At 43.3% G+C, this 64,906-nt stretch overlaps 2 protein-coding genes across 4 annotated transcripts; both read right to left on the reverse strand.

Annotated features, from left to right (window-relative positions):
* Positions 1-15,317: 15,317 nt before the first annotated feature.
* LOC308295306 (uncharacterized protein) lies at positions 15,318-37,504 on the reverse strand. Of its 2 annotated transcripts, XM_080738339.1 has the most exons (8): positions 37,319-37,504; positions 35,061-35,123; positions 27,140-27,328; positions 26,699-26,968; positions 26,355-26,492; positions 17,270-17,341; positions 16,827-16,949; positions 15,318-16,209 (listed from the first exon to the last, which is right to left on the reverse strand). In XM_080738339.1, exons 1-8 carry the CDS (start codon positions 37,440-37,442, stop codon positions 15,911-15,913), a joined length of 1,278 nt encoding a protein of 425 aa, XP_080594465.1. In that variant the 5' UTR covers positions 37,443-37,504; the 3' UTR covers positions 15,318-15,910. The 2 variants fall into 2 exon arrangements, with proteins under 2 accessions (XP_080594465.1, XP_080594466.1); XM_080738340.1 differs by lacking the exon at positions 35,061-35,123.
* Positions 37,505-44,323: 6,819 nt separating this feature from the next.
* LOC308296191 (plasminogen-like) lies at positions 44,324-59,550 on the reverse strand. Of its 2 annotated transcripts, XM_080739360.1 has the most exons (16): positions 59,398-59,550; positions 58,078-58,213; positions 57,833-57,957; positions 56,514-56,649; positions 54,444-54,568; positions 53,137-53,272; positions 52,889-53,013; positions 51,748-51,883; positions 51,453-51,577; positions 50,580-50,715; positions 50,339-50,463; positions 49,187-49,409; positions 48,355-48,500; positions 46,237-46,374; positions 44,896-45,050; positions 44,324-44,614 (listed from the first exon to the last, which is right to left on the reverse strand). In XM_080739360.1, exons 1-16 carry the CDS (start codon positions 59,465-59,467, stop codon positions 44,453-44,455), a joined length of 2,199 nt encoding a protein of 732 aa, XP_080595486.1. In that variant the 5' UTR covers positions 59,468-59,550; the 3' UTR covers positions 44,324-44,452. The 2 variants fall into 2 exon arrangements, with proteins under 2 accessions (XP_080595486.1, XP_080595487.1); XM_080739361.1 differs by lacking the exons at positions 51,453-51,577; positions 51,748-51,883.
* Positions 59,551-64,906: the final 5,356 nt, after the last annotated feature.

Raw genomic sequence — 64,906 nt, forward strand, 5'->3', positions numbered from 1 at the left:
TTTATCTCGCACTCACCGTTTCTATTTCCGTCTGCCAGACTGTATGCTGGGAGCATTTGACCAAATCGCGGAGGCAACAGTCTGGCCACGCGAGACTATTTACATTGTAACAGAAGAGGAAGCTACTCGGCGATGGAAAGCTCGTTTTTCGATCCGATGTTTGCGTTTGGAAACTTTGATCCAGTCTCTACACGCCTGGATTATGATCCCCGCACATATTGTGCGTTTTGTGCGCGAACGTGTCCACGTGTTACCATAGCGCACAGCTGGCTTTTTTCAATGTTTTTTCATGTAAACACTGGCGGATAAGCAGGGATACAGCGTGGCAACGGATATGTCTATTTCAATGGGGGTTTTTTCATTCGAAAGCTGTCACCGAGTCTACACGTCTACTAGATGAGTCGCGCACAGATTGTGCACGATGCGTGCGCATGCCCACGTTAAAAGGTAAGGACAATTTGGCAGCTGCTTACTACAGCTATGTTTAAGACTCACCTTTTCTCCCTAGCTTTTAATGTTCCTTAAACTAGTATCATCTTATGCTTTGCTTTTATAATGTGTTTTTGCTGTTTTGGTAATTGTATTACATGTTTTTTCACTTGATGCACCCTGTACAGCACTTTGGGCAATGGTATTTGTTGTGAATGTGCTATATAAATAAAGGTTGATTTGATTTGATTTGATTTGATTTGATTTGATTTGATTTGATTTGATTTGATGGCAAATTGGATAAGCAAATTGTTTGCTGTAAACAAGGATAAGGTCTCAACACCATGGGACAAAATGAAGTTAATTCTTAGTTTGGGGGTTCTAGTTGTTAAGTAGCAATCAAAACAGATTAACTTACATCATGAGGTAGAGGAGAGACGGCCTGCAGGTGACTGTCTTAGCCTGAAGAGGTTGCGCGAGTGACATACCTGTATGTCACACTCCAGGTATTCAGTAGGTTTAACCCTAAAACGCGAAGACAAGGTAAACCACACAGGTGTAGAAAGTGTCTGCGTATTACCCCATTACACAACAATCATGTTCTCATTAAACAATGACGCTCCCTGACTCGACTTTACCTTCCATAGGCATAATCCAGAATAAGTCGCCTCTCAACTTCGTTCCTCATCATGTGGTCATTTCTGAGGTGTTCATTTAAGTAACCTGTCTATCATTTGGAATTTGAGAACCGTACATAAAAACGAAAAGATGCCTCTCCATATTGCTTACCATTTACATTTGCAATAAATGGTAGGCATGCATTTACGAAAGAAGGCACATACAGTTTGAATACGGGGACGAGACGATTTGCTGTCCACCACTGGCAAACAAACACACAGGGACTGTACAGTTGTAACAATCGGCCTTTACTTTGAAAGGATAATTATATGCTAATGGAAAAAACAACGGGATCGGAGGGTCTTGTGATACCAAATTCTCCTTTATATAGAACTTAGATTTAAACTGTAGCCATCAATGAGCACTTTCACATTTCAACAGGTCAAAAGGTAGGTAAATTAAATAATAACATGGCTTCTGTCCCTGTCTCTCTCCCTATGAAATAAAAGAAAAGCAAACAGATACAGAAAATAACAATCAACAGTTGTTTTATCAAAACCCATCCCAACCCAAACAATTCCCAAGTCTCTTTAAACTCCCCTTAAGTCAGCACATCAACTCAAAACAATAAACAGTTCAGGCGCACGGCTCCGCTCACGGGCGGATCAATAAATCAATACATAAAGTCTGCGACAGCGTCCTCTTCTCACGCACCGCGACAGTCCTTAGTTCCAACCGAAACGGCACGAAACGAAAGTTAATGTTCGGGGTACCCCTTTTAACACCTCTACATTATAAAAATTAGTTCTTTACCCTGTGAAGAAATCACACAAAATGACTCTTTGTTGTGGTCAGTTAATACAACATCAACACTGACCTGCCAAGCCAATGTTCTGCACCTTACGCCATATAGACTGGCACAGGTGGAAAAAAACATCCAGTAATTCTGGTTCCTGGCCGGGCTTCATCTAGTACATGAATGGGGGCATGGATGGACAGACGGACGCATGGACAGACAGATAGGTGTTAAAAAAAATAAGGAAAAAAATTGTATTCTAATTTGCATAAAATATTAAAAAGCCAGATGCAGTGGCAATGGCCTACAGTGAGCGGTGACACACACACACACACACACACACACACTTACCGTTGGTCTGTGACCCGCTCGACCTTCCTCTTAACATGACGGAGGACAGACCGATACATGGCTTCCGTCTTGCCGCTCATTAGAATCAGTACGAAAGGTCTCATGGAAAGGTTTGCTTTCATCTCCCCGAACCCTCCAAACGGGAGTCCCCCAGGGATCCGTACTTGGCCCTCTGCTTTTCTCCCTGTACACTAAATAGTCGGAGGCCTAAGGGAGATGACATAGTAATCTCGCGCTAATTAGTCTAAAAGCGTGAAAATTTGGCACAGATGTAGCCCAGGGTATGCTCTATTGATTTAGCTAGGGCGCCCGAGTCGGCGACCTTCGGGGTCGCCACATCGGCCAAATCAAGTTGGGCTCCCATCGACTTTCTATACAGGAAGAAAATACCCAGAAAAACACTTTTTTTCTGGGTATTTAAGTTGGATGTGAGGGGTTTAACTAGGGGTTTGTCATGATGCTGAATCCATTGCAAGCATTTGTTTTGCACAAAAAACATTCCTTGGGCGACAAATGGCCCCAGAAAACGATGGTTCAGTGATGAAAAGTGATGAGTCATCACTTTTCAGAGTTTTTTGGGTGTTTTCTGGAGCTGTGCCGACCCCGAAGGTCGCCGACTCGGGCGCCCTAGCTAAATCATTAGAGCATGCTGCCCTGGGCTACATCTGTGCAAAATTTGCCGCTTTTAGACTGATTAGCACGAGAAAAAAACCCCTAAGGCCTCCGACTAACATGAATGCTCACCCATACATGCATTGTTTTCTGAGGTCATTTCTAGCCCAAGGAATGTTTTTTTGTGCAAAACGCTTGCAATGGATTCAGCATGATGACAAACCCCTAGTTAGACCCCTCAGATCCTACTTAAATACCCAGAGAAAAAATGTTTTTCTGGGTATTTTCCTCCTGTATAGAGAGTCAAAGGGAGCCCAACTTGATTTGGCCGCTGTGGCGACCCCGAAGGTCGCCGACTCGGGCGCCCTAGCTAAATCATTAGAGCATGCCCTGGGCTACATCTGTGCAAAATGTCACGCTTTTAGACTGATTAGCGCGAGATATCCTTAAGGCCTCCGACTAAAATCCCTTGGTGCTGTCATCTCTGCTCACAACCTATCCTATCACTGCTATGCTATAACATCCGTAAAATCAGACCTTTCCTCACCCAGGAGGCAGCCCAGCTCCTCATCCAGACATCTGTCATATCAAAACTTGACTATTGTAACTCTCTCCTCACTGGTCTCCCGGCATGTGCACTTAAACCTCTCCAACTGATCCAAAATGCCGCGGCACGACTGGTCTTCAACCAGCCTAAGTTCTCACATGTCTCTCCCCTTCTCCGCAGCCTCCACTGGCTTCCGGTTGCGGCCCGCACGGAATACAAAACTCTGATGCTGACCTTCAAAGCAGCCAAAGGTATGGCTCCTCCATACCTCCAAAACCTGATCAACGCCTACACCCCCACCCGTGCACTTAGATCAACCAACACAGGGATGTTGACAGAACCCTCGCTAAAAACCCCAGGGCAAAAATCCACTCGTCCGAGACAGTTTGCCCTCCTGGCCCCCAAGTTGTGGAATAAACTCCCTGTCGCACTTAGAACGGACTCACTCGCTAGCTTTCGCCGAGGACTGAAGACTCACCTTTTCAGACTCCACCTAAACCCTTAGCACTACTGGAAAAATCAATGACCATACATGAAGCTAGTTAGCATTTTTTTTTAGGTTAGATATATATTCATTCACATTTGTTATATTGCTGTTGATGTACTGACACTCAATCTTGTTTATTATTGTGATGTTTATTTGCGTATTGTAAGTCGCTTTGGATTAAAAGCGTCTGCTAAATGCCTAAACTGTAAACTGTAAAGCCACGACCCTTCCCATAAACAGGCCATGAATTAAAGCGAACTGGTTGTAGGGCCTCAGGGACGTCCTGAAAGTGGCGTCCATATATATCTAAAAGAAAATGTAATGTTTATTTTATTCATACCGATATAAACTAGACCTGTATGTATCATATTATTGCAGAAAACACTTATTAAAATATTGGGCCCCCAGCACCTTTTCCTTGATCAAAAATATTTTAATTTATGATTTTAATTTCATTTCACTAACAGAACTTGTTATGGGAGATTGATTGAAGAGTTTATTAGCAGTTTGTAATAGAAAAAAGTAGTTTCACAGCACGAATCACTGGTACAAGGTCAACTAAAAGGAGATCCTAGTAGGCTTTACAGCTTATTTACACAGGAATCACTTGTCTACCTGAGCTGAGGGTGCCCCTGCCAGAAAAAATGTATTCCACAGTAATAGAAATCTCCATCCTCTTAGGAATTGTGTCAGTGTCAGTACAAAAGACAACAATGGACTCACATCACACTCGATCACACAAGCAGGCGATAGAGAAATGTCCAGAGAAGTTGCAGGGCTCAAGTCTTTCATTATGTTATGTGCAAACTTACCCCCTCAAAAAAACAAAAAAAAACTTTCCAGTATGTTTAAGAGATCTTATCCAGAAGTACAACAGTGAAATTAGCTTAATTTATAGATCACAAGCTTGAACCCATTTCACGTTTATTCTGGTGTTTAGTCTCTTTGCACAGCTTTCCATAATGCCACTTCCCTTGTCAGGTTTCATACTGACACCACCTCAAAACCAGATCAGTGATTCATTTCATGTTACATTGCTGACCCCAGAGTCCTGAACCTGAATTCGACACAATAATCAGTAATTTCCTTTTCGGTTATATTCAGCAAGTGAAAATGTAATGTTGATTAATGTAAAAATAATAATTCACTTCAGCTTTTCTGACCTCATTCCACTGTTAATCAGTTGCATTTCTTGTGGCAAACTAAAATATAAATACAAATTAAGTTTTAATGGATATTTCTGTTCACAACATGGTGTGTGACTTAAACGGCATCCTGTCCTTGCCAACAGCATTAATGAAGCGCAACATCTGGACTGCTATAAGAACAAAAATGCAAATATTCTCTCCAAGGGAAGAAAGAAAAAAGCGAATTAACCCAAGCACCAAACCACAAACTCGAGAAAATAATAAAAAATTAGGAGTGTGCCAGCAAGTGTCAGTTCTGCTATTACTGCAGTGTTTGAGATTGTCGCCTTATCGAGTTTGAAGTGGTCAATTGTCCTCCGGACGCTTCCGTACTTCTTGTAATGGCCCAGCACCACCTGGTAACGTTCCAGGACACCTTCTGCATCTACAACTACAAGAAAGAGGGGTAAAAAAAATATCACTGAACCACACATTAAACCGTTAAGCAATAACCGTTAAAGCAATGCATTTTTAACTTTTAGATCAATTTTACAAAATGAGTGCGCAAATATGTGCATACTTTGTAAGCCTATAAGGATGAAAGCTGACATATCCGTCTTGATCAAGCGACTAGATACTGTGTACTGATTTACATAAGTCGCCCTCCTGGTGGAAGGCAGATGTGGAAAATGTTTTCCTTGGCCTCCAGGAGTGCACAGACACACAAGTTTTCCAATGATCGTGGAGTTAGGTCAAACACAAATGTCCTGTTATAGCACCACCATGAGGCTGATTTGAACATTTTGAAGTGGCAGAACTCTTCTTGTGAGCTAAAGAAAATTGTCAGAATTAAAATTCGTCTTAAGTTACTGTCAAGTATTTTAGTCAAAAATGTTTGCATGTGCTAGCTTGTGGCTAGGTTACAGCCTTGTTTTGACAACACCCTTAATGAACATTAAACTCACTAACCTCTCTTTGAACTCCTCCCACGTCTCTTCCGTCTCCTTCTCTTTTTCCTGGCACTGGAAGAGGAGCTGGAGGATGAGGAAGATGAGGACGAGGACGATGATGATGATCCCTTTCTGGCCACTAACACATTAGAACACATAAGAATGAGGAAATATCAAGTCAAAAGCATACACCAAGTGTCCATGGAACCTTTACAATTCTATAAAGACCTGCAACATTCTATGTATTACAGCATTCTGTTTTTATTCTAAAACAAATCATAATGGGGGATTGTTTGAGCTTGGCCCAATGACATTTTGCTTCTTGTCTATCACAATTTTGCTAAAACTACACCAAAAATCCACCAATATAAGTCATGCTTTCCCCTCTAAAATCTCTCTTCGCTCACTTCACTCACTTCACGCATTCACTCATTCACATTAAAACCAATTCCTGTCATGCTGGCCCACACACGGTGTAGGGGACTGCCCTGTAGCGATTCTTATCCAAGAACTCGGGTGGGGTCAGTAATCCAAGGTTCCAGCCACGTGGGTATATTCTTCATCTGTCTGGGCGCAGCAACAGCCAAAGTCTATGACCCTGACTACTGGAACCTGTCTGCACTATTATGTTCTCCAGCTTGATGTCCCTGTGAACAACACCTTTACGATGGAACTCTGTCAGTCCGTCCACTAGCTGCTTTATTATGGCCATACTAGCCTCATGCTCCGGCAGGCTGCCTCCTCTTTCCATGATGTAGTAATAGAGGTCCGTGTAGGGGACGGGTCTCTCCAGGACCACATGCTGACCCAGGTCGATCTAGTCCAGCATGGCGACGGCTGCAGACTCACCAACCGAGGTTCCTGCAACGATTTTCTGTAGCAACACCTCCGTTGGAATCCTGTGCAAGTTCCCGTTCAAATCAGTCAGTTTAGTGTAGGCCACCTTCTCCTTTGGAATGTGTTTTATCGCCACCAGCAGCCCGGTCAGCTCGCCGGTAGCCTCCAAAGACTGTCCCAAATCCTCCTCTCCCCAAAGGCTCTCCTTGGACATATACGTAATCTAAAATAGCTTTCTTCTGACATGTAAGTAAGTAAAGTTGTTATTGGCCATCTCCATTAAGGCCAAGTGGCTGTGGGAGGATGACCCAGACGATGAGGAAACGGTAATGACTGACGATGAGGAAAAGGTAATGACTGACGATGACCCAGACGATGAGAAAGGGGAATGAATGATGATGAAGATGGTGATGAAGCTGAAGACGAGGGCAATGACCTGTAGCCGTGGGAGAATGAACGTGACAATGTTGTTCTCTTGCACGCCCTCCTCTCCCTCTCCTCTAGAACGTCAACAACAGTGTCTCCTGGTGACACTGACCGTTGCCTCCTCTCACTCTTCTCCAGGAGAACATCAACAAAAATAAAAGCCAGCCCCAGTATAGCTGTCAATTTGTATGTGTGTATGGTGTGATGAAGAGATTCTTGCCAGATTGGAGTCCCCCAGGATGACTATTCGCTCTCTGAGCTGGTATGCAAGAGAAAGGGGAAGGTGATACAGGATGCAGTGGGGGAACTGGAGGCTCCTGTGCTGGGTTCAAGTGCTGGCAGTGTAAGGTTATTTTCAGAGGGTTCAGAGGGGGTTCTTAAATCATGGATCTAGGGATGGGGTGATACGCAATATTATCGTTTATGGTGATAAAAAAAACTCTCACGATAATCGCATTGTTGAGATTTAATGTATTGTGATATCATCCTCCGTCATGCACTGGGATCAATTCACTTTTTATCCGGCACCACATAAACCCTCTATAATTGGTCAAAGGTATTCATAATATACATGCTTGATACAGTCTTTTTTTTTCACTCTCTATCAAATGTCTATCAAAAAATAGCCGATCTACAAGCTCACAACGCATTGGCTATTTTTTGGCAAATGTTCCGCCCCAGGATAATGGATTTAGAATATCTCTTTTGTCACAATAATCGTAATATGACATTTTCATATCGTCCCATCCCTACATGGATCATGCCTTTTGATAGCCTACCTTGCCTGCCGTACACCAGACCTCTGACGGGAGCCTCCTATAGGGGAAAGAGAAGTAGAGTTTACTTTGTGCCAACGTTCCAATGTTTTGGATGTGCATGGGTGGGTGGATGGATTTAACTGAGAATTAGTCGGTGTACAGGGAGGGGGAGGAAGTTGGGGAGAAAGGCAGAGTAATGGTGCCTTCTTCCCGGGTGGCCTCAAATCCAAATTCTATACAGTCAGGGAAAAGAGGAGAAGTACCTTTATTATTGGCCGCAACTATTGGTGTCCATGCAGCAGATGGAAGGGGAGGGAAAGAGATAAGGTCATCTATCTCAAACTTGACCGCCAGGAGCCTCTAAGACCTTTGCAATCGACTCCATCTGTTCCTCAGGGACAGAAGGAAGAGGGCGAGGGGCTGTTCTAGACGATGGTGGGCTCTGTTCTCGGGGGGGGGGGGGGGGGGGGGGGTGCACGCCCTATCTTGGATACCTCCTGGTGAAGCTGCTGTGCACACTCCAATAGCTCTTTGATTCTGTAGCGAACGGCCGTATATGCCATACAATGAATCCATAAAGGACTGAAAGTGATTAACCCCACCAACATCTTTCACTGCATCAGATACAGCCAATTCCAGCCAATGGTTAAGACAGTGCCAAATAATTATCTTTGGGTAGCGCTCTGATAATCTCTTGGCAACACCTGACTTTCTACCCAACATCACACTTGCGCAGTCACTTGTGAACGCAATCAAATGTTTTTTTAAGGTAGTTATCATCAAAACCATGACCATTCAAACAGGCTAACATACTGTGTAGGCTAACATACTGTGTTCTATGGTTTCTGCTTTTTGGTCTGATTGCTCTATCAGGTCTAAAACACATAACATGGGTCACTCTTCTTGTCAGTCTCACATTTTAAATGAATAATCAATGTTGTTTTCGCACTAAGTTGTGGACTCATCTATAATTATAGATATATTCCCCCTATCTCTTTGATAGTTCTGCATATCTTTTTATGCATTTCTCCTGCAACATGGTCAATAATTTGAGCAGCACTGTACCTAGAATGAAGACCGTCCACACCATTTAGCTGTTGCAGTTCAAGATTATCAAAATGGTCAGAGTATGGTTTGTCTTTCTTGGCAAGAAGGTAGGCTGACCTGAAAACAGCAACTGTAGCATGTAGATGAGACTCGTTCATTTTGTTGCACATCTTCTCAAGAGTCCCTTTCTTTGCCATGTCCATAATCTCTTGTGCACGTTTGTGGGTGCATGGTTCTTGTGTCTATGTATGTATTTTTTTTTCGTAGTAAGGTCAGTTTACTACCGCAATTTGACCCACTTGCTGTTACTTTAAACCGTTGCCATTCTTCCGACAGTCGTTCTCCTTGCATTTTCTTCAAATGTAATTTGCCTACTTCTGCGTAGATTTTACAGCCAATTTTGCCATTTCTAGAATCTATCCAGGGAAAAATATCTTTTTTCTCCCTTCACATTTCTTGGTGTTGGCTGCTGTTCATCTGTTGAGGTGTCCGTGTCAAAATCACTGGGAGAGGGCATGCTTGGAGAATCTGGCCGGGTACATGGGCTACGGGGCCGGCTACGTGATGGTGAAGCTGCCGCAGTGGACGCGGTGGTGGAACCACCATCTAGGGCATAAACAAAATAACTTTGATTACCTACCCAGGGCCAGTCCAGCACCCAGCAGCACACTCAAATTTCATGTGAAAAAAGTTTTGTGCGCATAACGCAAAAATCCCAGGAGGAGATAGATTGTTTTTCATATAATTCAAAATGGTGGGAGATCTAAAGGTCAAAAGTCAGACTGTCAAAGGAGATCTAAAGGTCAAAGGTCAAAAGTCAGACTGTCAAAGTTGTTCGGCATGAGGAGACGCATATGTGTGTCCAGGTTTCATGGCTGTACGTCAAACAGAGCATAACCTGTTCAAAGTTTGCACTTTCAAAGGCTTCCTACAGCGCCAACCTTTGGCCAATTGTTATAAAAAGTAATAGCACACGTTGCCACAGTAAGCTGAACACATTGATGCTTGAATATCGATTTTCGGTGTAAGTATGTTGGAGTAGAAAGGTGCAAAAGGTTTGAGGAGAACTTGCACTGACTGACTGCCTAGTATAGACTGACTGATAGATAAATAATGACAATAACATAATGTGTGCTCGCTTTCAGCGAGCCCACAATAATGAGGATAACATACGTGTGCTCACTTTCAGCGAGCCCACAAATATAATAATTATAAATATAGCTGCAAGCAGCGATAAAGTGGCCAAGGCAGAAAAAGCAGGAAGCAAAAAAGCAGCAAGGGAAAGCAAGGGAAAAGAAATCACAGAAAAACTAGCAGTGCTCTTCCGAGCACTATAATATGCAATTTAAATAGTCTGCATGAGGTGAGACTTGAATCGGTGACCATCGGCGTTGAAGACGCACAAAACACTGACTGGAACCTGTAAAATAACCTCTAAAATATCTTGTGCACATTACGTTTACAGGAGGAAAAATACCATGGTGAGAGTACCACCTTTTTTATGTAAACCTGACAGTGCTTGGCAAGTATGACCAATTTGTTCTATTCTTATTGCTTTGATAATACAATAAACGTAGGTAGATCAAGCTACGGGGGAATGCGTGTGTGTGTACAAAGTGCCAATTTTAGGGGTGCCGGAGAAATATTCAGAAGTGGTCACACTGTCTCTTTAGCGTGACCATGTGTGTAGCTATGCGTGTCTGTAGCCTGGCCTGCAATACTGCTGGGTGACTGTTGAGCAGCCTTGAAATGTACAGTAAATGTACGCATAGACACAACCTTGAAATGCATAGACACCACCGCTCCGTTCACACTGGTGTTGAAATCCATTTTTAGATATTTACGAAATGGAAACACAAAAGTCAAGTCTAATCAAAGTACCCAAGTTATGTTTGTAATCAATAAGTTCCAATGCAACCACAAACAAGTCAATTGATTTCAACCCACAACAGTTCAATGAATGAACACCAAATAAATAAATGAAGACATTTATTTATTTGGTGTTCATTCATTGCCACATGCATGTCAAGTTCCCACAGATTTTTGTTCCAAAGAACTCCAAGGTTTAACTCTCAATATCTTTATTTTCCAACTTGTTCATTTGTAGTCTTTATTGAAGAGTTGGTCATCAGGTTGTAAACCTTCAAAACAGAAGGTTAACAACCTTGCCATTTTCAACAACGTAAGCATGTCTTTAAATCACAGTCTTCAAAACTAGGTTTTCAAATAATTCAAGTAGTACATGTCTTTAAATAAAGTTTCTAAGTATTGTGAAGTCTGAACCCAAACCAGCACACGGAAACAGTTCTCAAGGTGAAAACACAATTAGCATTGTTTTATTCAAGGGGGCGTTCCCCTAAAACATGAACTAGTTATTCCCGAAAGGGAGTGTGTGCAAAGTTTGGCATGGATAAGGGGCAATGGTAGCGGAGATATGAGTAGGGCGAAAGTGTGATGTCACACAGACAGACTGACAGCCAGTGGAGGTTTCGATAGTAACTGCGACCCAACAGTCGCAATAATACTCACATCTCTTTAGTTAAATGCTTGCTTACAGTAAAGAAAGATGAGGCCACACTCCCAAACAATAGTGGATACAGGCAATCATCCACAACTGCACACTCCTGACAATATAAAACACATTCTCACTGTAAACCATAGACCAAAATAACACAGTAAAACGGTAAAAGAGACCATACAAAACACAAGCAAACAGTCTTACCGGTTAACAGAGCAGCACACATCCTCCTCTCTACATCATGCAACCAGCAGTGTTTTGCTTCAACTGTTCTTCAGGTGGATTCAATCAGCCGACACCCAACAAGCAGCCATCTTAGCTGCTGCATTCTGGGAAATGTAGTTTTTCTGAAAACCAAACAAAGCCATCATTTAGATTCAGTTCACATGCAAAAAACATGGCCTGGATAAAAAAAAAAAAAAAAAAACTAATCAGCCGATCTACAAGGTTAAAACAAAATAAAGTCAACAGATCTGCTGATTTGGAGGTTGTGATTTGCCATCCAATTTGCGTGATTTTAGGCCAAAATCTGTAGGAGCAGTGTTGAAAAATGTGTTTTGCAAAAATCGGTCTGATGGTGGCGCTAGAAGAGGGGCATGTGAGAAATCAGGGACAGAGGTTATGATTTGCCATCCAATTCGCGTGATTGTAGGCCAATATCTGTAGGAGCAGTGTTGAAAAATGTGTTTTGCAAAAATCTGTCTGATGGTGGCGCTAGAGAGGGGCATGTGTGAAATCAGGGACGGAGGTTGTGATTTGACAATCAATTTGCATGATTTTAGGCCAAAATCTGTAGGAGCAGTGTTCAAAAATGTTTTGCAAGAATCGGCCTCATGGTGGCGCTGGAGGGCCATTCGAGAAATCAGGCAGCCAAGGAGTGTGTGCATAGTTTGGCATGGATAAGGGGCAATGGTAGCGGAGATATGAGTAGGGCAAAAGTATGATGTCACACGGATAGAGTGACAGCCGGTGGAGGTTTCGATAGTAACTGCGACCTAACAGTCGCAATAATACTCACATCTCTTTAGTTAAATGCTTACATTAAAGAAAGAGATGAGGCCACACCCCAAACAATAGTGGACACAGGCAATCATCCACAACTGCACATTCCTGACAATATAAAACACATTCTCACTGTAAAACATAGAACCAAAATAACACAGTAAAACGGTTAACAGAGCAGCATACACATCCACCTCTCTACATCATGCAACCAGCAGTATTTTGCTTCAACTGTTCTTCAGGTGGATTCAATCAGCCGACACCCAACAAGCAGCCATCTTAGCTGCTGCATTCTGGCAAATGTAGTTTTTCTGAAAACCAAACAATGCCATCATTTAGTTTCAGTTCACAGCCAAAAAAAAAAAGATCTACAAGGTTAAAACAAAATAAAGTCGACAAATCTGCTGATCTACAAGCTTGCCATTGAACTCAAAATACATCAATAATCAACTTAGCAGCTTATCTACAAGCAATAATTACATTCCCAAAATGAATCTTTTTACATTCCAATCCCAAAACCAGAAACAAACATTTCTGAGCCACATGTTCAATTACCAATTATCTTAGTCACACAGCCTCAGTGTCAATATCAGAGTTGGTCAGGTGGATCTAAAAGCCAAATGTAGTGTGGGTTAAGTATAAATGAAGTAATGCTGTTAGAAATTGGAATAGCATTGAAATGAAATGTGTACAAACCTGCAGCAGCTCCAATGAGGTTACTGAACAAGCTGAAGACAGTCTGGCTTTATACAGGGTGTGGTGATTACCAATGCTCAGCAGCTGTGGCTGATTGTGACTTAGGGACCGTGGTCAAAATATTGCAAGTGAAAAATAAGAATATGTTCCATTTGAAAAATAAAATAAAATTACTGTAATTCCAGCTGAACCCTGGGTTACAGTGCACAAGTGCACAGTGCACTAACCTACATTATTGCAAAATGTGATGAAAATGTGACTTTGCATGTATGTTTTAGAGGCAGAAGAATAATTTGCATAAAACTGCAATATCCATTGAATTATTAAAAAAGCATGTTTCAATTAAAAAAATCGATCTGACAAATCTTTAGATATTGTTCCAAAGTTAATGAAAAAAAAGTTCTGTGCACGTGACGCGAAAATTCCGGAATAAAAGCGGGTTTAAGCGTTTTACAAACTGGTCAAAATGGCGGAAAATCGAAGGGCGGAGCTTACTTAACAAAGACACAGATGTCTTCTGCTTGAGTCACAAACGAAACGAGGCATGACTTATGCCCCTTTAAAGTTTGAGTTTTCAAACGCTTCGTATAGCGCCCCCCTTTGGCCAATTGGAGTAAGATTGCTTTCAGTGATATTTGGACTAACCCTCTACATATTTGCCAAATGCCATGAACGATTCACTTTGCATGTATGATTTAGAGGCAGAAGAATAATTTGCATAAAACTGCAATATTGAGTGAATTATTAAAAAATAATGTTTCGCTTTAAAAGAAATCCGACCAGACAGTTTGACCGTATTGGTCCAAAGTTCATGTAAAAAAAGTTTCGCGCACGTTACGCGAAAATCCTAGGAGGAGATAGATTTTGACTGTTTTTCATATAATTCAAAATGGTGGGAGAAGTAAAGGTCAGAGGTCAAAAGTCAGAGTGTAAAAGTTGTTCGGCATGAGGAGACACATATAAGTGTATACAGGTTTCATGGCTGGACCTGAAACGGAGCATGAGCTTTACCTGTTCAAAGTTGGCATTTTTCAAAGGCTTCCCTGCGCCACCCTTTGGCCGTTTTTTGCGAGCTTCGCGTTTTAGCCGTTTGGCATAGTCCTCTGCCATACTGCCGAGTTTCGTAAAAAGCGACTGCACGGTCTAGCCGCTAGAGAAAAAGTGGCGGAAGAATAATAATGATGAAGTCCAATATCAATGAGTGGCCTTTTGGCCACTTCGTGGCCTTGGCCACTAAATATAGCTGCAAGCAGCGATAAAGTGGCCAAAAACACCTCAAATCATGAACACAGCCTGTGATGTTCGTGAAACGTTGCACGCACATTCCCACTAGGTCAAGGAACAGATGCCACCCTTCTCACATTGGCCTGTTATAGCGCCACCAATGGGTCAACTTTTGCATGACAGATTTTTGGAACAAAATGCCTCAAATCCTGCATGCAGCGTCCCGATTGCCGTGAAAGGCCCAAGAACTCGTGGCACCCTTTTCACTTTGGCCTATTATAGCGCCACCAGAAGGCTAAAAAAACCTACCTGGCCTGCCGGAGACCTGTTCTCGGAAGAACACTGCTTATAGTTTTTCTTTGATTTATTTTCCCACTTTTCTTGCTTTTCCTACTTTTTTTCCCCGCTGCTTTTTTTCCTTTCCTATTTTTCCTGGCTTGACCACTTTATTGCTGCTTGCATCTATATTATACCATTGTTTTTCAGCTTAAAGCGAGCCCACAATTGTTTCGAAGGAACAATATTTTCTAGTGATTATTCAAATGTTATTGTCTTTTTTTTATGTCCAATGTATTTGTATTTAAGTTCATAAAGTTGAAATAAGTAGGCCTATTATACCTAAATGCTTTTGGGTCTCCATCCGGAATCAATGGGTGTAAAGTTATTATCATCAAATTATCTTCTTAGGAATGCAACATCAACATTTATTTAAATGAAACTCAAGTCTCCATGGAGTTGAAAATGCTAAATGAAATAACGTATTTAAAGGTAATGTTACATTTTTTTTGACTCAATAAAGTATTTAAAAAGTCTCCATGGAGTCAGTAATCGATAGAAAAAAATCATGTTGATTGATTGATTGAAAGCTTCATTTATTGTTGAAAAGAGTATTGAGGTTTAGCCTCACTGGCTGAGCAGATCACACACACACACACACACACACACACACACACACACACACACAGACACACAGACACACACACACACACACACACACACACACACACACACACACACACACACACACACACACACACACACACACACACACATCAACAATAACAAATATACAGATGTGAAAAAAAACATCCTAGAGAATTAGTAAGATGCTTTGTTCATTGTTTCATCCACTGTAAATCCATCATGTTTTATTGTGGTTAAACCTACATGATGTGGTGCTATCTCCCCCTGCTGGTAAGAGGTGGATACAGTAGATTATACATTTATAATTGATTCAATATCATTGCCCAGAGCAGGGGTTCTCATAGTGTGGTCCAGGGACCCCCATGGGTCCTTGAGGGGGTTCCAGGGGGTCCTCCAGCAACATGTGTTAATACAGCCTCACAATAATTTTAACCACTTTATCCATTTAAAATAAAACAGCAGATCTACAAGCTTGCAGGCTGCAGCAAAATACAAAATTTAACAAATTAAAGTTGCAAGACAAAAAAAAACAAAAAAACACCACAAACATGAGTGTCCTTCTTACATAGGATAGATTAGGAAACCACTGAACATGTTGTTGTTGTATGTATTTCCGTTTTCATCGAGCCTGTTCCCACTAGGTATCTTCATGTAAACTCTGTCTCCCTTCTGCAGCTCTAAGATCATCGCATTAGATACAGGTGCCCAATAGTTACCACTGACACTAGGGTTGTATGCATAGTTACACATGAGTTGCTGTTCATTTTTATGCATCTCGATACGCACATACGATGATGGGTGAAATTGAGCTGCAGAAAATGTGAACTGATAAACTCCTCTCAATTCCGCTGTAAAGATACCTGAACACATGCACATGCACACGCACACGCACGCACGCACACGCGCGCGCGCGCGCGCACACACACACACACACACACACACACACACACACACACACACACACACACACACACACACACACACACGACACACAGTGTGAATAAACCATATTGTGGAAAACAGGACCTCCTTGAAGAGGTTCCAGGGTCGCCAGCAAAATGTGTTCATATTGCATCAAAACCAGTTTAAATACCTTAACCTTATTTTACAATTAGACTATTAGAAATAGAAGATCTTCAAGCTCACAACACATTGTGATGAGACATGTTGTTGTAAGCTTGTAGATCTGCTATTTTCAAAACATTGTGATATATTTGGAATAATCTTCAGATGGGGTCCACGGTCAATTTGGAGGTCCCTTTATATTAAAATGTTTGAGAACCACTGTTATCATTGTTAATTAAAACCAATGACATTAATCTTCTCTCATCTCATCCTGTCTATTGGTTTAAATAGGAAACACACCTTTATTTATGTACATTACTGTAATATTTATTTAATGTCTGATAGATGTACGTAAGTTGAGGAAACGAATTGATTCTATAAAGTTAATTAACATGAATTAATCATAACCCACCTGTAGTTGGATTGTATGCGTTGCCGATGTTAGTGAAGACATTATTGTAGACAACAGTGGTGTCAGAACTAACTGGTCCAACTGCTCCACCCAAACCAGCAGAAAAGGCCACCTTTGGTTTGTCTGTCAACACACAACATTATCACATTGGTTAAAATAGCAATAAAAGCATATATTATAACATTATTTCAATACAACAAGCAAACATATTAAATGTGTTGTCTTGCAGTAGATCCAACTATCAGCTTCAACAAGACAAAGTAGTAAAAGCGAGCTTGTAGATCTGCTATTGTACCTAAATGTTTGCCAGAGTTTTGGGATGGGGTTCTGTCTGATCTTAAATGCACTTCTATTCATTACTAGTTTCACATTTTGGGGGAATATTTCTATTGTTCAGTATTGAGTCTTCATTTTAGAACATAATGTTTCATAAATATACTTACTCCTCAGTTTCTGCACTTGGTTGTCAGTAGAATTCATTTGTGTTTTTATGGTGGACAGCTGAGCAACACGGGCTGAAATCAACACAATATTAGCATTAAGTCATAAATACTCATGTAGTTTATTTAGCTGTGGATTATATGATCAATACAACACCTTACATCACTGTCTATTCTATGAGCTCATCTGAAGTCATTACATCATCATACAGTCTATTCTATGAGCTCATCTGAAGTCATTACATCATCATACAATCTATTCTATGAGCTCATCTGAAGTCATTACATCATCATACAATCTATTCTATGAGCTCATCTGAAGTCATTACATCATCATACTGTCTAATCTATGAGCTCATCTGAAGTCATTACATCATCATACTGTCTAATCTATGAGCTCATCTGAAGTCATTACATGCACCAGCAGAGTGCGCAAGTACCGCGTTCGGTGGCATATCTGTTTGTGTTTACACCCGTAGCCAATCAGGGACCAGCATTCCTGGTGACGTCACCATCAATACTAGTCCCGCCCACGGTGAAACAGCCGTGGGCATGAAGAGCATGAAGCCAGACTCTTCCTGAAAGCAAGGCTGGTTCACCAGGCTAGGAACAACCACTCTAATTAGTGTTGCCACATTATAGTTCTTCTAGGGGAACCTGTAACTTTTTATAGACGTTCTTTCCTCTGCCATTGGAAATGGCAGGGCAACCTCTCAAAAATGACGTAACTCTCATCATCAATGACGTAACTTTATTGATTACTAGGGTAACTTTTCCGCTGCCATTGGAAATTGATGGAATCAATGGGAATGGGAATCAGTAGGGAATCAATGGGATAGGGAATCAATGGGAGTGGGAATCGATAATCAATAGGGAATCAATTGGTTGAGCTTTCACATGACAGTTAGCTTACTGTAGAATATAGTCACGTCAGCAACCACACTTGCAATTTCCAATTGCATCTTTCTAATCAACACTAATTAACACTTTCCTGGTTCACCAGGCTAGAACTGCTTGGCCCTAGGAACAACCACACTAATTAACACAAATTATTAGTGTGGTTGCCAGTAGGGTAAGCAGACTATTGTTCTAGTCTGGCCAAAAATTATTATGGGCAACTTAGCCAATCAGGAACCAGCTAAATTGTTGAGGTCAACTAAGGGCGCTTTCGGAAATGCGCACTCAACGCACTGGTGTGCCATGTTGTCGTTCGTTTATTCGGTGCACTTGGTGCGTTGTCGTTCGGAAATCCAGTGCACGGCGCACTGGTGTGTTGAGTGCACGCACTCACCAACCCTACTGAGAAGATGGGGTTAGGCGGTGTGGTGCGGTGTTTTGATTGGTTGGTTTTCATCACCGTGTCTCGAATGCTTCTCAGCTGTGAACAATCGAGGAAATTACCGCAAAATGCAGCATTTACAGCTTTATTGGTCGTTTGGGCTTGATAGTTTCACACACATCAAAATGTAAACTAACAGCAGGTATGCCAATGTTATGAATGACATCTCCTTCAATATCAACGTTACGTTAGCATACAGCAACTGCTGCTTTTCAGAAAGTTTACCTTCAGACGTTCAGAGTGAAAAAGCACACAGCTGACTATTCTTAACTGGTCGTTCGTAAATAAGCCACACTGAACGCACTCTACAACGCCACGCCCACTGCACTCACTACACTGAGCACACACCCGGTGCGGGTTTCCGAACGCACCCTTAGTCAATCAGGAAGATTGGAAGGTGATGTCACCATTATAGAGTTAAGGCCTGTCCATAGACCATATTCACACTGCAGCCATCTTGTATCACATGACTTCCTGGGATAGCAGCCTGCATTACACACCATTGTGAACAATGGAGCGATGGTCCCAAAATATGAGTTCTGTTCAACCAATTTCTTTTGACCAAATTGACAAATGGGCAGATGACAACATCAACATCCCCAAAAGGATTAAATAGAAGCTGAAGCTTTTCCCACACTGATCACAGTGGTCCACGTATGGTTGCTACACGGACCCTTTGACGGTAAGCCTGTCACGTCACTTCCTGTTTTGCGTCTTGCAATCGGAGCTGCTACGGAGCTGCTCTGTTGCTAAACGCCTATCTTGTTGTGCTGTTGTGACCTAGGCACACATTATCACTGCTAACTACTAAACTAAACTATCCCTGTACCCTGTGGCGACCTATCGCTACCTGGGCTCGACTACCTAGCTTGACGTTCTGCTGTTCAGAGGTCCATACTGTCGGCTAGGCAACTTAGCCTAGCTTTTAGCCTTAGCCTAGCAGCTAACCTGTCTGCCGGGCGATGGCTTTTCACCCCTACCCCCCCGGCCCCCGGTTCCAGTATCGCTCGGGGCATCGCTCCTGCTCTGTATGTCTCATGTACAGTTACAACCCCGACTCCTTTGTTGACTCGGATGTTTGTGACCGGTGCACTGTGCTTGCAGCGCTGGAAGCGAGGCTCTTTGAGTTGGAAGCTAGCATAGCTAGCGGTGCTTTTAGCCCGCAATATGCTAACGGGTGGCCGGGAACGGGGGGTCACTTTCGGTCACCGACGGCGGCCGGCCGTGGCTCCCATAAACAACCCATGAACGGCTGGGTGGATGTTACTGGTGGAAAGCGTAAACGAAAACAAAAGCACGCGGGACACCAACCACCTCACGTTTCAAACAGATTTTCCCCACTCACTGATACACCCATTGAGCATGTCAGTGAGAACATATCTCCACCTCCGATCAATGACAAAGCCTCTAAGCAGGCTAAACCTGTCATTAAGAATACAACTCTGGTTATTGGTAGTTCTATAATGAGAAACGTGAAACTAGTGACACCAGGGACCATAGTTAAATGCATCCCCGGGGCCAGAGCGGGCGACATTGAATCAAACCTAAAAATAATTGCTAAAGGTAAAACATTTAAACGCTATGATAAGATTATAATCCACTGCGGTGGAAATGACACACGACGCAAAAGATCGGAGATCACTAAGATAAATGTTGAGTCAGTGTGCACATATGCAAAGACAATGTCGGACTCCGTAATTTTCTCTGGTCCCCTGCCAGATATGACTAATGATGAAATGTACAGTCGTATGGCTTCATTCAACCGCTGGTTGTCAGGTTGGTGCCCAGATAATAACGTGGGCTTTATTGATCAGTGGCAAACCTTCCAGGGGAAATCTGGTCTGATGGGGAGAGACGGCATACATCCAACTTGGGATGGTGCGCAGACTATCTCCAAAAACATGGATGACTTTATCAAGAATCTATGACCAACCAGAGTTGGGACCAGAAAGCAGAGTTGCAGTCTTACACACTTCTCTGTGCTTCCACCAGAGCAGCCACCTACCCAAATTAAAACAATTATAACTGTTCGACCAGTTAGGCGTAATATACCAGCTGGACAAGGATCTGTGCAAACAAACCTAGTACAGATCAAAACCAACGCAGTAATGCCAGTAAATATAAATATTAAGTGTGGGCTCCTGAACATTAGATCTTTAAGCAAAAAAGGTGTAACAGTAAATGAAATCATATCGGACAATCACCTTGATGTTTGCTGTCTTACGGAGACATGGCTGAGTGAGCTCGATTATGTCAGTCTCAATACAGCCACCCCGCCAAGTCACACTAATACACATATTCCTCGTGACACAGGACGGACAGGAGGTGGAGTTGCAGCCATTTTCAGCTCCAGTTTGGCTATTAGTCCAGGAGCCAAACCTACTTACAAGTCATTTGAAAGCCTAGTTCTTAATCTTTCACATCCAAGCTGGAAATCATCACAGCCACTATTATTTGTCACAGTGTACCGCCCACCTGGCGCCTACACTCTATTTCTATCTGAATTCTCAGAATTCCTGTCAAGTCTGGTCCTCGCCTCTAATAAGATTATTGTAAATGGGGATCTGAACGTACACATTGATGTAGAAACTGATAGCCTTGGTAAGGCATTCAGTTCATTAATCGACTCTATCGGTTTCTCCCAGTGTGTAGATAAACCTACACACATTGCCAACCATACCCTTGACCTTGTTTTGGTGTATGGCATTGAAATCGAACATCTCATGGTCTTCCCACATGATAAGGAACTCTCCGATCACTATTTGATCACTTTTGAGTTCACACTATTGGACTACCCACCATTGGACACACATGTCCTTGGTAGAAGTCTATCCGATAAAGCTATAAATAAATTCAAGGAAAAACTGCCATTAGCCATTAGTCCAATATGCTCCAACCAAGTTGAAGATATGTATACTTATAGTCCCTCTCAGACTGATCACCTTGTTGACAGTGTCACAAGCTCGCTTCTTACGACACTTGATTCTGTTGCTCCTCTTAAAAAGAAGGTAATAAAGCAACAGAGGTTAGCCCCTTGGTATAACAATGAAACCAGAAGCCTTAAGCGAGCCTCGCGCAAACTGGAAAAAATATGGCGTTCAGCCAAACGGGACGAATCCTGTATAGCATGGCAGAATAGCCTTAAGCTATATAGAAGGGCCCTTTGCAATGCCCGAACTGCCTACTATTCATCCCTAATAGAGGAAAATAAAAACAATCCCAAGTTCCTTTTTGACACCATAGCCGGGCTGACAAAAGGCTGTGACTCTGTGAAACAGCGTATTCCGCTAACTCTCAGTAGTAATGACTTCATGGGATTTTTTAATGATAAAATCAAGAAAATCAGAGATCAAATCGATGATCTACTGCTTTTGTCTCCTACTGGTCCACATGTGGCCTCGGGAGTGGCTTTGCAGCCTAGTGTGTACTTGGACAGTCTCTCCCAAATCGAGCTCTCTGAATTCACCTCGATTATCACTTCCTCCAAGTCAACGACCTGTCTCCTCGATCCAGTCCCCACTAGATTACTTAAGGAGGTCCTGACCCAGATCGGTCCTTCCTTACTCAATATGATAAATATCTCTCTTGTGACAGGCTATGTGCCACAGTCCTTTAAGGTAGCAGTAATCAAACCTCTTCTCAAAAAGCCTACTCTCGATCCATGTCTTTTAGCTAACTATAGACCTATATCGAATCTCCCGTTCCTCTCTAAGGTCCTTGAGAAGGCAGTTGCCAAGCAGTTGTGTGACTTTTTACAACACAACAATTTATTTGAGACTTTCCAGTCAGGTTTCAGAGCACACCATAGCACTGAGACAGCACTTGTGAAAGTAACAAATGATATCCTGATCGCGCTGGATAACGGACTCCTCTCCGTGTTAGTTTTGCTGGATCTTAGTGCCGCTTTTGACACTATCGACCACCATATTCTGTTACAACGACTAGAGCACCTGGTTGGTATTAGGGGTACCGCACTGGGATGGTTCGAGTCCTATCTGTCGGACAGATCTCAGTTTGTAAACATTAATGATACATCCTCATTACGTGAAAAGGTCAGATACGGAGTCCCACAAGGCTCTGTGCTTGGACCAATACTATTCACCCTATATATGCTTCCTCTGCGTGAAATCATTAGAAAACATTCTATACACTTCCATTGCTATGCAGATGACACTCAATTATATCTGTCAATGAAGCCAGATGAAACGGATCAACTGGCTAATCTGCAAGCATGTCTCAAAGACATAAAGAGTTGGATGACCAGTAACTACCTACTCCTCAACTCTGACAAAACAGAAGTTATCGTCCTGGGCCCTAAGCACCTAAGGGACAAACTGGCAGATAGGAACTTTGCTCTGGATGGCATTACCGTGGCCTCTAAGGCCGCTGTGAAGAATCTGGGGGTTATGTTTGATCAAGATATGTCTTTTCATTCTCACATCAAGCAAACCTCAAAGATTGCCTTCTTCCATCTGCGTAACATTGCTAAAGTGAGGCGCATCCTGTCTCAAAGTGATGCAGAAAAACTAGTCCATGCATTTGTTACCTCTAGGCTGGACTACTGCAACTCAGTACTATCAGGCTGCCCAAGTAAGTCTCTGAACAGCCTACAGCTAGTCCAGAATGCTGCAGCTCGTGTATTGACAGGAGCCAGAAGAAGTGATCATATCACTCCTTCCCTGGCATCTCTACACTGGCTCCCGGTTAAATACAGAATTGAATTTAAAATTCTCCTCCTCACATACAAAGCATATCACGGTCTGGCACCGCAGTACCTCGAAGAGCTCATTGAGCCTCGCAGTACTGCTAGACCGGTGCGTCCACAATATGAAAACATGCTTGTCATTCCCAAAAAAATACCTAAGGCCAGAACAGGAGCCAGAGCTTTTAAGTATCAGGCACCTCAGTTGTGGAACCTCCTCCCAGTCTCTGTCCGTGTGGCAGACACACTTTGTGTTTTTAAGACTAGATTAAAAACGTTTCTCTATGATAAAGCCTATAATTAGGTTCGTTCGTTCGTGCGTTCGTTCGTCGCTTGTTCGTTCGCTGCTTCGTTCGTTCGTTCGTTGCTTTGTGTCGATCAATTCGGAGGACTCGCTCCTCCGCGGCTGGGGCGTCGCAGGCTCTCCGGAGCCTTCGTCCCCTTAAGTACAGACCGTTGCTTCGTTCGTTCGTTCGTTGCTTCGTTCGTTCGTTCGTTCGTTCGTTCGTTGCTTCGCTTGTTCGTTGCTTCGTTCGTTCGCTGCTTCGTTCGTTCGTTCGTTGCTTCGTTCGTTCGTTCGTTGCTTCGTTCGTTCGTTCATTCGTTGCTTCGCTCGTGCTTCGTTCGCTTGTTCGTTCGTTGCTTCGCTCGTTGCTTCGTTTGTTCGTTCGTTCGTTGCTGACTAAATTACCTCCCTCAGGCTGTCCGGGTGCATGTTGGGACCAGTGGCCGGGCTGACAAAAGGCCGTGGCTCTGTGAGACAGCGTACAGTCACTCCTAATCCCAACCTACAAAGTCACTGGGTTGGGCTGAATAATGGGTCAGAGGGGAGGGGGAACCCTCCTCCCTCTCTTCCCCCTTTTGGTTGTGTGGGTTTGTGTCACATCATTGCAATTGTAACTAGCACTGTGCCTGCCATTATAAGGCCTGCCACTAATTCGAACTCCGGGGATCATCCCCGGAGTTTCTTTTCTGTCTCCCACTCCACAGTTCCAGTTCCTGGAAACTCGACAACCTAAATACCTAAAACTCGACAACTCAGCTGCTGGGATTGCTACTAAAACCCGACTACTCAGCTGCAGACCAAGAGTGTGACCCCGGACCAGGCCTCCATGAAGCACACCTGTGGACCTGCCTGGATCTCTCTGTGTCTATCTCTTGTTCTCTCTTTGTTCCTTACTGTCCCCCCGACTCGGTCGAGGCAGCACGGCTGTTCACCCCAGAGTCAGGATCTGCCTGACGTTTCCTCCTCCTTAAGAGGGGGTTTTTCGTTACCATTGTAGCAAATTGCTTGCTCAGGGTGGGGGCCTCGGGCCTGTGAGGTATCCACTCGAGTTCTCTCGGGGGGGTACCTCACAGGTACAGGTTCTGCTCGGGTTCTCTCTCTCCTCCCCCCACCCCCCCTACCCTTACCTCCCCCTCCCCTCCCCTTCCCCTCCCCCTACACACGCGTGCGCATGCAGCGCCTGTGTGTGTGTGTGTGTGCGTTCGTTCGTTCGTTCCTGTACATACGCATGCGGGACCTGTGTATGTGTGTGCGTGTGCCCCTTGTTGTCTTTCCCTTGTCTCTCCCTTGTTTCTCCCTCTCTCCTCTCTCTCTCTCATGGCTCTTTAGCCTTTGTAAAGTGTCTTGAGATAACTTGTTATGATTTGACACTTTAATAAAATTGAATTGAATTGAATTGAATTGAAGTGTACATCCACAATATTCATGGTAGTTAGGTAGCAACCTTACTGTGTACAAAGACTTGTTATCTATGCAGAGCTTGCTCCACTATCATTTTAACTATTTGTTGTTATATTGTTTCTGATTAATATGCAAAAATCACAATACAGTAATAAATATGATGGCAGAGTAAGCACTAGTCTGCATACTGTAGCAAGTCTTTGTACAGAGTAACACTGCAACCTAACTACCATGAATATTTAATCATTTTGGGGATGTTGATGTTGTCATCTGCCCATTTGTCAATTTGGTAAAAAGAGATTGGTTGAATAGAACTCATATTTTGGGACCATCGCTCCATTGTTCACAATGGTTTGTAATGCAGGCTGCTATCCCAGGAAGTCATGTGATCCAAGATGGCCACAGTGTGAATAATGGTCTAGCATCTTCGAAATGTTCGGTGAGTTGCGATTTCCGACGTGCACATTTCCGATCTCCCATTCTGTGTAAAGCTGTTCAGAAGTCGCAAGTGAGGTCATGTTGTAGTCGCACTGGACCTTTTTACCAAAAGTTCGGTTTCGGTCAAAGTATGGACAGGCCCTAAGTCCATTGAGTTCAACCACACTCGCAATTCCATGAATTGCATCTTTTCTAGTTAACACTCTCTGGTTCACCAGGCTAGCAATGGCCCTAGGAACAACCACACTAATTAACTCTTTGCCGTCCGAAATAGAATGGTTGTTGGTAGATTAGCCGTGAAATTTCTATTATTATATTATGATCTGAACCGCATTCATTTTACCAGACATCCAGCGCTATATCACGTGGTCTTCATCCCCCATTACCATTCCGCGATCCGGGTTGTTTTACTCACCCCAGTTCCCAGTGAAATTCTCAATCTGCATTGGCTTAGAGTGGGAGATTCGGCTGACGCATCATGTCCCCGTGCGTTTCGCGTGCGCAATCCGTTCACGTAAATGTCCCCTCAAATAATCCACGTGTGACTCAAGAGTAGAACTGAAAAGTTTCGCTAGCATAGCCCCCAGCACGGCTGCAGTAGAAGCACTTGTGTACAGACAGTAACCGAATGGGGGAAGGTGCCTTGGAGAAGGAAAGGGCCATGACATCACTTCTGCTTTATGTCAGACCAGCCATGAGCTATCGATGCACGAGTGGTGACTAGGGAAGGTTAGACGATCGCCGATTTTCGGATGAAAATCATTTATTTCGGTAAATACGGTAAAGTACGGGAAAAGACGAGCGGCTGAGACCCCCCCCCCCCCCCCCCCCCCCCCCCAGGAAGTCCGATATAGTACGGTTTTAATATTAAGGGGCTCCCCGTGGCTCGGAATGTGTTAACACGTCATTGTGTTGTAATTACCTTGGCTTTCTTTCTTCAAGTTGTTGTCACTGCTGTTCAGCCTGGTGTGATGGACCTGGACCTGATGTTCAGTGGTGCTGAGCTTGCTCTGTAGGTCTGTGAGCTCTTTTTCACTGGCACTCAGTTTGGCAGCCATTTCTGAAATTACAGCAAACTGATTAAATGATTGTAAACATACATCATCCTTCACCTTAACAACTTCTCCAAGCTCTATTTTTAAATCACATTTTAGACAACAACATCATAACGCAATAGCCGATGTACAAGCCCGCAACGTGCCGCGAAGCATCACGTTTTTCGACCTGATTGCATTCACTGCACATCATTGAGTTGTAATTAATTACCATCACTTTCTTTCTTCAAGGCTTCCACGTCACTGGTCAGCTTTGTCTGGAGGATTTGGTAATGCTGGTCACTGCAGTTCAGTTTGATTTGAAGGAGTTGAGCTTGGTGCTGATGGTCACAGCTGGTCAGTTTGATTTGAAGGAGTTGGACTTCGTTGTCTCTGCTGGTCAGCTTGTTCTGGAGGAGTTGGACTTGGTTGTCGCAGCTGCTCAAATTGTTTTTGAGGGTACCCACCTGGTTCTCGCTGGTAATGAACTTGGCAGCCATTTCTGAAGAACATTATAGCACATTGATAAAATTATATTAAACACACATCAGCCTGTATCTTCACAACTTCTTCAATCTCCATTTTTAAATCACATTTTGGACAACAAGCATCATAACACAAGGCCTTGTTTGACCTGCCTGCATTCACTGAACATCACTGTGTTGTAATTTACCCCCAAATTCATTCTGCAAGGCTTCCACCTTGTTGCCACTGCTGCTCAGCCTGGTGTGATGGACCTGGACCTGATCTTCAGTGGTGCTGAGCTTGGTCTGCAGGACCTGGACCTGATGTGCAGTGGTGCTGAGCTTGGTCTGTAGGTCTGTGAGCTCTTTTTCACTGGCACTCAGTTTGGCAGCCATTTCTGAAATGACAGCAAACTGATTCAATGATTGTAAACATACATCAGCTTACACTGAACCGTAACAACTTTTGGATAACAAGCATCACAACACAAGTAATTTTAGGACCTGCCTACATTCACTGAACATCATTGTCGAGCGGTGCAAAGTGCTCCTATGTTTGCCAGACCCATGAAATGGGTAGGCCTACATAAGCAAATGTCGGTCTGTCCCTTTTCTATATAAAGGGTATATATGATGATGACATGATGATGACATGCCTACAAAAGGCATGATGTCATAAATTATGATGACAGACAGGGTCTGGCACAACCAGGTTGACCTGGTCTAGTTCACTTTGTGTTAGCACAAACATTAGCACGGACCAATCAAAAGCTGTTCTGTCCATGGCGTCACATGTTGGCCAAAGATTATTGACCAATCGAATGCCGTTTTGTCCATAACGTCATGGACACAGCAGAATTTGATGGTCGCCGCCCCCTGCCCTTGAGGGTCCGTTCTGTCCATGACAGAAATAGTTTAACCAAATTTGCACGGATCAACATTAGCACAGACCAATCAAAAGCCATTCTGTCCATGACGTCACTGAACCTCAAACCGGCACCGGCCGAACACCACCCAAGACCCAATACAGTAACCACACTAACACCACCCAAGACCTGAGACAGTAACCACACTAACACCACCCAAGACCCGAGACAGTAACCGCACTATCACCACCCAAGACCCGAGACAGTAACCACACTAACACCACCCAAGACCCGAGACAGTAACCACACTAACACCACCCAAGACCCGAGACAGTAACCACACTAACACCACCCAAGACCCGAGACAGTAACCACACTAACACCACACAAGACCTGAGACAGTAACCACACTAACACCACCCAAGACCCGAGACAGTAACCACACTAACACCACCCAACACCACCAAGACCCGAGACAGTAATCACACTAACACCACCCAAGACCAGTGATAGTAACCACACTAACACCACCAAGACCCGAGACAGTAACCACACTGCACAGATTGTGGTCACTGTCACAGGTCTCAGCTCACATGCTGGACTTGGCCCAAGCAGGAATATGAAATGCGTCCCAAAGAACATGCAGGGACAACCCAGCCCTGTGGCACTGAGACCCTTTGTGAGAATTACAACCCCCCGGTCGAACTCAACCTTCTAGACGCACCAACCTCATATCCTTGACACTTCTCGTTTTTGGTCGACAATTGTGGGCTCGCTGAAAGCGAGCACACTATATGCTATCTTCACTATTTATCAATTCTCCTCAAAATGACATAATTTATCAGTGAAGTTCTCCTCAAAATGATGTAATTTATCAGTCAAGTTCTCCTCAAAATGGTGTAATCTATCAGTCAAGTTCGCCTCAAAATGACGTAAGACACTTGTACCGACAGTACAAAGGCCGGGCCCTTAGCCAATGAGGTGCAGCCAAAGGGTAGATCTTTGTGCTCATACATGGTGTTACCTGCAAGCCCACACGGTTTCGTAGGAACAGTATTTCTAGTTAAAATTGAAAGCACACAAAACCTTATGTAGTCCAACCAGGCCTCTAGTCTGACATCATACATAACACAAAGAATACTGCCATGCGTGCCTATCAACTCTGACTTGCGCAGACACCCTTGCAGGAATTAGTTTGCAGCGCTCACTTTGCACAGGTAGGACTTTTTCTGTGATCACCTTCACTTTGTTTCTTTAAGGCTTCCACGTTGTTTTCACTGCTGCTCAGCCTGCTCTGAAGGAGATGGACTTGGTGATGCTGGTCACTGCTGCCCAGTTTCATTTGAAGGAATTGGACTTGGGTTTTGAGCACTGTTTCAGCCATTTCTGAAAATAACTAGACCAGGTCAACCTGGTTGTGCCAGACCCCGGTTCTGGCACAACCAGATGTGTCCACCCTCTGGGTCTGGCGGTCAACCTGGTTGTGCCAGACCCCGGTTCTGCCAACCCCCTGTCTGTCATCATCATTTATGACATCATGCCTTTTGTAGGCATGTCATCATCATGTCATCATCATATATACCCTTTATATAGAAAACCCGGACAGACCGACATTTGCTTATGTAGGCCTACCCATTTCATGGGTCTGGCAATAATAATAATAATAATAAGGGTAATAATATATATATATATATATATATATATATATATATATATATATATATATATATATAACAGATAAACTTAGAGCAAGTGAAAGAAGAAGGAGATGGTGGGGATAATAATGCGTAAAGCTGAAGATGAACAAAATTGTTTATCTCAAGGAATGTGGAAGTATAGGATGCCAGAGAAGTAAAGAAGATTAATGAATATACATTGGGGATAACTAGTGTGTGCTCGCTAGAGCAAGTGGAAAGATGCAGTTCTGGGAAATTGCAAGTGTGGATGCATTTTGCATTTTCCCATTCAAGTCAATGGGGCTACTTTATAGAGTAACTTTTAACCAATGAGGAAGCAGCAAAAATGTCATGAGAAGCACATTTTGAGCTTATAGATCGGCTATATTGTCATGCTTTAGTATAATATAGAATGACGAAGCAGGGTTTTGATTTACAAAAAAAGTTAAAATACGAGACATCAGGTTTTTTCCTGACAGTATATGCAACATATGGCCCTCTGGAGTGAGTGTGGAAATATAGTGGCCCTCTAGATAGATAGATACCTTTATTATCCCAAGGGGGGAAATCAGTTGCCCAGAGGCAGCACAGCAGTATAAGGTTATTTACAGAGTTACAGAGAAGTAAGAAAAAGATAAATGAAAAACAAGAACAGAGTACAGTAAAGAGCAAGGTACATCAAGAGAGGGAACACATAATATATACATATATATATATACATAAAGTGTCCTTAAGCACAACTCTCAAAATAGTACAGTGTCCAAATCAAAAGTGACCATAGCAGTCAATGCTAGTTAGTGCAACAAGTATCTCACTGTCATGTCAAACACAAGCAAAAATACCCAAAACTACTAACACAACCTAATAGTGCAGTGTCAAAAAAGTCAGTGCGAAAAAAAAACAACTCAAAAGGAAAATAAACTAGAAAGGGTGTCACAGCCAGACGCACATGAGCACCCTCCCTGGAAGGTCCTTAGAGGTCAGAGTCAGTACAACCCCTAACCCTATAGTTCCGTCATCCTAGGTTAGGAAGGTAGTCCTCCTCAATCGACCTTTGTGTGTCTCATTGTACAGTTTAAGGGCAGCCAGTACAAAATACTTTCCTAGTCTCTCGCATCTCCATCCTGGGTAGAAAAAAAAAAACGGTTGTTTCCCCTCTTACTCCAACAATTGAAGAGTCCAGCTTCCTAGCTGTTCGCACCCTGGTTACTTCCTCCACCCCCTGCAGAGAGGACCCAAAGACAGAGCCCGCTTTCCTCACCAGTCTGTTTAGGTTAAAGGTGTCACCTGCTCTGTTGTTGCTACCCCAGCAGGTTATTCCAAAAAAGAGACCTTATGAAGGCCAGCTGATGGCCGAAACTTTGTCTAACTTTATGTTTTAAATAAACACTGTGGAGCATTGAGCTGTATGCGGACCTCTATTCTTTTTATTCCAAAAAAGAGGACACTTGCCATGACAGACTGGTAGAACATCTGTAGCATCCTATTACACACACCAAATGATCTCAGTCTTCTCAGGAAGAACAGCCTGCTTTTCCCCTTGCTGTGAATCGCCTCTGCGTTGTCCGACCAGTCTAGTGAACTGTTCAGGTGCACTCCTAGGAATTTGTAGTTGTCCACAAACTCAACCACCTCTCCATTAATGTTGCTTGGCACCGGGGGAACTCTCTTGGAAGTGTGGAAGTCCACCACCATCTCCTTGGTCTTGCTTGCATTCAGCCTGAGGTGGTTAGCCTCGCTCCACTGCACAAAGTCCCTTACCACACCATCGTGCTCAGCCGTGTTGTCATCCGAGATCTGGCTGACCAACTTCTGCAGATGACAGGTCTTGGAGTTGAAGCGGAAATCCGATGCATAGAGAGTGAACAGAAAAGGTGAGAACACAGTGCCCTGAGGGGCACCCATATTGCTCACCAGCACATACTGTGGTCTGCCTGAAAGGTAGTCTGTGATCCATACCACCAAGCCCTTGTCCACCCCCATCAGCGCAAGCTTCTCCGCAAGCAGAGGAGGTTGGATAGTGTTGAAAGCACTGGAGAAGTCAAAAAACATTATTCTGACCGTGCAGCCCAGATCTTCCAGGTGGGTGAGGGCCTTGTGGAGCATGTAGGTGATGGCATCATCGACCCCAATGTCAGCCTGGTAGGCAAACTGAAGTGGGTCCAGGTGTTCACTGACAGCCGGTCTCAGTTGGTTCAGTACCAACCTTCTTAGGCACCGGGACAATGCAGGAGGACTTCCACAGCTGTGCGCCTCCCCGACCTCAGGGAGAGGTTGAAGAGATGCGTGAAGGGGACAGCGAGCTGCTCCGCACCAACCTTAAGCACCTTAGAGTTGATGTTATCGGGTCCGCAGCTTTCCTGGTGTTGATTTGTGCGAGTTGTCGCCTCACTTGCTCGATGGTGAGAGTCAGAGGAGATGAAGGTGCAGGGGAAGGTACAGGGTGGCTACTGAGATCACCATTTCTCTTGCTAGAGGTTGACCCAGCAGCTGCTTGTTGAACACTAACAGGAACTCTGTCAAACCGGTTGAAAAAAAGGTTAATCTCGTTTGCCAGCTCTCCCGTGCCTGACACAGTTGAGTTAGCAGAGCCGTATCCAGTGATCTTTCTGAAACCACCCCACACTTGTCTAGTATTGTTCTCCTGCAGACCGTACTCCAACTTAGCTTTGTAGCCCTCTTTTGCTTGAGCTTTGACTACTTTAAGCTCGTCCACCACCACCCTCACGCCCTCCATGTCACCAGCCTGGAACAGATCCCTTTTCCTCTTAAGGAGGTGAATGATTTATTTTGTCATCCACGGTTTGTTGTTAGAGAAGCAGCGAACCTTCTTAGTAGGAACGCACACCTTCTCGCAAAAACGGATATAGTCAGTGATGACTTGACAGAGGCTATCTACATCATCTCCATGTTCACTGAAAAATTAGTCCCAGTCTGTCATCTCAAATTCAAACCTGAAATATATGAAATATAGTGACCCTCTGGAGTGAGTGTGGAAATATAGTGGTCCTCTGGAGTGAGTGTGGAAATATAGTGGCCCTCTGGAGTGAGTGTGGAAATATAGTGGTCCTCTGGAGTGAGTGTGGAAATATAGTGGCCCTCTAGAGTCAGTGTGGAAATATAGTGGTCCTCTGGAGTGAGTGTGGAAATATAATGGCCCTCTGGAGTGAGTGTGGAAATATAATGGTCCTCTAGAGTGAGTGTGGAAATATTGTGGCCCGAGTGAGTGTGGGAATATAGTGGTCCTCTGGAGTGAGTGTGGAAATATAGTGGCCCTCTGGAGTGAGTGTGGAAATATAATGGTGCTCTGGTGTGAGTGTGGAAATATAGTGGTCCTCTGGAGTGAGTGGAAATATAGTGGTCCTCTGGAGTGAGTGTGGAAATATAGCGGTCCTCTGGAGTGATATATACAGTATGACACTATATGATACTATATGTGACATTATGTAACACTCTATGTGACACTATATGTGACACTCTCTGTGACACTGTATGGGTCTCAGTCTGCCCTCCAAAACCATTGTGTTATCTATGAGAAGCTCTGTCACTAGCAGCTCATTGGTGCATGAAGCTCTGTCACTAGCAGCTCATTGGTTCATGAAGCTCTGTCACTAGCGGCTCATTAGTGCATGAACCGACCCGGGGATAAAATGATTGACAGTCAGGTCTAACCAAACCGAGAGGCATCTTGATTGGTTAGTGATTTCAGTGACCAATGACAGAGCTTCTCACAGATAAAATAATAGTTTTGGAGGCAGACTGCTGCCCCTAGAGGTGTCACAGAGAATAGATTTATTTAGTTTAGAGTAAGCTGTCTGAATGTACTAATAGATATTGATTCAAATGAACTTAGATTAGCACTTTAAGACGTGTGTTCATTACAAATATCCAGCACAATTACTCTTGTTTTGAAATGCCCACTGGTATGACAGGAAGCTCTTTTGGGTCCCTTAGTGCTGCTAACGGAACACAGGCTGAAGAGACGGTGTTCTGAGAGAAAACAACACTCGGGCATTATGGAATATTAAGTTAACTTTCAACACAAGACTTTGGGGCAACAGTTAATATTTACCATGCTCTCTGAAATCAAGACAATGTAGACATATGGAACAAAACATGCACAACTGCTCTTGTGTTGTCCTCCTCCTTACTTTAGCAGGTGAGTTACCGTAAGTAATTCATATAAATAATGCTGGTTTTGCAGAGATGCATCGCTGTCAATTAAACTGTGCGCAGTAGGCCTAGTTGTCTTAATGGATGATAATTTATAATGCTGTTTTGGAAAACTTTATCTTCACACTACAAACATCACTTTGCTGTTGCAAAGTGATGTTTGTAGTGTGAAGATACATTTTGGGGCGTCTAATTTTGGGGCGTCTCGGTGCTGTGGAAGAGTTCATGTGCAACCTCTTCCAGAGAGAGATGGAGACACTAGAAAGCTCTGCTGGAGAGCAACTACAGAGCAGTTCACTCATCCATCTAATGTTAAGTGGTTGGGCTACATTTTGTCATGAAGGCATTAGATGTCCATATAATGTAATGTGGTTGGGCTACATTTTGTCATGAACACATTAGATGTCCATCTAATGTTAAGTGGTTGGGCTACATTTTGTCATGAAGACATTAGATGCCGAGCTTGTAGATGTCTTCTGTTGGAGCGGTGTCCCACATTTGGGCTGTCCGTCCATTCTGTTCTGTTTTTTTAGAAATGTGTCAGTAGACACCATAACGGCACAAGAAGATAGTGTTGGTTCTAAAGTAGAGCATTTCAGGTCATTGATCTTGACCCCCCCTTCCAAAAATCTGTACGACGGGCCTGGATAGAGCTGACCTGTTCTGACATCACCTTCAAGACAGAAGTATTTTTCATTGTGCATGTTTTTGCTCTAAGTTGATCCCATGCCAAAGAGCCACCAAGCACCACCAGAGCAGCGTCCCCAGCCACTTGCAAATTAATTCCATCCATGTCCCTTTTATGCCCATATATGGAGATCCCTGATGTCATCAATATGCCTATTAAGCCTTCCCCGCCTGACCAATCACAACAGTAGATGACATAGTTGTTATTGGTGTTATGTGGCTGTCTACAGTGGCTAGCCTGTTGCTTGCTACTTGCTAACCAAAGAAACAGGCAGAATAGGAGCGCTACAAACTAGTAATCAAACACAGTAAAACTATACTGATGTCTCATAGCGAGATCGATACGATCGCATGTTACCGCGGCGGGCAACACAATGTTTATGTTTGGGTCCAGTGGCGGCGCTGGGTTACTTGGAATCACACATGAATTCTGGGAAAACCCCACCCACGCTGCTCACAAGCCCTGACGCCATCGAGTTGAAGCGACGCTGATTTGCTCTTTCCGAATTTTAACCAAGGAAAACCACTTCGATGAGAGAGTCACCAGACCCCTGAATCACGAAAATGTTTTAAAAGGGCGTGGCTAGCGATTCAGGGTCTGGAACCAGGCTAACAACCAACCGCAACTCGAATCACACTTGCTAATGAATTCTGTCCTGTGCGAATTCTGTCCCTTAGGGAGTCTTACTGGTTTAGACTGTTGGTGTTGTGTAGAACATTCTCAATACCTGCTTTGCTTCTCTGTAGTTCTTCTATCTTGATTTCACTCGCAGACAGCCTGGTAGCCATATCTGAAAAAAAACAAAATCAAACCCAGTTTGAAGTGAGCGGTGGATTTGAGCAGTTCATTTCAGTAAGCTATACCCTGTGTGTGTGTGTGTGTGTGTGTGTGTGTGTGTGTGTGTGTGTGTGTGTGTGTGTGTGTGTGTGTGTGTGTGTGTGCACGCCTGGGCTGCACAACAGCGCCACTTGGTCACCCAGCGGTATTGCAGCTCATGCTACGTACATACAGTAGTTATGACTTATAGCCATAAAAACATGGAAGATTGAACTTGGGAGAAAAAAGACCTCACCCACCCTGACCTAACTCCATCCACTTTCACCCACCTCCACTCACACCCACCACCTACCTCCATCCACTTTCACCCACCTCCACTCACACCCACCCACCTCCACCCACTTTCACCCACCCACACCCACCTCCACTTCCTATTACCTATTACACTATTACACCTATTACACTATTACACCTTTTACATTATTGCACTTATTAGACTATTCAGCCTTTACACATACTACACTATTACACTTATTATACTATTACACTTATTACACCTATTACACTATTTGATTTCGGAATGGCGGGGTCTTACAGAAAACCCAGCCATTCCGAAAAAGTGGAAGTGAATCTTCGGAATGGCAGTGCCTATTGCTGACCCCTGGCCTATAGCCTACTTTTAATGTGGGCTTTGTTTATTATCATTAGAAGTTCTAGGTTATGAATGAATTGCAATGTAAATATTGTAACCTAGTTTTGAAAAATAACAACAGTATTGTTGGAAATCTGCCACATTATGTTTTTATATTGATCTACAAGCTCACAGTGTGGTTCTGTGTGTTGAACTGTTGTTGTTACATGTCCCTGGCTGTGACTGGATGACAACACAAATGCCAAACTTTTGCCCATTTAAAGTTTGACTTTTCAAACGCAAGATTGGTTTCAGTGATATTTGGACTAACCCTCTACATTATTGCAAAGTGTCATGCAAATGTGACTTTGCATGTATGTGTAGGGTTGCCACCTTTCAGAAACTGAAATAAGGGACACAATTCATGGAATGGTTATAACTAACACAGTTGCAGTTTGAAATCGGCAATCGTTTCCAAAATATGAAAAAGTTAAAAGTATGAATATCCTACCTGACCTGGCGGAGACCTGTACTCTGAGGAGCACTTTTTCTAGTTTATATATTTTTGCCAGGTCATTCAAGATTTGTGCTGTTAAAATGTTTCAAAAATAAAATGTTCAAATAAATACATTTTGAAAATGGCAGATCTACAAGCTCGCGCGTCACGACACGTTGTGAGCTTATAGTACCTCTCCTGTGATATGTTGTCCTACTTCTGAATGACAGCTGAATTTCCTTCCCGGGGTTTATCTCATCTCATGTCACCTTATCTTATCTTGACCTGGTAGAGGGGTTGCTGGTTCCTCCCACCAACCTGACAGAGGCGCACGCAGAGTGTTTGGTGTGCTCGTGCTTTTTGTTTTTTTAAACGTCTCCTATTGAGTTTACACATCTCTTCTGTGAACTACGAGTGTTGTTATTATAGAATGAAACAACTCAAGCTTGTAGAGCGGCTTGCTTGTGGGGTTAAATGGTTGTAAAATGGTTCTATATGCTCCTGTAGAACTGTAGAAGAAGTATTTATGCAATCACTCTAGTTCTAGAAAAAACATTTTTTAATAAAGATCGCACGGAGAAGAACTGCATTACCCATACTGCTAAAAATGTACATCCGGTGAAATCGACGTCTATTATTGGTGGAACTTCTTCTTTTGTGTATCTTGCGGTTACCACGGAAGTAGCTACCCCCAGTCTGCCTGGCGGATTAGGATTATTGCACTTCAACAGAACTCTGTGAGCGAATGTCTTTCTTTTACAAATATGATGCATTTTAAAGATGGCGATAAGAGCGTCCACAGAGAGATGGAAATCACTAAATATCAGGCCATATGCTGGCCTTGATAACTAAACTGAGCATGATTTAAGGGATATATTTCATGAAATAAGTGTAATTCGCAATGCATTCTGGTAGTGTAGTTTCCGCAATTTTGAAAATAATGATGTACAGAGTCTTGTACCCTGCCCTTTTTTTCAGCTTTCTAATTCACTAATCTCTAAAGAAAGATGTTTGAAAGGTAAACATTCAAACCTTCCAGGAGGTTCACTAAAGAAAGATGTTTGAAATGTAAAATCCTAACCTGTATTTTGTCTTTCCAGGAGGCTCAGCTTCTCCTCCATGCTGCTCTTCAGAGCGTCCAACTCCCAGCGGAGGTCGTCTGCCTCCACCAGATAGAAGAAGAAAAGCAGCAAAGCAACCTTCATGATGATCCCAGACTCTGAACATCACCAACATGAAACCTTGTATTTATGAGCTGTTCACAGACCATAAATAAAACACTGATTGGTTGGTTCAGGGGGGTGACATGTATATTGTATTCTTTCTCACTGGGGGGGGGGGGGGGGGGGGGCATGTTTGGAGCAAATATCACGCACACTTTTCGTGGAGCTGGAGTTTGTAGGAAAGTCCTGTATTCAACATGTACTTGAAGTACAAAGTACAAAAGTACTGGCGTCAACATGTAGGCTAATTAAAGTACCAAAAGTAAAAGTACTCATTCATTGCACAGAATGTCCCGTTTCACAAGCTTTCAAAATGCTTAGCAAATAGCAGATCTACAAGCTCAGCGTTGCTATTTTCAAATAGACAAAGTACGTATATATAATAGGGTGGACGTGGTTAATGTGTTTTTTAATAATGTAAAAAGTAAAGTTTTCAATGAACTGCAGGAGTAAAAAGGGTCGATATTTGGTGGTCAAAGTGCAGCTCTGTGTTGGACATGATGTTGACACAGTGCTGCACTATGAGCAGTGATTAAACATTCATTCATATTGATTTCACTTCATAAATCTATCTCTGTATTCTCACTATGAGCAGTGATTGAACATTAATTATGTTGATTTAACTTCATAAATCTATATGTCTATATTCTCAGCTAATGTCTTGACTTGTGGCTCAAAGGTTCAATATTTAATTTCAACATCAAAAATAGGTTTTCTCCCAAACACAAAGACATTATCAATGAATCACTGAAGCTCAATTTAATTTCAGAAATAGTGAAAATAGCTCACAAGCTTGTAGATCTGCTATTTTCCATGGGGTTAAAGTTGGTCAAACCAGGGGTAGGCAAACTTAGGCAAGGGTGCCAGCAAAATTGGCACAGGGGAGGGTGATCACTGGCACACTGGCAGTGTGAGTAATGCTACACTACCTAGATAAAAAGGCAAATTAAACAGTGATACTAATACTTTTTCAAAGTTTTGTTTTTGGTCAAAGTTTAGCACTCACTTTGTTGGACTAATCATCAGTGTAGTGTTTAAACATTATCATCTCTCTTGTCTCTTCTGGGGGTACCGAAAGGTACAATAAAAGTGAACGTTGACCGTGAAAGTGCATAGGCAGGAAAAGACCAATAAAGTTCACATAGATCTGGTACTCTAGGCTATCTCCCTGTCCTTCCCTCAGGCGCCCCGGCTGGCCAGGGGGAGGCAGTATAGAAACCAGGATAACTGCATGTTTTTGTGAGGGTATCTATAGGAGACACAGGTAAAACATGCAAACTCCACACAGAAAGGCCCTTTGGCCAACCCCTCCTAGGGTTTGGGCACTGATGACTCGGAGGAGAGAACACGTCCCCAGTGCCCACAGCATCCCCCGGTGGGAATCAAACCCAGGACCTTCTAGCTGTGAGGCGACAGCACCACTATGACCCCTCTTTTCAGGTCATTTTTACCTTCCACTTCCCTCTCTGCCTCAAATATATATACGGTATATATATATATATATATATATATATATATATATATTATAAAAACGGTTTGATAGAGAAACAGGACGTTCGAGAAACGGAGCGCTCGCCGTGCTGCACGGGGCGGAACAAGCGACACTGCAAGCGGCGCGAAGGCCAGCGGTCCTTGGTCCTGCTCTTCACCCCCGAGCACTGCAGGCGCGAGTGGCCGCGAAGAGCGGGCCAGGGCCGGCCGCGCGAGTTACGAAGCCGTGGTGAATGCAATCGTTATATTTATGCCCAGGCCGTAAGGCCTGGGCAAGCGCACGATAAACGCCCTGTCCAAGCGACTACGCTAATGGCTAAACACTGCCGAGCTAGGCTAGTAAATAAAGAAAGAGTCGCAAACGAGTGACGTCAGCGCGACAAAACAAGCGCTCTTACCATGAACGTACTGAGTTACCCAAACGTCCTGTAACATATATATATATATATATATATATATACACACACTATATACACACACAACTTTCCAACATCTCATCGTGCATTGCGCAAAATGTGCAGGCAGCTTCCGGCGCTGCAGCCGAGAGTGATCTACAAGCTCACAACGGTTGCATCTGAATATATATATATATATATATATATATATATATATATATAAGAATATTCTCTCAGGGGTGCTCAGAGTGGGGTCCGGGGAACCCCAGGAGTCCTTGAGGGGATTCAAGGGGGTCCCCACTCCCCAGCAAACCATGACTAGTCAGATCTGGCCTAGAATATCACCTGATTTCAACCAACATAAATCCTGCCCACGAAAACGGACGTCCTGGATTAATCAAAGAGGGTCCGATCGAGGCCAGATAAATATCATAAGTAGTCCGATATGTCCCAGAATATGACCTTATTATGCTCATATTTCAACTAACATTACAAACAATAACAATAATCCTATAGTCCATATGACGTCCTGGTAATGATGTCAAGATCATCCCCATATGGGCTGTGATCTGGCCTAGTTCTGAACGTCACCGAAGTCACAGGAGGACGTTATAACGCCATCCTGACGTCATTTGGCATGTCATGTAGATAGCATTGTTATGCAGACCGATGTCAGGATATTTTCTACTTGTCATCCTATTGTGCATGCAGACAGGCCAATATGAGTGGTTGGAGTTGGCACTCCCAGACTGTGATAGAGTCTGGGAGTAAGCTCATAAGCATACTGTAGACACTGTTGAGGGAAACACCAGGACATTTTCACTTCATGTTGTAACTTTGAAAATGTACATTTTTATTAACTTCTGAATCATAAATGTACATTTGTATTAACTTCTCAATCAAATGTACACAATATTATTGTAAATAAAAAAGCAGTCAGTCAGTCAGTCAGTCAGTCAGTCAGACAGACAGACAGACAGACAGACAGACAGACAGACAGACAGACAGACAGACAGACAGACAGGGTCTATCTATCAGTCCTTCATATGAATCATATTAATCAGTCCTTCATATGAATCATATTAATCAGTCCTTCATATTAATCATATTAATCAGTCCTTCATATTAATCATATTAATCATATTAATCATATTAATCAGTCCTTCATATTAATCAGTCCTTCATATTAATCATATTAATCAGTCCTTCATATTAATCATATTAATCAGTCCTTCATATTAATCATATTAATCATATTAATCATATTAATCAGTCCTTCATATTAATCAGTCCTTCATATTAATCATATTAATCATATTAATCATATTAATCAGTCCTTCATATTAATCAGTCCTTCATATTAATCATATTAATCAGTCCTTCATATTAATCATATTAATCAGTCCTTCATATTAATCATATTAATCAGTCCTTCATATTAATCATCTCATATTTGTCCTTCACTGAGCTCTCTTCCTCTTCATCGTCGTCTTCCTCATTCTCCTCTTCCTCGGGGGGCGGTCCTCCCTGTGATGTCATTGTCGCTATGACAACGTGGGTGGTGCGTCTGGATGAGCAGGAAGTAGAGCCCCGCCCCCAGCAGACCCCCCAGTGTAGGTGGTTGTTGTATGTCTTGCTGTGTGTGTGTTGGATGTGTGTGTGACTGGAGTATGTTTTCAACCTCGGTTAAGGTTGCTGGGGTAAGTCTGGAAAAGTGTTTGCTTGCCCGCCCTAGTGCTATTATGTATGCGTCTGGGTTATGTGGTTGTAGTGGTTGTGTTAGTGTGGTGATAGTATGGCTATAGTGACCCTGTAAAATATCCATGTTACTGTCTGTGCATCCAGTGGTGTGTATTCTCCATAATTTTAAGAGTGGTGGGCTTGATAAATGAAGTGAGTTTTTCTACCTGCCGCATCATTCCCGGAGGGAAACTTCCAGCTCCAAGAGCCCTGTCGGCTGCGCCTGAATTATTTTAAAATATATGTGTCCCATTTCATTTGAAAGCTGGGGATCATAGCTACAAAATGATATATTGGTTGTGGAGATTGACCCAACAGTTTTGAAGATATGGCTTATAGAGATGCCATGCTGAAATACTACTTTTGAGATATTCAAGTTCTAAATAAATGTCTAACCTGCAAATGACCTGACGATCTCTCACATTAATTAAAAAAAGTCTCATTTACATGCAGAGTTAAGCTCTGGCGTTTAAGTGAAATGTAGCCTAGATATTTTGAGATGCATTTGTGGCTTTTTTCATTTTAGAAAAAAAAAAAAAAAAAAAAATCATATTAGCAAACATCCTCTTTTACAGTACACTTTAAGACATAATAAGACATAATAAGACAGAATAAAGCCATAATAAGAAATAATGTGTTGGTAATTAGAGCTAATATATTTTATTAGACAGAAACAAAGACAGAATAGTAGAAAGAGCGAATACATTCTCTGGCACCGCCACCTGCCGTGGAACTGCAGCGGCAGACACTGCCGCACGACCGCTAGTTCGACCAGCAGTCGCACTGCATCACCTGCGATAGGACCAGCAGTCCCGCCAGTAGGACCGGCGGCCGCCGCACGGACCGGCAGGTCCCGTAGCGGTAAACTGCCCGTCCGTGCGGTGGTGGCTGCCGCGGCAGTTACCAGCGATGCCGGTGCCAGATAATGTATTCGCTTTCTGCTATTCTGTCTCAGCCACCACCGCACGGACAGGCAGTTTACCGCTACGGGACCTGCCGGTCCGTGCGGCGGCCGCCGGTCCTACTGGCGGGACTGCTGGTCCTATCACCGGCAATGCAGTGCGACTGCTGGTCGAACTAGCAGTCGTGCGGCAGTGTCTGCCGCTGCAGTTCCGCGGCAGGTGACGGTGCCAGAGAATGTATTCACTCTTTCTACTATTCTGTCTTTGTTTCTGTCTAATAAAATATATTAGCTCTAATTACCAACACATTATTTCTTATTATGGCTTTATTCTGTCTTATTATGTCTTATTATGTCTTAAAGTGTACTGTAAAAGAGGATGGGACCGAGAAAAATGCCTTGGCCTACGCTGAGCTGATTCAAGTTTTGGATGACAAAAGCGTGTCGCTTGTTATGTGGGAAGCGGCGGACAATGGACGAAAGTCGCTCAGAATCCTCCGAGAGTACTATTCATGCAAAGAGACGGTGCCTTTCTCGGGGTCCAAGACCAAGCCCAGAGGTGAGGACATTGAAAAGAGGCATGCGGTAGCAGCAGAGGGCGACTACGCCATGGGGATTCAGATGCGGCCGAATGTGAAGAGAGCGGCTACAGGTGACCGGCGGCGGTGTTACCAATGCAGTATGAGAGGCCATATCGCAAAGACGTGTGATCGCCAGCAGCAGTGGTGCGGCCACTGCCAGAGTTCAACACATCGGTATGCAGCCTGCAGAAGGACACAGCAGCGGAATCGGCGCCAGCGAGACGACGTCCAGAGAGTCTCGGAGGGGTACAGCGGCAGCAGCGGCGGCGACCCCTGCGGCGGCGGCAGCGGGAGCGACGGCAGCAGCGGTCGTGAGTACTCACTCCGAGTGAGTGACGGTGGTGTCGAGATTCAAGGTCATTTATGCTAAGCAGCAAGCTAAACATGCTTAGATGATTTTTATGTATATAATGATAAATGTGTGCGATGTGAGACGGAAACGGAAGTGACGAGGAGGCTTCATTTCCGCTTTAACCGGTTACTCATCATTCTTCTAACGTTATTCCAGACTGTATGATGGGAGCATTTCCAAATTGCGGTGTCAACAGTCTGGCCACGCAAGTCCATGACTAACAATTTGGTGGAATGCTTGATTATGATTGGTCAATCACTGAATTCAGCGGTCTGTTATTTTTGAATAATCACCGCTGAACTCAATAACAGACCGCTCTCTAACCAAAGACTCAGAGCACCTGACTCATATTAACGTGTGTTGCTTGATTTTGTGTTGTATCCATCACGGCAGCTAAACAAGCCCACAATCATGTAGAGCTAAACTTTCGCTTACAAGAATGTTTCTGAAAACAGTTGAAGCCAGAAATAGATAATGCACTAACCAACCTGTTGTTTTCCTTTTAATTTTTAATAAAAAAAAATTAAGTTTAAGTTTTTATTTGAATTCTTTAAGTCAACATTCCAGACTGTTGGCACACCCATAAGCGGACAAATGGACTCTATAAGCGTCTTACACAAGTAGGACACAAAACCCTCACATTTAGGGACATTGCCAGTAGTTATATATTTGAAAAGTGGGTGTACAGGTAGAGCGTTGTTTTTCCTTCCTGTTGTTTTCCGAGGTGACTGTGTTGCACTGGACGCACCCAGCATAATTGACTGAAATGCATTTATTACCGTATAAGGCTTCCTGTAGCCTATATAGGGTAATGAAAGTATTCCATTATACGATAAGCAATGGAATCCTTCATTTTGTTTTGGTTCAATGACCTGAAGTAATCCCCCTGTCGGGGTATATTTCTCAATAATGACCTGATCCCCAAATGATTCCTTGCATATTGTGTCATTGTTACATTCTTGTGTCGTTGCTGCATGAAGTTAACCTTTAAAGCTATACTGTGTAAGTTGCTCAACTAATGGTCAGTAGCGTTATAGCAAACCGCGGTCGCGTCTACTTTTTTCGTCCGTTTTTCGCCGCGGACCGGGCCTTCAGACGACCGCGTCCACCTCGCCGGCTCGCCCGCCTCGCCACGCATCTCTTGTGTCCCTCTGCGGACCGGCGTTGGGGAGTTACAGGTTAGACTTCTAGACCAGCGTAAACAAAGCTGTTGAAGCAAGCTATTTCCTGAAGAGACGCAAGATGCACTGTGATTGGCCGGTAGTGTATCATGTGTGTATGATCTGCAATGTGATTGGCCAACATATACACAACGTATACGGATGATGCAGATGACATCATTTTGCCGGGAAAAAAAGTAGAAAACATATAAAGAAAAGCTTTTGGGGCAGAAATTAACGGAGTGGGGGTTCTAAAACTTTAGCGATTTAATAGTTAGGACAATTTTAAGATATGTTTTATAAAAAAAGTTACATAGTATAACTTTAACTTGTCTTACAGCATGCTTATGTTCACACCCTCATAATAGTTTTCTAAGAGATTGTTTGATTAATCCAGCCCACATATCTGAGGACATCGGCGTAGAAACCAGGAAGGCTCTGATGACCACCACATTCCACCGTCCCCCAGCTCACCACGCCTGCGATGTAGTGAACTCCGTCTTCTTTGCACATCAGGGGTCCGCCTGAATCACCCTGTAAGGAGAAAGAACCAGTATGGATAACATGATAGCGATATGAAGCCGCATTCTGCCAAACCCCACCCAGCCAGCGTGTGATTGGCAGAAGTCCCTTTGAGCCGCATTCGGACGCAGAAGCAGTCCCCAGGACAATATTTACTATTCTGTCCCCCAGTATTTGTAACTCGAACGGCGTTGAGTCGGCTCATGTGACCTTCGCACCGCTCGGCCCGTCTATTCGCTCGGCATGCACACACACACACACACGCACGCACACACACACACACACACACTAACCTCGCAGGTGTCGACTCTTTTGACCATGTCTCCTGCACAGATCATGGTGTCGTCCAGTAGGCCAATATCCAGTGGTTGGCCGACATACTTCTCCACACATTGCTGTTTAGACATCAAGGGAATGCGGGCATATGACAGCTTGTCTGGCTTGTAGACTGAGGGCAGAGGACACAGAGAGGCAATGAGAGAAAGACTGCACACAATGTTGCAGGTCGTTACTCACACAATACATGTTAAACCTATAAGGTTAAGGAGGGACGAGATCATAAATGACTAGGCTACATAGGTTTGGGGATAAAACAAGAGGCGAGGTTGAGATGGTTTGAAAATTTACAACGGAGGGTTAAGGGGTCCATGCTGAAGATGGAGCTTCCAGCTAAAAGGAGGACGACCAAAGAAGAGGTTTATAGATGTTGCGAAAGGGATACCATGTAGCACGCACATGCACACATATCTTATTTACACTGCAGCCAAATCCAGCCGTGTCACATCCAGGTTGGAATCTGATTGGTTTAAATGGTCACATGATCCTATGAAACCAGTCAGATTCCAATCTGGATGTGACACAGATCTGATTCAGGCTGGATTTGGCTGCAGTGTAAATAAGATAGACATCAAAAGGGACTTGAGCACCTGCCCTTTTACCCGTATGTAAAAAGTGCCTTCTCCAGAAGACCAGGCCATGAATGTAGTTTTTACTATGGTGAAAGAAATGCAAATGCCCTCTTGCCATGCCATACCTGAAGGCAGCATTCCAGAGTATTTTGAATGTTTGGACCTTGTCCAAACTCTCCTGAAACTCACCGAAAATAGCAAACCTCCAACTAAGCTCACAACGCTTAGCGCTGCGATGCGTTGCACCGAAAGGCTCTTTTAGAGATTTCAACCCCTGCCTCTCGAACATTCTCTGCATGTCCCTGACATGCAGGTACAAATGTGCCATTTCAACTCTTCCATATTTATAGAATAATAAAATAGATGATCAACAAGCTTAATGTTCTGCCAATCCACTGGAAATGTACTGTCTTGCCAATGGCAGGATTTGTGAAATTTTGAAATGGCACATCTGTAGCTAGAGTGACTGAGGAAGACGCAGAGAACAGAAGCAGAGAGGAGAAGAAGAAGAAGAAGAAGAAGAAGAAGAAGAGAAGGAAGCCAGTTGAATATTGAACATTGAATGGTACATTGGAATAAATGTATGACCTCCCTAGACAAACTGCTTGACATCTACCTGCTGTATCATTAGATAGACATTCATTTCAAAGTTATATTGCCTATCCAACACTTTGTAGCTTGTATTTGAGGTGTGATTGGTGGTGCAGTGAGTAGTTGGATACATACAATGTTCAGTGCTGCCCCATCCAGAGGTGACACACACCTTTCCATCGGGGAAACGCTTGTTTGGCAGACAGGCAGTCTTAACAAAGACAGATTCCTTGGCACAGAATGGGCTGTCGGTGACTTTCAGCTGGAGTAACGCTGAGACACAGTGGATGGAATGGTCAGAGATGGTCAGCATCTCTGACTTAAATGGTACAGTAAATGGTGCATTTAATTATATAGCGCCTTCATCCAAGAAACTTTACAGAGATTGTGCATTACATTCACCCTTTCACTCACACATTCATACACCGACCAAGACAGAGTGTGCAAGGCGCCAACCTGCAGTTAGAGGTTCAGTGTCTTGCTCAAGGACACTTCAACACTAACTCTGGGGGAGCACGGGATCGAACTGGGAACTTTCCGGTTGCCAAGCCGCCAAACCTGAGCCACTGCCGCCCCAACTTGAATAGATGTCATCATTTATTAAGTGATGATAATATTAATAATAATATTGATGCACCTCCATCAACGTTAGGAGCAAATATCGACCAATCAGAAAAGGGAGCAGAGCTAAGTAACTCTAGTGAAGGTATTTACAACCGAGTCCAGTGAGGCGACCCTATGAACTGTTCAAAAGTTAATGGTGGCCACTAATTTGCATTCTTAATCACATTGTCACTCAGAACAAAGATATAGACTATTTTGCTTGTCTTGTTTCAGAGCTACTGAAGAAATATGTCTAAATCGGCAATTCCAGCAGCCATTTTGTTATGCAAATTAGAAGTATTCTTTTTCTTTTTCGTTTTTATCCTTGCTTGGGAACCATGTTTTTCTGATTCTGCACCCTTGATTTGTGTTAAATGGCCTGGTTCACCACATTTACCCCAAAATGCCTCTAAACCTCCTTATAGATGCCTTTTATCTGAAATCTCGCCTGACTATCCCACAAATGCATGTATCTCATAAATAGGGGCTCCATTTAAAAGGGACATAAACAGGCTTTTTCTAATGGTATAAAGGTTCTTTACTGTCTTGATCATCCCATGTGCTCTGGACTCTTTATAAAGCCTCAAAGAGGTAAGTTATGTAATTAGAAGGATATGTAAACAATCACCCTAAAGCTGCTCTGAATGGTATACATTCTACATGGGGTTACCTAACTGCCTAAGCCAAGGAAGGCTATTTAGTTGGGGGCATTAAGGATTTCTCGCGCTAATCAGTCTAAAAGCGCGAAATTTTGCACAGATGTAGCTCAGGGCATGCTCTAATGATTTAGCTAGGGCGCCCAAGTCGGCGACCTTCGGGGTCGCCACAGCGGCCAAATCAAGTTGGGCTCCCATTGACTTTCTATACAGGAGGAAAATACCCCCCAAAAAATCGGTATTTAAGTAGGATCTGAGGGGTCTAACTAGGGGTTTGTCATCATGCTGAATCCATTGCAAGCATTTGTTTTGCACAAAAAAACATTCCTTGGGCTAGAAATGGCCTCAGAAAACGATGCATGTATGGGTGAGCATTCATGTTAGTCGGAGGCCTTAGGTTTTTTTTTCTCGTGCTAATCAGTCTAAAAGCGCCAAATTTTGCACAGATGTAGCCCAGGGCGTGCTCTAATGATTTAGCTAGGGCGCCCGAGTCAGCGACCTTCGGGGTCGCCACAGCTCCAGAAAACACCCAAAAAACTCTGAAAAGTGATGACTCATCACTTTTCATCACTAAACCATCGTTTTCTGAGGCCATTTGTGGCCCAAGGACCCTAACCCTAACCCTTTTGTGCAAAACAAATGCTTGCAATGGATTCAGCATCATTACAAACCCCTAGTTAGACCCCTCACATCCAACTTAAATACCAAGGAAAAAAAGGGGTTTTTCTCCTGTATAGAAAGTCGACGGGAGCCCAACTTGATTTGGCCGCTGTGGCGACCCCGAAGGTCACTGACTCGGGCGCCCTAGCTAAATAATTAGAGCATACCCTGGGCTACATCTGTGCAAAGTTTCACGCTTTTAGACTAATTAGCGCAAGATTACCATGTCATCTCCCTTAGGCCCCCGACTAATTGAACACGTTGTAAACTTTCTTCATACTGTGGTTATGTCAATACATTCAGAACTGTCTTGAGAGATAACGTGTGGCCTCACCAACGTCATTATGAGCAGTGTTGTAGATTGTTTTCCTGTAATCGTTGTGAGGGATGGCTCTCTCCACACGGATGACCTGGACGTAGTCTTCATGTTTCGTAATGTCCACTGCCCCCAAGACCACCTGCATTTCCGTGTAATCCTGTCTGGAGAAACAACCAATTCAACCCTCAACTCGATTAAAAATGCTGTATTTACAGTATGTATACAGTATACCTAAATTAACCCAATTAAACACTATTACAATTTTGCGAGCGTGCAGAGGTGGTGTCTACACCTGTTCACAACCCGATCAAGTGGAAAAGTCTTCCATGTTGTATTATATACACATTAACCCAATTACTATCAGATTTTTTTTAATGTGCATGCTTCCTGGCCATGTATTGTAGCACTTACACTTTTCTTTGTTTGTGTTTCATAATATATTTTAATTCATCAATAAACTTACGGAATCTCTGTTTACGTGACACACACAGGCTATATTCACACAGGCTATATTCAATAAACAAACCAATTGTCTCCAATCCACAATCCAGTTAGCCAACACTACTTCTTCAGTAATGGCAGTTTCTGTGTGTGTTTTTGTCTAATTTGATTCAAAATGCAGTTATTAGTGTACAAGTGAGACAACAGTTCAATGTATTGCATCTTAATGACCCATCATAAGACCATTTCTTTCAGTCCTGATTCCGTTGAGAAACACTGTATTCTATTCACGATGATTCAGTTACAATAACACGCCACCTCATTACAGGTTTAGAATGATTTGTGCAGAACTAAATTGCATAATGTGATTGCATACACCCATTAAATCTCCTTTAGTGCAGCTTACATGCAATGAGCGGCAGTGAGAACCCAACAGGATGCAATGAGGACGCCTCCACAGGCGTGTACGAACGGATCAGATGAGCCAGTGGTTCTGATCTGCAGGGATGCCTGCCATGGATTAACTCCGGGTCGAGACACCTTGCCAAAACTGATCCTGGTTGAAAAGCCAAGGTATGGCCTGCCACACTGGGAGAACTGGGCTGGCGTTGCTGGAGACATAGTAGGACCTTGGAAAGAAGGTTGTGTGTGTTAAAGGACGACTTCAGACATTTTGGTAACACTTTCTATGAAGCCCACATGTATAATGCATTATGAGGGCATTCATAATGCATTATAATGCATTCATAATGCTTCATAACTACACTCATAAACATACATAATACTTTATGATGCACTATATCAACAGTCATACAACATTATAATGACACTTATAATGACTTAAGTCCAAGTGTTCTATGGATGCTCTTGAATACTACCACATCTATAAAGCATTATGAGGACACTCATAGTGCATTATAATGCACAATTGACTGACTGCTTGTAATACATTATGATTACCTATACACAACTGAAGTAAACTGTAGTAACGACTCAACTCATGATACTGCATGGGATATTATAACATAATATGAGTTGTTACTACAGTTGACCTGAGTTGTGTATAGGTAATCATAATGTATTACAAGCAGTCAGTCAAGAGTGTATTATAATGCACTATGAGTGTCCTCATAATGCATTATAGATGTGGTCTTCATAAGTATTCAAGAGCATCCATAGAACACTTGGACCTAAGTCATTATAAGTGTCATTATAATATTGTATGACTGTTGATATAGTGCATCATTAAGTATTATGTGTGTTTATGAGTGTAGTTATGAAGCATTATGAATGCATTATAATGCATTATGAATGCACTCATAATGCATTATAAATGTGGGCTTCATAGAAAGTGTTACCAAACATAATGTTAACACTTTCTGTACACTTTTCTGTACACTTTTTTGGAGAAAAAAATCTTCCTCCTCCTAGTATAATCATAATACCTGATGATCATATTTTAGGGAGGGAAAAATCAAGGCACCCCATCTTTAAGGTTTGTTATTTGTCCTCAGTAAAAAAAAATGTTCAATAAAATAATTTTCATGAACTTTACTACCTGGCCCAGGAGCATCATCACAACTGGGGACAGGGCAGTACTCCCAGCGTGTCTGTGAGTCAGTGGTGTAGCACCATGGCATCATCTCACTGTCTGGATTACGGCAGTAGTTTTTGTCCAGGCCTCTGACAAAATATGTAGATAGGTAGAGTAGGTAGGTAGTAGAGGCAGACCAACACACAGAGTCACAGACAGATGGCTAGATAGATAGAAATATAGACGTTTGGTTGTGTTTTCTTACTTGTGCGGGTGGTTTTCAGGTGTGCGGGTGTGTTCATGAGGTCTCTGGGTCGACCATCCCTGGCAGGTTTTACCAGAGATCGTTCTGGCAACCTCCCCACGATAGTTTACGCCATCACCGGTGTAGCAAGTCAGCTCTAGGCAGGAAAGGAAGAAGTAGGTGGATGGAGATAGTAAAAACAAGGACCAGTGTTTTGTCCTCTAGGAAAATTCCTGTATGTGCAAATAGACAGTAACATAAATACCCCAAAGGAATAACCAAACGGAAATTGGCGAAGTCAACTCATTTACTCTATGTTGAACCATCCTATTCAAACCAGAGCCATAACTATGCTGGCTTGAAAGCCACCATGAAATATATACTATTACGTTTAAAAAGAGTTAAGGGACTGTATGTAATTCCTACCAGGACGGTTGACTTGTCCGCTTGCTGTGATCAAGTGCTGATGTAAGTTATGCTACATACAACTCAATGGTGCAGCTGTTGTGTCCATGGCTAATATGATCTGCACCACAATGTTATTTGTGCAGATGTGACATCATGCTATGCTGCCTATGGTCTGTTTATCAAAGAGCTGGAGAGACAGGGATTCTCCTGTTACTGAACAAAGACTCTATAGCAATAATTACGGTCAGAATGTTATACTTCTTAATGAGTGGATACACACTTTCCCTCAGGCAGGGATACTGCTAATCTGTAACATAACAGTAAACTGTAAGTTTGGGAACATCGACTAGCTAAACGCATTGCCACTTTCTCTGCAAACAGTACAGTGAGTCACATAGAAATGAGGGTTTATTATACATCCTCAGCAGAAATGTACTGAAAGTAATAAATAAAATCATCATAGTTAATATAAGTTGTCAAAGCTACCTGGCCCGGGAGCAACATCACATAAGGGGACCGGGCAGTACTCCCAGCGTATCTCTGAGTCAGTGGTGTAGCACCATGGCATCCGCTCATTGTCTGGATTACGGCAGTAGTTGCTGTCCAGGCCCCTGACAAACATATTTAAGTAGGTACAGTAGGTGTGTGGTAGACAGGCAGGTAGACGGACGGACAGACGACGGACGGAGAGACAGACAGACAGACAGACAGACAGACAGACAGACAGACAGACAGACTGCTAGATAGATAGATAGATCGATATTTGGCCAGATGCTCTTACCTGTGTGGGTGGTTTTCGGGCGTACGGGTGTGTTCATGTGGTCTCTGGACCGACCATCTCTGGCATGTTTTCCCAGAGATCGTACTGGCAACCTCCCCCCGATAGTTTCTGCCATCACCAGTGTAGCAGGTCAGCTCTGGGACGATGGTAGGTGGCCAGGAAGAAATCGATGGATGGAGAGAGTTAAAATAAGGACCAGTGTTTTTAGTAGAGAAGACTTAAACAGAAGGTTCCTGGTCTGGGCTCTGTGTCAAAGTGCCCCTGATTAAGACACCTCCAACTGATCCCTGGGTGCTGTATTAGCCTAATTATATTCACTGCTCTAAAGTTAAATAAATGCAGAGTACAAATGTCCTGTGTATGCAAAACAAATATACAGTAACATAAATACCCCAAAGGAATGGTCTAACCAGACAGGGAAAGGGACAGAGACGCCTGCTAACCACGCTATGAGACCAGAGCCGCAATTTGCTGGCTAGAAAACTACCATGAAATCTATAATATTAAAAGTGGTCTTCTATACAGTATCTCAGTACACGGACAAATGTGTCTGACTGTGGCAAGACTTGTCCTTGTCCGTGGCATTTTATTTTTTCTTATTTTTTTTTTAAATTCTGCTTTTTATTTTTTACTTATATACTATTAACTTTACTGTATGTAATTCCTACCAAGACGGTTGACTTGGCCGCTCGCTGTGATCAAGTGCTGATGTAAGTTATGCTACATACAACTCAATGGTGCAGCTGGTGTGTCCATGGCTAATGTGATCTGCACCACAATGTTATTTGTGCAGATGTGACATCATGCTATGCTGCCCATGTTCTGTTTATCAAAGAGCTGGAGAGACAGGGATTCTCCTGTTACTGAACAAAGACTCTATAGCAATTATTACGGTCAGAATGTTATACTTCTTAATGAGTGGATACACACTTGTCTTTCCCTCAGGCAGGGATACTGCTAATCTGTAAAATAACAGTAAACTGTAAGTTTGGGAACATCGACTAGCTAAACACATTGCCACTTTCTCTGCAAACAGTACAGTGAGTCACATAGAAATGAGGGTTTATTATACATCCTCAGCAGAAATGTACTGAAAATAATAAATAAAATCATCACAATTAATATAAGTGGTCAAAGCTACCTGGCGCGGGAGCAACATCACATAAGGGGACCGGGCAGTACTCCCAGCGTGTCTGTGAGTCAGTGGTGTAGCACCATGGCATCCGCTCATTGTCTGGATTACGGCAGTAGTTGCTGTCCAGGCCCCTGACAAACATATTTAAGTAGGTACAGTAGGTGTGTGGTAGACAGGCAGGCATGCAGACGGACGGACGGATGGACAGACAGACAGCTAGATAGATAGATCGATATTTGGCCAGATGCTCTTACCTGTGTGGGTGGTTTTCGGGCGTACGGGTGTGTTCGTGTGGTCTCTGGACCGACCATCTCTGACAAGTTTTCCTAGAGATCGTACTGGCAACCTCCCCCCGATAGTTTCTGCCATCACCAGTGTAGCAGGTCAGCTCTGGGACGATGTGGCCAGGAAGAAATCGATGGATGGAGAGAGTTAAAATAAGGACCAGTGTTTTTAGTAAAGAATACTTAAAGCCATACTGTGTAAGTTGCCCAACTAGTGGTCATTAGCCCTATAGCAAACCGCGGTCGCGTCCGCGTCTTTCGTCCGTTTTTCGTACCTTCAGACCCCCGCGTCTGCCTCCACCTCGCTGAGATCTATCTTTTAAGGGGTCCCTTGTTCCTGTGCGTTCAGTAATTCCAGAGATACGGACTCCTTCACCCTGCCTGGTAGGCGAAATTACCTAGAGAAGGGATGGTACAAACGGGCGACAACAAATATGGCTGCCATAGCGACCCCACTTCAAGATGCGCTGTGATTGGCCGGCAGTTGTATAACCCTCGCTGTGATTGGCCGGTAGTGTGATGACGCAATTTTGGCGCGAGATCCGGTCCACGGCAAGGATCTCAGTTTACATATAGAGAAGGCTTTACAGGCTGAAATTCACGGCGCGGATCTTCTAAAACTTTTGTGATTTAATAGTTAGGAGAATTTTAAGATTTGTTTTATAAAAAAAGTTACATAGTACAACTTTAAACAGAAGGTTCCTGGTCTGGGCTCTGTGTCAAAGTGTCCCTGATTAAGAAACCCCCAACTGATTCCTGGGTGCTGTATTAGCCTAATTATCACTGCTCTAAAGTTAAATAAATGCAGAGTACAAAGGTCCTGTGTATGCAAAACAAATATACAGTAACATAAATAACCCAAAGGATATGGCTAACCAGACAGGGAAAGGGACAGAGACGCCCGCTAACCACGCTATGAGACCAGAGCAGAGCCGCAATTTGCTGGCTAGAAAACTACCATGAGATCTATAATATTAAAAGTGGTCTTCTATATCTCAGTACACGGACAAATGTGTCTGTGGAAAGACTTGTCCTTGACATTTTTGCTTTCACACAACATTATAATGTTCTTAGTTTGGATACACCCCTGAAGAAGGGATAGGCTACTGCTATGACAGATGCTCACTAACATCTAAACATCTAAAACTGACCAGAACTCTGACCACGGGACTCTGGTAATAAATTAATACATTTGTAACCACTATTTTAATGGCAAGTATTCCACACAGCTTCATGTCAAAAATAGGTGAACTATCACTTTAAGTGGTCAAAGATACCTGGCCCGGGAGCTACATCACATAAGGGGACCGGGCAGTACTCCCAGCGTGTCTCTGAGTCAGTGGTGTAGCACCATGGCATCAGCTCATTGTCTGGATTACGGCAGTAGTTGTTGTCCAGGCCTCTGCGAAACATACGTACAGTAGGTTACAGTTTTTTTCCGTCAGGAGCTTCAAAAGGGCACCTCTCTGTCCCTATCAGTGGCTATAGGTACCTCTCCAGCCACTCCCCCAGATTTTCTCAGCCGCGCCCCCTGGCTGTATTGTATCTTATTTCAATGTGTAGTGTGGCTATTCAGCCAGGAGGAGGCACTTTTTTTTAGTGAGCAAGGGACGGGAGTTAAGCAAGCAGATTTCTCTCTGTTGATTTCTTTCTGAATTCTAAAGTTGACAGAGCCTTAAAGTTTTCTAGATGAACATTTAAACTGGAAATTAATACTATATGTACAGATTAATACTATATGTATTCAGTTACATAGCCATCTTCTCCTCTCTTTAAATGTTTTTAAAACTTCTTTATTTTAAATTTTAAATTTAGATAGATGCAAACAAGCCATTTGTTACTTCTAACATTCACTCCTACCCCACAAGGCAAAGAGATGATTTAAATGTACCTTTTTGTTGTAAACATAAATCATTCATCAAATTTAGAGGCCTTCATTTAGAATAGATTCATCACTAAGTCATCACTATCCTTGCCAATGTTTATGAACAATCTAAAGCAATATGTTATTTCTTCCTCACTGATGTAATTTACTGATGTGACATCTTTCCTAATTCGTTTTTTGTCAGTGTTGTTGTTTTTCCTTTCTTTTGCAGCAAGAGCCGCTGATACAAACGACCTACGGCCTGGTCGCGACTTAGGCCACGACTTGGAGGTCGTAGGTCCCGGTTCTGGAGGTTTTGCGCGATCTCGGTCGTAATTCAGCGACCTGGGAAGTCCGCGATCGAAACTCTACGCTTGCTAAGGGAAGGGATGCGAGTTTAGAAACTCTACGCTTGCTAAGGGAAGGAGCGCCGCGATCGAAACTCTACGCTTGCTAAGGGAAGGGACGCGAGTTTAGAAACTCTACGCTTGCTAAGGGAAGGAGCGCTCGTTTTCAACAGCGTCGGCAGGTTAGCTACTCAGTGTCGGCAGGTTAGGGTTAGGGTTAGGGTTAGGGTTAGGGTTAGGGTTAGGGTTAGAGTTGGGGTTAGGGTTAAGGTTAGGGTTAGAGTTAGAGTTGGGGTTAGGGTTAAGGATAGGTTTTGGTGCACCTCGCGCGGTCCAAGTGACTACAATGGAGCGCTTCCTACCTCCGGTTCAGCCAATCACAAGCTTCAAAAGGTTGAATAGCGCTGCTGCTCTAGAATATTCTGCAAAAAGACGGCCCGGGGACGACCGAGGTGGCGCAACCACGGCCGGGGGTCGCGAAACTAGACCGGCCGCGACCTAACAAGTATGTACCGCGAACTACGACCTCCAGAACCGGGACCTACGACCTCCAGGTCGTGGCCTAGGTCGCGACCAGGCCGTAGGTCGTTCGTATCAGCGGCTGTCTCTCTTCTTTTGTGCGGTTTCTTTTTGGGACAGCTGCTCACCTTGTTAACTTGTATTAGTGCAGGGGTCTTCAACAGGGGGTCTGGGACCCCTAGGGGGTCCTCAGAGTTACTACAAGGGGTCCTCCAAATCTTTGTGTGATAGAAACCTTTATATTAACCACTTGAATCCTAGTCCTAGAGTCCAAAATAGCAGATCGTCTATTTTCGGCAAAGACTTTAGGTGTAGTAGTAGACTGACAGGAAAATGGGGGAGAGAGATGGGGAGTGACATGCGGCAAACGTTGTGTAGGCCAACAGGTGCCCCGATTCCACAGTATCTTACTTAAGGTGTTAGACTCCCCTTCCCCCTCTTCACACCTCATACAGACCGGGTCTCTCTTTGCATTGACCTATTTGCTTCAACATGGCGGGCTGTACTGTAGGTAGGTAGGTACAGTAGGTGTGTGGTAGACAAGCAGACAGACAGACAGCTATAAGCTACATAGAATGATAAATACTGTAGATATATGTTTTGTTGGGTCTTCTTACTTGTGCGGGTGGTTTTCAGGCGTGCGGTCGTGTTTGTGAGGCATCTGGGCCGACCATCTCTGGCAGGTTTTCCCAGAGATCGTCCTGGCATCCTCCCCCCGATAATTTCTGCCTTCACCAGTGAAGCAGGTCAGTTCTGGGACGATGGTAGGTGGACAGGACAGGAAGAAGTAGATGGATGGAGAGAGAAAAACACAAATACCAGTGTTTTTGATAGAGAAGCCCTCTAGGAAATAGAAGGTCACCAGTCCGCACTTTGTGTCAGTGTCCCTGGGCAAGAAACCACTAACTGATCAATGGGTGCTGTATTAGTCTAATATTGTTCACTGCTCCTAATAGGATGGCTACATGCAAAGGAAACATGTCCTGTGTGTGCACATACAGTATACAGTAACAAAAATACCACAAAGGAATGAGGTAACCAGATATGTTGAACCATCCTACTCAGACCAGAGCTCCAACTTTGCTGGCTGGAAAGCCACCCTGAAATCTATAATATTACATTTAAAACAAGTTAAACCCTAATGTGAAAGGTGGCTTCTTTACTCTAATAAATATGTAGATTGTATTTGAATCCAGTTTGCCTATAATTCGTTATAATAAGACGTTTGTCTGCTCGCTGTGATCAAGTGCTGATGTCAGTTATGCAACATAGTGTACAACTCAATGATGCAGCGGCGTCTTACATGCCTAATGTGATCTGCAACACATTGTTATTTGTACAGATGTGACATTATGCTACAAAGTCATGCTATGGTACACCACCATAGGGTTTATGGGGCGTTGCCTATTAGCATACAGTAGGTAACAAACTCACTACAATGCTGCTCCAATGTTTGCACCCACAGGAATCCATGGTTGCTGTATAAGCCTAACACAGCACTGCCCCTAATAGGTCAGCACTGCCCCTTATAGGTCAGCACTGCCCCTTATAGGATGGATACATGCAGATGACACTTTTCCTGTGTGTGCAACTATACTGTACAGTAACAAAAAAGGAATGGCATAACCAGACAGGAAAAGGGTCCGGAGTGAACTATCCTACCAGAGCTGCAACGTTGCTGGGTCAAAAGCTGTCAAGAAATCTACAGCTAATCAACTTCAGAATTATTTAAATTTCATGGGGAAGCGTGGCTTTGTTTGCCATAAATAAATATGTTGGTTTTATGTGAATGCATTTTGCCTCTATAATGACATACAATTAATATCTTCATATAAGGGAAATATGAGGTACATTTAAGAGAGTATTGCTGCATGAGGCCCACAAGCATAAATGTCCCGACAGTAATAGATAGAATCATACAAGTGGTTAAAGCTACCTGGCTCAGGAGCAACATCACATCTGGGGACCGGGCAGTACTCCCATCGTGTCTCTGAGTCAGTTGTGTAGCACCATGGCATCAACTCATTGTCTGGATTTCGGCAGTAGTTGTTGTCCAGGCCTCTGAGAAAATATGTAGATAGGTACAGTTGGTAGGTAGTAGACAGACCAACACACAGAGTCACAGACAGACCGATGGCTAGATAGATGTAGAAACATAGATGTTTGGCTGTGTTTTCTTACTTCTGTGGGTGGTTTTCGGGCGTACGGGAGTGTTCGTGAGGTCTCTGGACGGACCATCTTTGGCAGGTTTTCCCAGAGATCGTCCTGGCAACCTTCCCACGATAGTTTACACCATCACCAGTGTAGCAGGTCAGCTCTGGGTCGATGGTAGATGGACAGGACAGGAAGAAGTAGGTGGATGGAGAGAGACACAAGGACCAGTGTTTTGATAGAGAAGCCCTCTGGGAAAATTACCGTAGGCCTACGGTATGTGCAAATAGACAGTAACAGAAATACACCAAAGGAATAACCAAACAGGGAAAAGGGGCGAAGTCAACTTGTTAACTATGTTGAACCATCCTACTCAAACCAGAGCCATAACTATGCTGGCTTGAAAGCAACCATGACTATTAACTTTAAAAATAGTGTACTGTATGTAATTCCTACCAAGACGGTTGACGTGTCCGCTCGCTGTGATCAAGTGCTGATGTAAGTTATGCTACATACAACTCAATGATGCAGCTTGTGTGCCCATGGCTAATGTGATCTGCACCACAATGTTATTTATGCAGATGTGACATCATGCTACATAGTTATGCTATGGTTAACTGCAGATAAACACCAGCATAGTTTTTAAGGTGCGTTATGTATGCTAATAACAAAAAAAAACTTCAATGCTGTTCCAATAATGGAGGGCAAGTGATTTTCTTTGGTTGAAAGATGTTTTAAATAGTTCTTTATTCTGATAGTATTCCTAAAGAGCTTTGGTTCAGTAACAGTCTACATGTCCCTGCAGCTCGTTATTAAACACACTCCATTTTAGGCCAGGATAAAAAATGTATCCAGTCAGGAACCACAACTCAGCCAGGATACAGATTAAACAAGTGGAATTGGAATTGATGACACAAAGAAGTTAGCAGACATAATTGGAACTGGAACCCTATAAAATAACTACACTCTCCTGATTGGCTGAAATTGTGTCTCCTACCTGAAAATGTATGTTCTGTTTATCAAAGAGCTGGAGAGACAGGGAGACTACTGTTGTTTTGGACCCCAGGAAGACTAGCTGACGTTAATGGCGTCAGCTAATGGGGATCCGTTTAAATAAACAAATAAACTGAACAAAGACTCTATAGCAATAATAATGCATTATGACCAACACTTATAATACATTATAAACTTTGTTATAAGATGTTCATGGTCAGTCTTGCTTTATTTGGTCAAATGTTAATCTTACCAAATGTCAGGCTCTCCCGCCGCCTATGGCATCACACAAACTGGTTAAAATTGTCAAGTTTACGCTCAACACATTACATCCAATCTAATTAACGGGTGCCTTACCTTCAGCATTCACTGAGTTCAGAGTATGCAGCCACACGAAGAGGAGACAACACTGTATTATCACAGGCATCTCTGAACATTAATCTTTGAAAGTGTAAAATGAAGTTGGGAGCAGTGAGGACAGTAGAAGGGAAATGCCTGTTGTGTTCTAGCCTCCACCACAAGGAAGGGTCAAAGGTCGAAGTGATATGACTCAGGCACATGCACACATGGACATCAAAGGGGGCTTGAGCCTGTGCCCTTTTATCCCTCTGTAAAGAGTGCCCTCTCCAGACCACAAGTGCAGTTTTTACTATGGTGAAAGAAACACAAATGCCCTCTTTCCATGCCATACCTGAAGGCAGAATTCAGGAGAATTGCCTTGTCCAAACTCTCCTGAACTTGAATGCAGCATCTTATGTTGAAAGAATTTCTCTCTGTGTAGAAATCCACAACGTACGCCACATGTCCAGTATTGACTTAATTATGCTTAGTTCAGTGTGGTATCAGGTACCAGACATAGCCCACCTCCAAACGTGTTGTGCTGCGACGCGTTGTGAGCTTGGAGGTCTACTATTTCACCAAAAGGCCCTTTTATAAATTTCAGCCCCTGCCTCTCAAACATTCTCTGCATGTCCCTGACCATGATGTCAGCACTTTAGATTGGATGAGGGATGCCATGTTTACATACAGAGGGATGCAATATTTACATAGCTCTTGTCTTATAATGCATAAGCCAGACTAAGCTCCAAACCTCCCAAAACAAATTGATTCGACTACTTCTCGACCTGGGGCCCATGACTCAATAGGGTTAAACAATTGAAAATGGGACTGACTTTCAAAATAGTCAATGCAAATCTGCCATCAACCCCTACAGTGCTCTCATATCTGACCAAACTCCTCCAAAAAGTAAGCGACACCCACAATTACAACACCAGAGGGAGCGCACACAACGATTTGATAATACAAACCCATAGTACAAACATGGGAAATTCTCCTTTTACAATACTGCCACTGAAGTGTGAAATTCCTTGACTATTTCCCTTAAAACGCTGGCCTCCTTCAAAACAGACCTGAAAATTCATCTTTCAGGAGGACAGAGGCATAGGTAGTCATCACTTTCTCCCTTAAGACAGGCAAGAAGTGAGACCCCCCCAATCCCCCCCCCCCCCCTTTTTTTCTCCCATGCACCAAACACATAGTGAATTATTTATATATTGCTTTATCACCAGTGTTGTAGTGCTAAATTTCGAAGTGGGGGGATGCCCCACGCACGTCAATGTGCGTGTGCAACGTTTTCATATAGGCTAAAAGTAAATGACAAGGGTGCAATTATATTCAATATTTAATTGTTTTGTAGAAATCACTACATAGCTCATCAAGCTTAATTAAAGAGTCTCACATGATGTTGCTTTGTGTTTTTCATTTGGACAGAAGAGATTTAAACAATGTAGTCAATATTCAATCATTTATGCATTATATAACAGACAGTGAAAGTGTTAAATGTAAAACAAAAAGCATTTTACCCCACAATTTCTTTTGGAGGGGTGAGAGAAGTGTGGGAACGCCGTTCTCCCGCGTTCCCCCCACTACATCCCTGTTTATTACTGTTGCCATGTTCTGTAAATTGAGTGCCAAGGACTTCCAATGGAATCAAGACTGTAAAAGGACATATTGGGATGTTCCTGTTGAGCAAAATGTTTTTAGCCGGTGCTGTGCTGCATTTTTTTTTAAATGTGTCTAATGTAGTTGTTGTGTGAATTAATTGTGATCAATCAATCAATCAAAAGCCAGTGCCTAAAAACATATATAATAAAAATCAAACAGCAACTCAGACACAACTGGTGTTTCAATGTTGGTATTTTATTGTAGAACACTTTGAGACTGTGATATTTATGTTTGTAACTGACTAGAGATATTCCCTTAAAGTCCTCTCTCTCTCTCTCTCTCTCTCTCTCTCTCTCTCTCTCTCTCTCTCTCTCTCTCTCTCTCTCTCTCTCTCTCTCTCTCTCTCTCTCTCTCTCCTGTTAATCATTTGCAGTAATCAATTAAGCAATCAAACCCTTTGTGCTGACCCAAAAAAGTCATGGCTTTTGTGACTCCTAAGGATAACTTGCATGCTTTGTGGTCAACAGCTGACATAAGAAAAGAAAAATTAACAACACATGAATAAAGCCAAACTGGAATGAAATGGGTTGCTCCAATGTAAAGATGAACAAAGTAAAAATGTGGTACTACTAATAATAATAACATGTGGCCCCCACAAGCCAGTGTTGATTTTGTCGACTAAAACGATGACGAAAAATGTTTGTCGACTGCGTTTTTTTCACTGACGAAAACTAAATAAAAACTAAACTAAGCTGTGATGACTAAAACTGAGACTAAATATATTGACGATTTCGTCAACAAAATAAAAACTAGACTAAAATGTTAGGGAGGGACTAGTGGAGAAGAGAGTAATTTTATGTTTGGTTGCTCTCAGGTGTTGCGTGCTGAAAATAGCAGATCTACAAGCTCACAACGCGTCGCGCACAAAATGTAAAATCAGTCATTATGATGCCATCAAGGCCTGCCAAAATACATTTCAGTTGACTAAATCAACTGTAGATTTAGTCGCCTAAAATCTTATGATATTTAGTCGACTAAAATTAGACTAAAACTAATACTTTTCAGGTGACTAAATTATGACTAAAATATTTCAATTGACTAAAATCTTCATTTGATGGCCTTCCTGCCCTGACAGTTGGCCAGTTGGCCAGAAGGGACTTTGAGGACTAGTTTGTAGATTTTGATTATTATTACAAAACCATGTCATATGCTTTGGCTATTTGAAAGTAGCCAATGTACAAGCTCACAACACCTTGCTTTGCAACGTGAGGGGCCCCTGGCCTGGACAACACAAATATTGTCGGAGGCGTGGTCAGCGAGCATGCAGTAAGCTGTGTTCCTGTGGGGCTCCGTCCCAAACATTGTTAATTTACTGTTTTTAAGGAATTATACCTACCTCAACTTTTCTGCTCAACGCTTGATTTAAATGACGGATAAGAAGAAACACCACCACAAATACAACACTAGAGTGAGCCCTTTGGTAATGGACGAGGATTTTACCGACGTTCTGGACGCCGACAGCATGTCCCTGGGGGGGAAGTCGGTCGGCACGCCGTCGGCTGCTAACCCTTCCACAGCTGATCTGATGAAGGCTATCACCACCTTCCAAGACAAAATGGAGCTTAAACTCACTAAAATTCTCTGTCAACGGTCACCGAGAAAGTGCGTGATATCGAGGAAGCCGTGACTAGACACGACGACGAGTTACAGGCGCAGGTCGTTGTTTATCATCTTGTCTGGTAATATATTAATTCCATATGCTTTCTGGTTAATCAAGTGTCCTTTGCTGCTGTGCATTTATATATGGTTTACAGCCGCAGCGCACCGCTATGTTTAAGCATGGTGGTCAGGTGGTGTCGCGCACTAAACATAAGCCCAGAATGCAAGCCATATGAACACGTTTTGGGTTTATAGATCTGCCGAGCCAGCTGCCTGTGTTTGATGCGTCACCGTTGAAAGGTCGAAACATAAATCACGCAGGCAGCGGCAATGCGAGGGAGAGAGAAAAAGAGACTATGAGAGCTGTATGATTGAGATTGACTGACTGTTGACAACAACGGGGATTTAACGTTAGCCCATTTTGTGCAGAACCTTCAACCTAGCATGTTTCATGAACAATTTAACACGTGAAGTTGCCATTTCGCCAACTATTATATGTCCATTCTCTCACTGTTGTAATTTGAGACACTGTTGCTGCCTGCTTGGGAGGCTGTGCAAACTGTGCAGTCCATATTGGCCAGTCCATAAGGACAACTATGTTTTTTTTAAAACAAGGTTCATATTTTAGATTGTAATTAGAGAAAAGAAAAGATGGTTGTTAAAATGTTTGCATTTACTGCTTTCTATTGTTTTAGTTATTTTAACAATGGGCGGGGGCAATTCCCAAGATGCACTGCAATCTTTCATGTGACTTAAGGGGGCTAGCAGTGTTACTGTAAATAGTAATAAAGACATTGCAGGCTTATTGTGTCTAAAAATACATATTTAGCCACTTGTACACCAGACGTTGAGTATATTATGAAAAGCCTGGCATTATATGAACACACACCATCAGCAGGGCTATGCTCTGGGCCAGTGGCAAGGCAACAGACTTCCAAGGGATGATAGGGATGATAATGGGGAGGGATGTTAGAAGATGTCGTACACAATGGAGGGTGGTGAAGACCAGTCAGGCAAGTGTGTAAGCCTGAAAGTCTTCCAGTTACCGGATGGTGTTGATGTATTTCTGATCGGAGGACTCAGGTCCGGGATCACAGAAAAGCAGAGTTCCCAAGAGCAAGGCCAAGAAATAGTGAAGCTCGTGGCTGATTACAGTGCACAGAGTGTAGCCGTTACCCAGCTGGGCCCCACCCACAGTGCACTGGACGATGAGCAGCTCTACCAGGATGATACAAGGAGGCTGACCGTCGATGGGAACCTGACCCTGTACCTGGACAGCAAGTCCTACTCGTTCACCCTGTGCTACTATTCTCATAAGAGGTCACTGGAGAGCCCATGCAGTGAGAGACAATCAGGGGAAACGCCAGAAGACCAAGCAGCCATCTACATCAGACTCACCAACCAAGAGCACCAAGCTTAAGAGCAGCTTGGAGCAGATATAGGAGCTGGAGAACTGATTATATACACTCCAGATGGAGTTACGCCCAGCACCAAGATTGCTGAGTTTGATATGGATGAAACAATCATCCATACCTATGGAAAAGGGACAAGGTTGGAGTTTGCTGTTTGACGCGGTTAAACCCAAGCTGAAGACGCTGAAGGAGAGTGGTTGTAAGTTGGTGTTCTTCACCAACCAAAAGAACCTAAAGAAAAACAAAGACATAGGCCTTCACAGTTAAAGTAGAGGCCATTGTTCAGAAACTGGATCTACCTGTACAGGTATTTTTTGCAGCCGGTCGTCAGTCAGGGCTATATGTGAAGCCAATGACGGGGATGTGGGATCACCTGCTCAAGAAGGCTAACGGGAAATTGGAGGTTGATATCAGTCAGAGTTTCTTTGTGGGAGATTCAGCAGGCAGACCTGATAACTGGGCTGATGGAAAGAATACGGACTTCTCCTGCAGTGCCCGACTGCGCAAGCTGGACCGGTGGACCCCAACGGCAAGCCGTACGACCCCTCCTCCTCCCTCACCTCATCACAACCTGAGGTCATTGTGGCGCAGGGCTTTCCATCTTGTGGAAAATCCACATTCATCCACACACACCTCGTCCCAGAAGGCTACGTCCACCTCAGCAGGGATGGAAAAAAGAAGGAAGTTATGTTGAACGAACTTCAGGAAGCTCTGCAGAGCGGTAAAATTGTCGCGGTGGACGACACCAACCCAGACGCGGAATCACGCAAAAGATACGTGGAAGCTGCAAAGAAAGCTAGAATCAGATATCGCCGTTTCCATTTCACTGCCCCCACACATCGACAGGTTCC

Source organism: Nannobrachium achirus, assembly GCF_963921795.1.
Source record: "Nannobrachium achirus genome assembly, chromosome: 12".
Lineage (NCBI taxonomy): Eukaryota > Metazoa > Chordata > Actinopteri > Myctophiformes > Myctophidae > Nannobrachium > Nannobrachium achirus.

Excerpts from the sequence above, each read along its gene's own strand:
- LOC308296191 (XM_080739360.1), bottom strand. The coding sequence starts at position 59,467 with ATGCCTGTGATAATACAGTGTTGTCTCCTCTTCGTGTGGCTGCATACT. Across the intron at positions 53,014-53,136 it reads CCCGAAAACCACCCACACAG|GGGCCTGGACAGCAACTACT; the intron begins GTAAGAGCATCT and ends TATGTTTGTCAG. Across the intron at positions 44,615-44,895 it reads AAAGAGTCGACACCTGCGAG|GGTGATTCAGGCGGACCCCT; the intron begins GTTAGTGTGTGT and ends TTCTCCTTACAG.
- LOC308295306 (XM_080738339.1), bottom strand. The coding sequence starts at position 37,442 with ATGAAGGTTGCTTTGCTGCTTTTCTTCTTCTATCTGGTGGAGGCAGAC. Across the intron at positions 27,329-35,060 it reads ACTACAGAGAAGCAAAGCAG|AAATGGCTGCCAAACTGAGT; the intron begins GTATTGAGAATG and ends CTGTCATTTCAG. Across the intron at positions 26,493-26,698 it reads CTTGAAGAAAGAAAGTGATG|AAATGGCTGCCAAACTGAGT; the intron begins GTAATTAATTAC and ends CTGTAATTTCAG.